The following is a 70,955-nucleotide window of genomic DNA, read 5'->3' as shown; positions in this document are numbered from 1 at the left end:
TTATGGGGTATTGTGATGTCATTGTGGGGTATTGTGATGTCATTATGGGGTATTGTGTGTAGATTGATGAGGGGGGGGGGGGGGGGACTATTTAATCCATTTTAGAATAAGGTAACAAAATGTGGGAGAAGTGAAGGGGTCTGAATACTTTCCCGAATGCCTGACTGCATGTCACAAATAGCAAGAGAGGCAACTAAGTGCCCTGGCTTCTAAAGTCAGCTCACACTCAACCAGTGGTGTCGTAGTATCTCATCTCAGCCTTAACCTGCACTGACACCCTGCCCGTCTGTCCTGTCCAGCCAGCACTGTGCTAAAGTCAGGTCACACTCAACCAGTAGTGTAGTAGTATCTCATCTCAGCCTTAACCTGCACTGACACCCTGCCTGTCTGTCCTGTCCAGCCAGCACTGTGCTAAAGTCAGGTCACACTCAACCAGTAGTGTAGTAGTATCTCATCTCAGCCTTAACCTGCACTGACACCCTGCCTGTCTGTCCTGTCCAGCCAGCACTGTGCTAAATGAGGGTCACACTCAACCAGTAGTGTAGTAGTATCTCATCTCAGCCTTAACCTGCACTGACACCCTGCCTGTCTGTCCTGTCCAGCCAGCACTGTGCTGAAGTCAGGTCACACTCAACCAGTAGTGTAGTAGTATCTCATCTCAGCCTTAACCTGCACTGACACCCTGCCTGTCTGTCCTGTCCAGCCAGCACTGTGCTAAATGAGGGGCACACTTGACAAACACAGACGGGTATTTTACATTCCTACGGCCACTAGTATTTGTTGACTTAGTTTTAGTTACTGTATATTACAGTAACCGTGGTAGGCTGTCATTGTAAAATAAGAATGTGTTCTTTAACTGACTTGCCTAGTTAAATAAAAGTTAGATGAAAATAAATATTCCCTATATAGTGCACTACTTTTGACCAGTAGCTTATTACCTATGGGTACTGGTAAACAGTGATGCACTATGTAGGGGAAAGGATGTCCTTTGGGATGCAGAAACAGGAAGCCCATGCCTGCTTGCTGAAGGGCACCTAAAAGCAGGCAGGTGGCTGACCATTCAGGGGCTGCTGCGTGAAAGTTGCCTCTGATCCATAAGAGGTGCGTGTGCCATAATCGTGCACTCTTCTCACACGTCTGTACTAGCAGCACGGCAGTTGGCTGTGTTAAGTGTCTGGGTGGGAGGGGGGGATCTAGGGTGGGGGGGGGGGGGTCTCCTAAACTAGCCAGGCGATGTGAGCTCCGTCAAAGGGCTCAGCGAAGCTCCAATCTGACACTGATCTCCTCTCCTCCAGCCAAGCGCTGAGCGGCTGACCTAGGGTGCATCCCAAACGGCTTCCCGTTCCCCATATAGTGCACTCCCTTTGACCAGGGCCCTTAGGGACTCTCCCCTCTCTGATAGGGCACTATGTAGGGAATAGGGTGTAATTTGGGACACAGTCCTAACCCTGCTGGCTGAGGCCGGGCTCCACAGTGTCCTCCCACCCTCCTCCCTGGGCCGTCCGTTCTGCTGAGGACAGCACCACGTGGCTTTGAGAAGCAGCTGTTTACCATCAGAGATCTAGGTCAGGACAGGAGAGATAGGAGCAGTCAGTATGGTGCAGTGCATGCTGGGTACGTCAGGACAGGAGAGATAGGAGCAGTCAGTATGGTGCAGTGCTAGCTGGGCAGGTCAGGACAGGAGAGATAGGAGCAGTCAGTATGGTGCAGTGCATGCTGGGTACGTCAGGACAGGAGAGATAGGAGCAGTCAGTATGGCGCAGTGCATGCTGGGTACGTCAGTACAGGAGAGATAGGAGCAGTCAGTATGGTGCAGTGCTAGCTGGGCAGGTCAGGACAGGAGAGATAGGAGCAGTCAGTATGGTGCAGTGCATGCTGGGTACGTCAGGACAGGAGAGATAGGAGCAGTCAGTATGGTGCAGTGCATGCTGGGTACGTCAGGACAGGAGAGATAGGAGCGTTCAGTATGGTGCTAGCTGGGCAGGTCAGGACAGGAGAGAGAGGAGCAGTCAGTATGGTGCAGTGCATGCTGGGCAGGCCAGGACAGGAGAGATAGGAGCAGTCAGTATGGTGCTAGCTGGGCAGGTCAGGACAGGAGAGAGAGGAGCAGTCAGTATGGTGCTGTGCTAGCTGGGCAGGTCAGGAGAGGAGAGATAGGAACAACACAGGAGAACAAGAGATGACTTTGGGATTCTTTAGAACAACACAGGAGAACAAGAGATGACTTTGGGGTTCTTTAGATAGATACAAAAAAATTGGGTGCGGGGCTGTATCACCTCTTTCCCCATTTTACGCCGAAACTGTATGTCTGTGAAGTATGACTGAAATATGACCAGTGATTTGTATGGTTTGTAAGTCAAGTGTTGTCCATGTGTGTCCTGTGGTTTATAAGTCAAGTGTTGTCCATGTGTGTCCTGTGGTTTATAAGTCAAGTGTTGTCCATGTGTGTCCTGTGGTTTATAAGTCAAGTGTTGTCCATGTGTGTCCTGTGGTTTATAAGTCAAGTGTTGTCCATGTGTGTCCTGTGGTTTGTAAGTGGCACGTTCTGACCTTAGTTCTTTTATTCAGGTCTTTGTTTTAGTATGGTCAGGGCGTGAGTTGGGTGGGTTGTCTATGTTCGTTTTTCTATGTTGGTTTTTGAGTTTGGCCTGGTATGGTTCTCAATCAGAGGCAGGTGTCGTTAGTTGTCTCTGATTGAGAATCATACTTAGGTAGCCTTTTTCCACCTGTGTTTCGTGGGTGTTTATTTTCTGTTCTGTGTTTTGTATTTCACCGTTCAGGACTGTTTCGTTTCGTTCTTGTTGTTTTTGTTTTGTGTTCATATAATAAATACAATATGGACACTTACCACGCTGTGCATTGGTCCTCCGATCCTTCTTACTACTCCTCCTCAGAAGGGGAGGACGAGAAACGTTACAATAAATCAAGTATTGTCCATGTGTGTCTTGGGATGTACACTATATACTGTATGTGCCAGGTTTGCCTGTGTTTTAGCCAGACACATTTCCCTGTGTTTTAGCCAGACACATTTGCCTGGGTTTTAGCCAGACACATTTCCCTGGGTTTTAGCCAGACACATTTCCCTGTGTTTTAGCCAGACACATTTCCCTGTGTTTTAGCCAGACACATTTCTCTGTGTTTTAGCCAGACACATTGCTCTGTGTTTTAGCCAGACACATTTCTCTGTGTTTTAGCCAGACACATTTCCCTGGGTTTTAGCCAGACACATTTCCCTGTGTTTTAGCCAGACACATTTCTCTGTGTTTTAGCCAGACACATTTCCCTGTGTTTTAGCCAGACACATTTCCCTGTGTTTTAGCCAGACACATTTCCCTGTGTTTTAGCCAGACACATTTCCCTGGGTTTTAGCCAGACACATTTCCCTGTGTTTTAGCCAGACACATTTGCCTGGGGGACAATAAAGTATGAATTCATTCATATCCTTTAGAGACAATGACAGATGTTTCATAATAGGGTGACTAGTGGTTAGAGCGTTGAACTAGTAACCAGCAGGTAGTCTAGTGGTTAGAGAGTTGGACTAGTAACCAGCAGGTAGTCTAGTGGTTAGAGAGTTGGACTAGTAACCAGCAGGTAGCCTAGTGGTTAGAGTGTTGGACTAGTAACCAGCAGGTAGCCTAGTGGTTAGAGAGTTGGACTAGTAACCAGCAGGTAGCCTAGTGGTTAGAGAGTTGGACTAGTAACCAGCAGGTAGTCTAGTGGTTAGAGAGTTGGACTAGTAACCAGCAGGTAGCCTAGTGGTTAGAGAGTTGGACTAGTAGCCAGCAGGTAGTCAAATGGTTAGAGTGTTGGACTAGTAACCAGCAGGTAGCCTAGTGGTTAGAGTATTGGACTAGTAACCAGCAGGTAGCCTAGTGGTTAGAGTGTTGGACTAGTAACCAGCAGGTAGCCTAGTGGTTAGAGAGTTGGACTAGTAACCAGCAGGTAGTCTAGTGGTTAGAGAGTTGGACTAGTAACCAGCAGGTAGCCTAGTGGTTAGAGAGTTGGACTAGTAACCAGCAGGTAGCCTAGTGGTTAGAGAGTTGGACTAGTAACCAGCAGGTAGTCTAGTGGTTAGAGAGTTGGACTAGTAACCAGCAGGTAGCCTAGTGGTTAGAGTGTTGGACTAGTAACCAGCAGGTAGCCTAGTGGTTAGAGTGTTGCACTAGTAACCAGCAGGTAGCCTAGTGGTTAGAGTGTTGGACTAGTAACCAGCAGGTAGCCTAGTGGTTAGAGTGTTGGACTAGTAACCAGCAGGTAGCCTAGTGGTTAGAGTGTTGGACTAGCAAAGTTGGACTAATTACCGGAAGGTTGCAAGATTGAATCCTCGAGCTGATGAGGTAAAAATCTGTCGTTCTGCCCCTGAACAGGCAGTTAACCCACTTTTCCTAGGCCGTCATTGAAAATAAGAATGTGTTCTTAACTGACTTGCCTAGTAAAAAATTGAATTAAAAAAATGAACACTTCTTACTGTCACGCCCTGACCTTAGTTATCTTTGTTTTCTTTATTATTTTGGTTAGGTCAGGGTGTGACGTGGGGGATTTAAGTGTTTACGTGGTCTAGGGGTTTTTGTATGTTTATGATGCGGTGTCCTTTCTAGGTAGTTTTGTATGTCTATGGTTGCCTAGATTGGTTCTCAATTAGAGGCAGCTAGCTGTCTGTCGTTGTCTCTGATTGGGAACCATATTTAGGCAGCCATGTTCTTTGGGTATTTTGTGGGTGGTTGTCTTCTGTCATTGCACCACATAGGACTGTTTCGGTTTTCCACATTTGTTGTTTTGTATTTTGTAGTGTTCTCGTTTATCGTCTATATTAAAGATGTTGAACACTAACCACGCTGCCATTTTGGTCCTCCTCTCCTTCAGCGGAAGAAAACCGTTACACTTTAATTGAAAATAATAATAGTAATGATCAATAAAAATGAGTACTAGTGTTTGGCCATTTGATTGCGTTTACACCCCGTTCACCTCCCTATAACCTCTCGGGGCTGCGACTCACTCAAAGCCCTTCTTCACCCACCATCCACCCAGGATTAGATTACAATCTAGATTAGGCTCGTTCCTTCTGGAAATATGGAGTACACAAGCAGATTAGTGTTAATGCCGGGAAATCAGGAGGAAATTACCTTTATTTTTGTGTTATTGTTCATAACTGTACATGGTAATCTGAGAGATTTTAACAAAGTTGCTCGTGACATATGTCAATTATTATAGATCTGATCTAACTGGTAATTGTGTTTTGGGATATGTTGCAGTTCTCTGAGGGAAAGGAAATTAATGAGCATTATCAATGGGTATTGTTATTGTTTCACCCCCCCCCCCACCCTCCCTGACCCCCACCTCCCTACTCACCTCCCTCCCTGACCCCCACCTCACTACTCACCTCCCTCACCCACCCCCCACCCTCCCTGACCCCCACCTCCCTACTCACCTCCCTCACCCCCACCCCACCCTCCCTGTCCCCCACCTCCCTACTCACCTCCCTCACCCACCCCCCACCCTCCCTGACCCCCACCTCCCTACTCACCTCCCTCACCCCCACCCCCAGGCCTCTCATCTCCTGATTGCTGACACGGCCACTTGCGGATTAAGGAATCAGTCATGCCTCGACCACACGACACACGGCTGAAGACAAAAGCTGAAGGGGGGCACGTTTAGGAGATCCGAGGGGTTGGAGTTGGTTAGTTAGGGAACCAGAAGAGAGGGATGTGGGATACGGGGAGGGATGGGGCAGGGAGTAGTGTAGGGTAGGGAGTCGTTTAGGGCAGGGAGTCGTTTAGGATAGGGAGTCATTTAGTGTATGGAGTAGGGTAGGGAGTCGTTTAGGGCAGGGAGTCGTTTAGAGTAGGGATGGGGATGAGGTGTGGAGGGGGTGGGGGGATAGCAGGTGTCAAGCCACAGGCCAACAGGGATTACCTCCTCTGTACCCCCCTCTCAAATGTCCTCTGCCCCTTCAAAGAGCCCCTTCCGTACCCCCTCCCAAACTTCCTCTCCCCCCAAACATCCCCCCCCCTCCGTACCCCATCCCAAACTTCCTCTCCCCCTCATAGACCCCCCCCCCCCCACCACCACCACCACCATCTGCTGAGAGGACCATCATTATCAGAATGAGAAAATCAATTGCTTAAGTAAATATCACAGGCATGTAAGCTCATTTCACCAAGTAAATTAAACATTGGGACGACTTAGCTTAAAGTCCATTTACTGCTGACTGAGATGGAGAAGGTTTATTATGGGGGGGGGGGGGGGGGGGGTGCTGCTAGTGTTGTTACAGGGTCTGGGATGGGGGGGGGGGTTCTAGCTAGTGTTGTTACAGGGTCTGGGATGGGGGGGGGTTCTAGCTAGTGTTGTTACAGGGTCTGGGATGGGGGGGGGGGGGGGCTGCTAGTGTTGTTACAGGATCTGGGATGTGGGGGGTGGGGGGGGGGGGTTCTAGCTAGTGTTGATACAGGGTCTGGGATGTGGGGGGGTTCTAGCTAGTGTTGATACAGGGTCTGGGATGTGGGGGGTTCTAGCTAGTCTGGGTCTGGGGCAGGGGGGAGGAGGGTTCTAGCTAGTGTTGATACAGGGTCGGGGATGTAGGGGGGGGGGGGTTATAGCTAGTGTTGATACATGGTATGGGATGTGGGGGGTTCTAGCTAGTGTTGTTACAGGGTCTGGGGCAGGGGGGAGGAGGGTTCTAGCTAGTGTTGATACAGGGTCTGGGATGGGGGGGGGGCTGCTAGTGTTGTTACAGGGTCTGGGATGTAGGGGGGTTCTAGCTAGTGTTGTTACAGGGTCTGGGATGTGGGGGGGCGGGGGTTATAGCTAGTGTTGATACAGGGTCTGGGATGTGGGGGGTTCTAGCTAGTGTTGTTACAGGGTCTGGGATGTGGGGGGTTCTAGCTAGTGTTGTTACAGGGTCTGGAATGTGGGGGGTTCTAGCTGGTGTTTTTACAGGATCTGGGACGTGGGGGGGGGGGTTCTAGCTAGTGTTGTTACAGGGTCTGGGATGGGGGGGTTCTAGCTAGTGTTGTTACAGGGTCTGGGATGGGGGGGGGGGGGGGGCTCTAGCTAGTGTTGTTACAGGGTCTGGGATGTGGGGGGTTCTAGCTAGTGTTGTTACAGGGTCTGGGGCAGGGGGGAGGAGGGTTCTAGCTAGTGTTGTTACAGGGTCTGGGATGGGGGGGGCTGCTAGTGTTGTTACAGGGTCTGGGATGTAGGGGGGTTCTAGCTAGGGTTGTTACAGGGTCTGGGATGGGGGGGGGCTGCTAGTGTTGTTACAGGGTCTGGAATGTAGGGGGGTTCTAGCTAGTGTTGTTACAGGGCCTGGGATGTGGGGGGGCTGCTAGTGTTGTTACAGGGTCTGGGATGGGGGGGGGGGTTATAGCTAGTGTTGATACAGGGTATGGGATGTGGGGGGTTCTAGCTAGTGGTGTTACAGGGTCTGGGATGGGGGGGGGTTCTAGCTAGTGTTGATACAGGGTCTGGGATGGGGGGGGGGTTATAGCTAGTGTTGATACAGGGTCTGGGATGTGGGGGGTTCTAGCTAGTGTTGATACAGGGTCTGGGATGGGGGGGTTCTAGCTAGTGTTGTTACAGGGTCTGGGATGGGGGGGGGGGTTCTAGCTAGTGTTGTTACAGGGTCTGGGATGGGTGGGGGGGGCTGCTAGTGTTGTTACAGGATCTGGGATGTGGGGGGGGGGTTCTAGCTAGTGTTGATACAGGGTCTGGGATGTGGGGGGGGTTATAGCTAGTGTTGATACAGGGTCTGGGATGTAGGGGGGGGGGGGTTATAGCTAGTGTTGATACATGGTATGGGATGTGGGGGGTTCTAGCTAGTGTTGTTACAGGGTCTGGGATGGGGGGGGGCTGCTAGTGTTGATACAGGGTCTGGGATGTGGGGGGGTTCTAGCTAGTGTTGTTACAGGGTCTGGGGTGTAGGGGGGGGGGGGTTATAGCTAGTGTTGTTACAGGGTCTGGGATGGGGGGGCTGCTAGTGTTGTTACAGGGTCTGGGATGTGGGGGGGGGGGGGTTCTAGCTAGTGTTGTTACAGGGTATGGGATGTGGGGGGTTATGGCTAGTGTTGTTACAGGGTCTGGGATGTGGGGGGTTCTAGCTAGTGTTGTTACAGGGTCTGGGATGTAGGGGGGTTCTAGCAGGTGTTGTTACAGGGTCTGGGATGTGGGGGGGCGGGGGTTATAGCTAGTGTTGATACAGGGTCTGGGATGTGGGGGGTTCTAGCTAGTGTTGTTACAGGGTCTGGGATGTGGGGGGTTCTAGCTAGTGTTGTTACAGGGTATGGGATGTGGGGGGTTCTAGCTAGTGTTGTTACAGGGTCTGGAATGTGGGGGGTTCTAGCTGGTGTTTTTACAGGATCTGGGATGTGGGGGGGGTTCTAGCTAGTGTTGTTACAGGGTCTGGGATGGGGGGAGGGTTCTAGCTAGTGTTGTTACAGGGTCTGGGATGGGGGGGTTCTAGCTAGTGTTGTTACAGAGTCTGGGATGGGGGGGGGGGGGGGTTCTAGCTAGTGTTGTTACAGGGTCTGGGATGGGGGGGGGTTCTAGCTAGTGTTGTTACAGGGTCTGGGATGGGGGGGGGTTCTAGCTAGTGTTGTTACCGGGTCTGGGATGGGGGGGGGGTTCTAGCTAGTGTTGTTACAGGGTCTGGGATGGGGGGGTTCTAGCTAGTGTTGATACAGGGTCTGGGATGGGGGGGTTCTAGCTAGTGTTGTTACAGGGTCTGGGATGGGGGGGTTCTAGCTAGTGTTGTTACAGGGTCTGGGATGGGGGGGTTCTAGCTAGTGTTGTTACAGGGTCTGGGATGGGGGGGTTCTAGCTAGTGTTGTTACAGGATCTGGGATGGGGGGGTTCTAGCTAGTGTTGATACAGGGTCTGGGATGTAGGGGGGTTCTAGCTAGTGTTGATACAGGGTCTGGGATGGGGGGGGGGTCTAGCTAGTGTTGATACAGGGTCTGGGATGGGGGGGGTTCTAGCTAGTGTTGTTACAGGGTCTGGGATGTAGAGGGGTTCTAGCTAGTGTTGATACAGGGTCTGGGATGTAGGGGGGTTCTAGCTAGTGTTGATACAGGGTCTGGGATGGGGGGGGGGTCTAGCTAGTGTTGATACAGGGTCTGGGATGGGGGGGTTCTAGCTAGTGTTGTTACAGGGTCTGGGATGTGGGGGGTGCTGCTAGTGTTGTTACAGGGTCTGGAATGTGGGGGGTTCTAGCTAGTGTTGTTACAGGGTCTGGGATGGGGGGGTTCTAGCTAGTGTTGTTACAGGGTCTGGGATGTGGGGGGGGGGGGGGGTTCTAGCTAGTGTTGTTACAGGGTCTGGGATGTGGGGGGGGGGGGGTTCTAGCTAGTGTTGTTGCAGGGTCTGGGATGTGGGGGGGGGGGGTTCTAGCTAGTGTTGTTACAGGGTCTCGGATTGGGGCATTCTAGCTAGTGTTGTTACAGGGTCTGGGATGTGGGGGGGGTTCTAGCTCGTGTTGTTACAGGGTCTGGGATTTGCGGGTTCTAGCTAGTGTTGTTACAGGGTCTCGGATGGGGGGGGGTTCTAGCTAGTGTTGTTACAGGGTCTGGGATGTGGGGGGGGGGGGGGGGGTTCTAGCTAGTGTTGTTACAGGGTCTGGGATGTGGGGGGGGGGGTTCTAGCTAGTGTTGATACAGGGTTTGGGATGGGGGGGGGTTATAGCTAGTGTTGATACAGGGTCTGGGATGTGGGGGGTTCTAGCTAGTGTTGATACAGGGTCTGGGATGGGGGGGTTCTAGCTAGTGCTGTTACAGGGTCTGGGATGGGGGGGGGTTCTAGCTAGTGTTGTTACAGGGTCTGGGATGGGGGGGGGGCGCTGCTAGTGTTGTTACAGGATCTGGGATGTGGGGGGGGGGGGGTTCTAGCTAGTGTTGATACAGGGTCTGGGATGTGGGGGGGGGTTATAGCTAGTGTTGATACAGGGTCTGGGATGTAGGGGGGGGGGTTATAGCTAGTGTTGATACATGGTATGGGATGTGGGGGGTTCTAGCTAGTGTTGTTACAGGGTCTGGGATGGGGGGGGGCTGCTAGTGTTGATACAGGGTCTGGGATGTGGGGGGGTTCTAGCTAGTGTTGTTACAGGGTCTGGGGTGTAGGGGGGGGGTTATAGCTAGTGTTGTTACAGGGTCTGGGATGGGGGGGCTGCTAGTGTTGTTACAGGGTCTGGGATGTGGGGGGGGGGGGTTCTAGCTAGTGTTGTTACAGGGTATGGGATGTGGGGGGTTATGGCTAGTGTTGTTACAGGGTCTGGGATGTGGGGGGTTCTAGCTAGTGTTGTTACAGGGTCTGGGATGTAGGGGGGTTCAAGCAGGTGTTGTTACAGGGTCTGGGATGTGGGGGGGCGGGGGTTATAGCTAGTGTTGATACAGGGTCTGGGATGTGGGGGGTTCTAGCTAGTGTTGTTACAGGGTCTGGGATGTGGGGGGTTCTAGCTAGTGTTGTTACAGGGTCTGGAATGTGGGGGGTTCTAGCTGGTGTTTTTACAGGATCTGGGATGTGGGGGGGGGTTCTAGCTAGTGTTGTTACAGGGTCTGGGATGGGGGGGGGTTCTACCTAGTGTTGTTACAGGGTCTGGGATGGGGGGGTTCTAGCTAGTGTTGTTACAGAGTCTGGGATGGGGGGGGGGGGTTCTAGCTAGTGTTGTTACAGGGCCTGGGATGGGGGGGGGTTCTAGCTAGTGTTGTTACAGGGTCTGGGATGGGGGGGGTTCTAGCTAGTGTTGTTACAGGGTCTGGGATGGGGGGGTTCTAGCTAGTGTTGATACAGGTTCTGGGATGGGGGGGTTCTAGCTAGTGTTGTTACAGGGTCTGGGATGGGGGGGTTCTAGCTAGTGTTGTTACAGGGTCTGGGATGGGGGGGTTCTAGCTAGTGTTGTTACAGGATCTGGGATGGGGGGGTTCTAGCTAGTGTTGTTACAGGGTCTGGGATGTAGAGGGGTTCTAGCTAGTGTTGATACAGGGTCTGGGATGTAGGGGGGTTCTAGCTAGTGTTGATACAGGGTCTGGGATGGGGGGGGGTCTAGCTAGTGTTGATACAGGGTCTGGGATGGGGGGGGTTCTAGCTAGTGTTGTTACAGGGTCTGGGATGTAGAGGGGTTCTAGCTAGTGTTGATACAGGGTCTGGGATGTAGGGGGGTTCTAGCTAGTGTTGATACAGGGTCTGGGATGGGGGGGGGGGTCTAGCTAGTGTTGATACAGGGTCTGGGATGGGGGGGGTTCTAGCTAGTGTTGTTACAGGGTCTGGGATGTGGGGGGTGCTGCTAGTGTTGTTACAGGGTCTGGAATGTGGGGGGTTCTAGCTAGTGTTGTTACAGGGTCTGGGATGGGGGGGTTCTAGCTAGTGTTGTTACAGGGTCTGGGATGTGGGTGGGGGGGGGTTCTAGCTAGTGTTGTTACAGGGTCTCGGATGGGGGGGGTTCTAGCTAGTGTTGTTACAGGGTCTGGGATGTGGGGGGGGGGGGGGGGGGGGTCTAGCTAGTGTTGTTACAGGGTCTGGGATGTGGGGGGGGGGGGGGGGTTCTAGCTAGTGTTGTTACAGGGTCTCGGATTGGGGCATTCTAGCTGGTGTTGTTACAGGGTCTGGGATGTGGGGGGGGTTCTAGCTCGTGTTGTTACAGGGTCTGGGATTTGCGGGTTCTAGCTAGTGTTGTTACAGGGTCTCGGATGGGGGGGGTTCTAGCTAGTGTTGTTACAGGGTCTGGGATGTGGGGGGGGGGGGGGGGGGTTCTAGCTAGTGTTGTTACAGGGTCTGGGATGTGGCGGGGGGGGGGGGGGGGTTCTAGCTAGTGTTGTTACAGGGTCTCGGATTGGGGCATTCTAGCTAGTGTTGTTACAGGGTCTGGGATGTGGGGGGGGTTCTAGCTCGTGTTGTTACAGGGTCTCGGATTGGGGCATTCTAGCTAGTGTTGTTACAGGGTCTGGGATGTGGGGGGGGTTCTAGCTCGTGTTGTTACAGGGTCTGGGATTTGCTGGTTCTAGCTAGTGTTGTTACAGGGTCTGGGATGGGGGGGTTCTAGCTAGTGTTGTTACAGGGTCTGGGCCAGATGCTTGTAACTGGCATCTGGCCCAGCCTGCCCAATGCACCCTTACCACAGCTTATAGCCAGTAACAAGGCAGTCATACCACCCTTACCACAGTTTATAGCCAGTAACAAGCCAGTCATACCACCCTTACCACAGCTTATAGCCAGTAACAAGCCAGTCATACCACCCTTACCACAGCTTATAGCCAGTAACAAGGCAGTCATACCACCCTTACCACAGTTTATAGCCAGTAACAAGCCAGTCATACCACCCTTACCACAGCTTATTGCCAGTAACAAGGTAGTCATACCATCCTTACCACTGCTTATAGCCAGTAACAAGGCAGTCATACCACTCTTACCACAGCTTATAGCCAGTAACAAGTCAGTCATACCACCCTTACCACAGCTTATAGCCAGTAACAAGGCACCCTTACCACAGCTTATAGCCAGTAACAAGGCACCCTTACCACAGCTTATAACCAGTAACAAGGCAGTCATTCCACCCTTACCACAGATTATAGCCAGTAACAAGGCACCCTTACCACAGCTTATAGCCAGTAACAAGGCCGTCATACCACCCTTACCACAGCTTATAGCCAGTAACAAGGCACCCGTACCACAGTTTATAGCCAGTAACAAGGCAGCCGGCTCAATGTATCCATATGACTGATAAACCAGTATCTTATAGCCAGTAACAAGGCAGCCGGCCCAATGTGTCCGTATGACTGATAAACCAGTATCTTATAGCCAGTAACAAGGCAGCCGGCCCAATGTGTCCGTATGACTGATACACCAGTATCTTATAGCCAGTAACAAGGCAGCCGGCCCAATGTGTCCGTATGACCGATACACCAGTATCTTATAGCCAGTAACAAGGCAGCCGGCCCAATGTGTCCGTATGACTGATAAACCAGTATCTTATAGCCAGTAAACATCATCCCGCCCAAAATGCAGACCAGTAATTTACAGCAGATGTCTTTCTGGAACAGAATGTCTGTTTTTACTAATTCATCGTATTTAATTTCGGCTAGGCCTAATTAAAATAATATCCTTGCTTTCGGGTGAATATTAGCTTCATAATATTAAATTCTCAAACCCTCTTAGCTGTTAATCGTTAATCCAAGGCAAATTAATTAATTTTGCCCCTCAAAAAATATCCTTAATGTGAAATCACATCTATACTTTGTGGTGTAACTGTCAAAATAACCCACTTACACTCACTGGTGTTGTCCCTTTTCTCTGTAAACGGATTTGGGGAGAACAATATTGGCATCCATTAGACATAACAGATTGACTGATGTTCCCCAGACCCTCCCAGACACACAGACTCGGCGTGGTGGTTAGTTATGGCCTGGTCTCAGATCTGTTTGTGTTTTCTAGAACACAAAATGTGACAATGACCATAGGAGTTGGCAAGATATTCAAAACAGATCTATGCCTATTGTGACTCTGAAGAGAGAGAGAGAGAGGCGTCAGTCCAGGATTAGCGACCAGCGGCTCCATGTCAGTGAGTGAAAGGCTACGAGCATGCTGGACGGACAGACAGACATGGCTGTGGGTCTTATCGGTGATAAACACACACACACACACACTCGGGTCATGGCACACTTCTACAGGGGATGATAAGACAACGGGACGGATTTCTGTCACCTGTGGGGACATGATGCCGACCTCTGGCCGGGTCACACAATCCCAAAACTCTGTGACACGTGAAACGCCTCATGCACCTGCAGACACACACTCTGCCAGACCAACGACTTATACTTTAATCGCCTTCAGATGACGATCATGTCATGTCAGTGATTTAGGGGATAAGCAGACTCTGGTACATTGCGTATGTTGATATTTGTTGGGTGAGTCCGAGATAAAGAGTTGAAATTGAGATGTATTATAACTAATAAACTCTTGATTTTATGTTTACACAAGTCATTGGCGACATTTATTATTATTGATTTATTTCACCTTTACTTAACCAGGTAGGCTAGTTGAGAACACCTTTATTTAACCAGGTAGGCTAGTTGAGAACACCTTTATTTAACCAGGTAGGCTAGTTGAGAACACCTTTATTTAACCAGGTAGGCCAGTTGAGAACACCTTTATTTAACCAGGTAGGCCAGTTGAGAACACCTTTATTTAACCAGGTAGGCTAGTTGAGAACACCTTTATTTAACCAGGTAGGCTAGTTGAGAACACCTTTATTTAACCAGGTAGGCCAGTTGAGAACACCTTTATTTAACCAGGTAGGCTAGTTGAGAACACCTTTATTTAACCAGGTAGGCTAGTTGAGAACACCTTTATTTAACCAGGTAGGCTAGTTGAGAACACCTTTATTTAACCAGGTAGGCTAGTTGAGAACACCTTTATTTAATCAGGTAGGCTAGTTGAGAACACCTTTATTTAACCAGGTAGGCCAGTTGAGAACACCTTTATTTAACCAGGTAGGCCAGTTGAGAACACCTTTATTTAACCAGGTAGGCTAGTTGAGAACAAGTTCTCATGTACAACTGCAACCTGGCCAAGACATTGCAATTAGAGATGAAACAATAGAGGATTAACACTCATGCTGCCTTGATAAAGGCATTTCAATACAAGAGTAATGTCCACCACATCACTGACAGGAGTATACAGGACATCATGTTTTACAGTGTTTTGTCTATTCTCTAGTTATTGTTCCACTCTATGAGGTTACGAACCAGGACTCTGCTGATTCCAACCAATTCACCACAAAACCAATTCACCACTAAATCAATTCACCACAAAACCAATTCACCACAAAACCCAATTCACCACAAAACCAATTCACCACAAAACCAATTCACCACAAAACCAATTCACCACAAAACCCAATTCACCACAAAACCAATTCACCACAAAACCAATTCACCACAAAACCAATTCACCACAAAACCAATTCACAACAAAACCAATTCACCACAAAACCCAATTCACCACAAAACCAATTCACCACAAAACCAATTCACCACAAAACCAATTCACCACAAAACCAATTCACCACAAAACCAATTCACCACAAAACCCAATTCACCACAAAACCAATTCACCACAAAACCAATTCACCACACCAATTCTCTAGTTATTGTTCCACTCTATGAGGTTACGAACCAGGACTCTGCTGATTCCAACCAATTCACCACAAAACCAATTCACCACTAAATCAATTCACCACAAAACCAATTCACCACAAAACCAATTCACCACAAAACCAATTCACCACAAAACCAATTCAGCTTAAACCAATTCACCATAGCAGTGTGGCTTGTGACCATGCATCGAGCCCTTACACTCCAGCCCTGGCTTACTCTAGCCTTCCCAGGCCAGCGGACAGTTAGCCATGTAGGCCAGGCCTGGCTATGTAATGAGGAACCTACCTGGGCTGTCACCTGAGCTGTACCTCTCCCCGCGAGGCCGTCTGGGCCGGGCTCCTGTAACCTTGCTCCTTATCTTATCTCCTATTGTAACCTGGCTGTAATAACCTCTCTCATTATCTTATCTCCCATTGTAACCTGGCTGTTATAGCCTCTCTCTCATGATGGATGATGTTCCTGTCTGATTACAGCGGGACAAAACACCCAGAGATCACCTTTCTACTGTATAGCCAAAAGGCCAAGTCCTCCAGCCCTCATCCACTCTGCTAGGGGACCAAGTCCTCCAGCCCTCATCCACTCTGCCAGGGGACCAAGTCCTCCAGCCCTCATCCACTCTGCCAGGGGACCAAGTCAGTCCTAGCCCTCTGCCAGAGGCAGAAGAAGTTAGTTGGCCCTGGCCCCTGCTACAGGGCTATGATTGGAAATTCACTTAAATGCACTCTTTTGTCAAGGTGCCAAAACATAATGGAAGAGTTTTTATAGGTGACTGATCATCGATTATCAAGGAAGGCACACTCATCGAAAGGTGTCTCTTTCAGATTTGAGCTAAATTTATAATTTAATCGATTGATCGAAAGATTCTTCATTACAAGGAAATCAGCACATAAACCCACTATCTATATCATGTACCCCTGATAAGATACAGACAGAGAGGAACAACTCTCCCGAGTACTAGATAGGAATAGACTAGAGTTCTGTATGGTGCGAGCTGAGGCAAAACCCACAGGAAGGAAAAACACAGAGTATAAATCATTCAAAAACAGTCTCCTCTGCCTGAGATCAGGTCACTGTCCTGCCTTGTATAAATCAGATTGGTAACCTGTGCTCTTTTTTACCTGAGACACTGAGTCCCATCTCTCTATGCCCCCGGTGAGGACAGACGGGTCATTATCCATGCCACAGGGGACAAAGACGAGCCGGCACCCGATTCCCCCTCTGCCCCCGTCGCCGGGCCGGTGTCTGGTTACAGCGGCAACGACACACGGCAACCCCGGGATGTTGCCGGGGCCCGGGTTCATCTCTGACCTCGGCGAGCGGTAGGTTGCTCACCAAATCACATTAAAGTTTCAGAAGGCCCAAAGGTCCCAGTCAGCAGTGTTAACAGCACCATTGTCCCCCAGTCCTCCCGGCTCAAAGGACCAGTGTAACGTGGCACTTGTATGTCCCCCTCACTGCCACCCCCCTGGATCTCACAGATAGAGTATCCCTCCCCGTGCACAGAGGGATGTGTGTGTTTGTATGTGTTCACCTAGGGGGGCTGGCATCCTAGCAGGGGATACACTGTGTTCCCCCCCCCCCCCCCCCCCCAAAAAAAATAGCCATGTTATATTTTTGTTTCAATCCCATTTATTTTGGGGGGGAATGAAGTGCTTGTGTTGAGACGGAGACTGAGCGGTTAGTGATGTGTTGTTGTGTTAGCAGGAAAGTTCAGTTCATGCTTTAACGGGATGTGATCAGGCTCTGTCTGGTCTGGCTCAGATCAAGGGATTGCTGTGAGGCACATTAAAGGTGTATCACATTAAACCTGCTCCTGTCTCATGTAATCACAAGAGCACAGAGACAAGGTAAAAGGTATTTCCCTGTACTGTACCGTTGCTATGAGCTCATCCTTCTACACCCAACTGTAAATCTACATACTCATTCGCTATCAGGTTTTTTGTTACCCAATCGGGTTGCTTTACCAAACTAGATTTTATTGTAATCTGCAAAATGACAAAATATATATTTTTTAAATCCTCAGCTGGCGGGCATTGTAAGAGAAATGTCCACTCTCTTTAAGAGAATACAGTATTTGTCTACTTGGGCTGTTGTTTATTACAGGCAGCCCAATTCTGATATTTTGCCCAATTATGGGCAAAATAAATAATCTGATTAGTCAAAGGACCAATTAGTTTTAAAAAATCTATCAGAATGTTGCAATCGCTTTTCTGTTTGGTTTCCTCAACAGGTTGCAACCGATATTTAGCAGCACTATCCATAAAGATCACACCATGGCCATCTGTCATATAAAGTCTCTAAATCTCTAAGACCCTGGGGTTAACTACTGTTGACTGTTACAATGGGAGATAATGTAATGATTATTGCTTTGGGCTTTCTTGTTCGACAGCATGAAAACAAACTGTATTTGCACCAGACAAAAGAACACCTGCTACAGATAATTGTGCCATCACAGCAAAGGCTATTTTTTTGTAAACGGCAGATGATTTATACAGTGGAAATATTCAGTTTACAATTGTAGTTGAGGGATTGCAGCCAGCATTGGAAAAAAGAATACTACAAACAATGAATACGAAATCAAGCAGCTATCAGTCACACGTCTCCCCGAAAAACAAACGTGGAGTACAGAGACCCAGGTCACTCCATTCTGCTTTCAACTACCATTCCTCAACATATAATGTGTTGGCTCAAAGACTATTTTGTCTAGTAATTATTTAGTCCTTCATTGTGGTATGTGTAGGCTTTCAATGAGATAGAATCATTTAAAAAAAAACTGCGACCACAAAACCTGAAACACACAATATGCCTCAATTCACAGAGGTCTCTGAGGATGTGTAATAGTTCTTGAAAACAGTCTGGTTATTCATCATCCGGAAAAAACCCCAGATATACTCAAAGATGATTTATGTGAATTAAAGACGCTTAGTGATTCCACATTTTGCTAAACAGTAGTTGAAAATAATTTGAAGACTACATATACAATTATTGCAATATACTTGCAAAATTAATACTTGCTAAATTAGATTAGCCTACTTATGTTCCCGGGATGTTCTATAACATTACCCGCAACACTGTGCCCTCAGCCACAGGCTATGGAGCCGATTGCTGTCAGTCACACTACATTAAATCCAATGCAGGTCAAAAGTTTTAGATTTAACTCTGTGCTGCCATCTAGTGGTAACGTATCTACATACACACACACTCTGCAAGATTCACCAGTGTAATTATAAACAGGCCCTATATAATGTTGTCTCATGCGCTTACATGTGATATAATGTGATTGGCTACAGCACTACAATATGATACAAAACTAAATGTATTAAAACGACAATGTATCCATTGATTGTAATGGGTATGCCAATACTGTATTTTTAGGGGGTAATGTGGCCATAGGATTCTTGTGTCCATAGTACACAATGTCCTACACAGGAATATAAATAACCAATGTTTGTTGAATTATTTATCATGAAGGATTAGGCTCATTTAAAAGAAGGTCAAATTCACTAGAGAAAAAAACAACACAACGGTGAATGTCAGCCTTATATATATATATATATATATATATATATATATATATATATATGTAATCATTTGTTAAAACATTCCATTGCTGTCTTCAACAAATAAATATCAGTGATCTTTGATGAGTTTTGAAGTGTTTGTACATCTCTTGCCTGGACAATCCTTTCCTTATTTTATTTTTGACGTAACGCGTCGGTCCGTATGACGCCGCATCTCTTTGTTGGTCCAGCGGCAGCTGCGCTCATGTTGTTGTAGCTACTCTCTCTCTCTCTGGAAATATTTTTCTCTTTCGAAATATTTCGTCTCTTGTTTTCGTCGCGGCCTGTACACATCCTAGTATCTAGCGTTTGGTGTCATACCTTGTCACAATATCAAGTTAAACCGAGTAATGGACTCAGACGAAGGGTACAATTATGAATTCGACGAGGAGGAAGAGGAATGCAGCGAAGACAGCGCCGAGGAGGATCCCGAAGACGACACCCTGGAAGTGGAGTTGGATGATCCTGTTGTGGCCGGTGGAGAACGAGATGAATGTGGGGAGACCGGAGGCAGTGGCCTAGGGCCCGGTCAAGACGAAGAGGATTATCGGTTCGAGGTTTTGACTGCTGAACAGATCCTTCAGCATATGGTCGAGTGTATCAGGGAGGTCAATGATGTCATCCAGGTGAGGTGAAGGAAAGGCCGAGGATGTTGGGTCTCGGTAGGCCGCAAATTGTAAAAACGTAAACAGCTAATTATTTACCGATTTAGTTTACTGTCCATCACAAACAATCGTAGGTGACTGTAAGCCTCAACGTATGTTAGCCTGTTTGTTAGCTAACCTTACCTAACTAGTTACAAACTACCGTTAGTAACGTTACCTTAGTTTAGGTACTGTAGCTAAATTACTCCGACTTCCATTTCAACAAACTGTTACTGTAGCTAACCAGCTAACTAAATTAATGGTATCTGTCTGGTAGGGAAGCTGACAAAATGTTTTCTCTTTAGTTGAGTCAATTAAGGTTAGCTAACGAACCAATAACACCATGTTATATCTCTTGAATGACTAGTGCGCCTGGTTCAACGAGAGATAAGTGAGTTGTCAACTCTGCCAAGATGCTGACCCAACTAGCTACAGTAAGATGAAGTAAAAAAAATAATAATAATAATAACTATTAGACCCAGCCAGAAAAGCTAGCTAGTTTGGCTAGTCATCTTTGTCATTTCCCCTGTTGCCTACAACGTAGCTATTACAACACTGTCATCAACAGTATTTGTCTACTATCATGGCATCAAAATGGCGAAGTAGCTAACGTTACTGAGCTATTTAATTTTTTGTTGAAATCCTATCAGCCCCCCCTGTGTGTCCATAGTTTCACCTGGATTATCAACTAGCTCTCTTTGCTATCTTTACTTTCCACTGTCTGATTTTTTTTGAGGCCTGTGCGCCTGAAACAACATGGCCGAACCTTGATTCCCACTTCTGTCAGCCACTGAGTTTGTCTGCAATGAATTGCAGATTTATTTTTAAATATATAAATCCTATTATTAGACACATTTTGAACAATAATAGCCCTATTTTGTCTGTGTAACTGACATGACCGTACTGCTAGTTACCGGTTAGTGTGTTATAATCCAATGCTAAATAGCTAGCTAGTTAAGTGGCTGTCTTTTAATAAAAGGTATGAAGCTTTCCCGGAGGACGTATAAATGTGTATTTTGCCTCCTCATTTTTTGTTACTCTTCTCTAGAACCCTGCAACGATAACAAGAATACTTCTTAGTCACTTCAATTGGGACAAAGAGAAACTGATGGAAAGGTTAGTCGTGACATTGGCTCTTGTATGATTTGTTGTAAAAAAACAGTGTAATCTTCTTGGCTCTATTAGTGCCATCATTGTGTTAGGTTAGGTGGTCTGTTGAATGGCAATATGGTCTGGTATTAAATATGAATAGACAGCATTACACAAGGAAATTGAATTGATCAAATTAATTGTCTGTTTACCAATTTTACTGCAGGCCCTTTTTAATGCTCCATTTGCGCTATGTCCAATAGTTAAAAGTCCCGAGATCTGGCACATGTATCGCCTTTGTCTTGGTGCTCTAGTTTGGCTATGACCTATTGCCTTTCTATGTAACCGTTTGTTCTAGCATGACCTAAAGACCCTATTCTAGTGAATAATACACCAGCCAATTAAAGTAGCGTGTTTCCCAGCCAGTGATGACATGTCTTCTCTCACTAGATATTTTGATGGGAACCTTGACAAATTGTTCTCGGAATGCCATGTCATCAACCCCAGTAAGAAGTCGAGGACGCGGCTGATGAACACGAGGTCCTCTGCTCAGGATCTTCCCTGTCAGATCTGCTACCTGAACTACCCAAACTCGGTCAGTACCCTACTCTGAAGGGAGAGATGCACAACTCCCTATCCGCTAGGCAGTAGTGTACATCTGAAAGGATCAGGACATGCCAAGTCAGATCTCCTACCTGAACTACCCAAACTCAGTTAGTCAGTATTATGAAGGGAGACACCCCCTAGCCTCTAACCCTTACCCCCTAGCCTCTTACCCTTACCCCCTAGCCTCTTACCCTTACCCCCTAGCCTCTTACCCTTACCCCCTAGCCTCATACCCTTACCCCCTAGCCTCTTACCCCCTAGCCGCTAACCCTTACCCCCTAGCCGCTAACCCTTACCCCCTAGCCTCTTACCCTTACTCCCTAGCCTCTTACCCGCTAACCCATACCCCCTAGTCTCTAACCCATACCCCCTAGTCTCTAACCCATACCCCCTAGCCTCTAACCCATACCCCCTAGCCTCTAACCCATACCCCCTAGCCTCTAACCCTTACCCCCAAGCCTCTTACCCTTACCCCCTAGCCTCTAACCCATACCCCTGAGCCTCTAACCCATACCCCCTAGCCTCTTACCCTTACCCCCTAGCCTCTATGACTGAATCTTCATCTTCCTCTCCCACAGTACTTCACTGGCCTGGAGTGTGGACACAAGTTCTGCATGCAGTGTTGGGGTGACTACTTGACTACCAAAATCATTGAGGAGGGGATGGGACAGGTAAGCACCACAAACACCTTTTTTGTTTAACCAGAGAAAATACCCTTACGGTAAGAAACCCTTGGTGGGCGGGGCCTGGCAAGAGGTCAGCAGGAAGTAGTCAAGAAGAAAGCAATGCAATAGCACAGACAAAACGTTAATACAATGACCTTTATACATGCGCTTATTCATTCATACATACATACATACTGACATACATACAGCATACATTCATACACACAGCATGTATCGTTACCATGGACTGTAAACTCTTATTCTGACTCAGGAAAAGCGATCATTGGGCTTTTGTTGAGATGTGAAAAAATCTCACCATGTTTCCTTTCTCTTTCCTTAAAAAAAAAAAATAGACAATTTCCTGCCCGGCTCACAGCTGTGATATATTGGTGGACGACAACACAGTCATGTAAGTGTTACGTCTCTCTACATTCCACAGCAGGTAGACTAGCGGTTACAGCGTTGGGACAGTCACTGAAAGGTTGCTGGTTTCCAAATACCCGCGCCGTCAAGATGAACAATCTGTCTGTGCCCTTGAGCAAGACACTTAACCCCGATTTGCTCCAGGGGCTCCTTACTACTATGGAGGACCCTGTAAAAAAACAACACATTTCACTGCATCTATCCGCTCTGTGACAGTAAAGCCTTTCATATTTATTATTATTATTAAGTTTCAGCATTACATACACGCTGCTAGTTCTACACGCTGCTAGTTCTACACGCTGCTAGTTCTACACGCTGCTAGTTCTACACGCTGCTAGTTCTACACGCTGCTTGTTCTACACGCTGCTAGTTCTACACGCTGCTTGTTCTACACGCTGCTAGTTCTACACGCTGCTAGTTCTACACGCTGCTAGTTCTACACGCTGCTAGTTCTACACGCTGCTTGTTCTACACGCTGCTAGTTCTACACGCTGCTAGTTCTACACGCTGCTAGTTCTACACGCTGCTAGTTCTACACGCTGCTTGTTCTACACGCTGCTAGTTCTACACGCTGCTAGTTCTACACGCTGCTTGTTCTACACGCTGCTAGTTCTACACGCTGCTAGTTCTACACGCTGCTAGTTCTGCACGCTGCTAGTTCTACACGCTGCTAGTTCTACACGCTGCTAGTTCTACACGCTGCTAGTTCTACACGCTGCTTGTTCTACACGCTGCTAGTTCTACACGCTGCTTGTTCTACACGCTGCTAGTTCTACACGCTGCTAGTTCTACACGCTGCTAGTTCTACACGCTGCTAGTTCTACACGCTGCTAGTTCTGCACGCTGCTAGTTCTACACGCTGCTAGTTCTACACGCTGCTAGTTCTACACGCTGCTAGTTCTACACGCTGCTAGTTCTACACGCTGCTAGTTCTTCACGCTGCTAGTTCTGTACGCTGCTTGTTCTACACGGTGCTTGTTCTGCACGCTGCTAGTTCTACACGCTGCTAGTTCTGCACGCTGCTAGTTCTGCACGCTGCTAGTTCTGCGCGCTGCTAGTTCTGCGCGCTGCTAGTTCTACGCGCTGCTAGTTCTGCACGCTGCTAGTTCTGCACGCTGCTAGTTCTGCACGCTGCTAGTTCTGCACGCTGCTAGTTCTACACGCTGCTAGTTCTACACGCTGCTAGTTCTGCACGCTGCTAGTTCTACACGCTGCTAGTTCTGCACGCTGCTAGTTCTGCACGCTGCTTGTTCTGCACGCTGCTTGTTCTGCACGCTGCTAGTTCCTACACGCTGCTAGTTCCTACACGCTGCTAGTTCCTACACGCTGCTAGTTCCTACACGCTGCTAGTTCCTACACGCTGCTAGTTCCTACACGCTGTTAGTTCTACACGCTGCTAGTTCCTACACGCTGCTAGTTCCTACACGCTGCTAGTTCTAAACGCTGCTAGTTCTACACGCTGCTAGTTCTAAACGCTGCTAGTTCTACACGCTGCTAGTTCTACACGCTGCTAGTTCCTACACGCTGCTAGTTCTACACGCTGCTAGTTCTACGCGCTGCTAGTTCTACGCGCTGCTAGTTCTACGCGCTGCTAGTTCCTACACGCTGCTTGTTCTACACGCTGCTAGTTCTACACGCTGCTAGTTCTACACGCTGCTAGTTCTACACGCTGCTAGTTCTACACGCTGCTTGTTCTACACGCTGCTAGTTCCTACACGCTGCTAGTTCCTACACGCTGCTAGTTCTACACGCTGCTTGTTCTACACGTGAGAGTTGAAGATGTAGAGTAGCAGATGAGTTTTTATAAATCACATTTTTTTTGTTTTGTTGTATTTGTTCAAATCCACTACATTTGAATTATCATTTGAAAACCACATTATTTTCCTATAGGAGACTGATCACAGAGTCCAAGGTGAAGTTGAAGTACCAACACTTGATTACCAATAGTTTTGTAGAGGTAAGCTGTGTAATGTTCTTCATTGATTTTATATATATATATATACACACACACACACACACACACACACACATAGCATCTTGTGCTTTATATGTAGATGTCTGTACTCTAAAATACAATGTAGCCGTTTTCCATGTAAGCCTAGCTGTGAGAATATTGAATCTGTTCTTCAGATGTTAGATAATCTTGCTTGTTTGGGAGAAGAGGAGGATCGGCATGTAATTCCTTCTGCTTTTGTGTCCCACTTCTTATGTTCCTGTCCTCTCGTCCTCAGTGCAATCGGCTGTTAAAATGGTGCCCGGCGCCAGACTGTCATCACGTAGTCAAAGTCCAGTACCCAGATGCTAAGCCTGTGAGATGCACATGTGGCCGGCAGTTCTGGTAAGAGACAAGCCATACTATGACTTAAAATTCCCTGCTTATTGGTTTTGTTTTTTGTTGTATATCACACCTTCTCTGGTATGTAAAGGACCATCTTACCACTAATACTCACACAGAAGACGTCTTGATTTTATTCACACACTGTTCTCAAAAACGCATGATGATATCTCCTGCCGTTGTCACACAAATGGAATCCTATAAAAAAAAAAGTTATTGATTTTAATGGTTACATGTGGATCTTTATTTCAACCCAATTCATTTGCAGCTTCAATTGTGGCGAGAACTGGCATGATCCCGTCAAGTGTAAGGTATGTCACAACGGAGTCTAAATTCAACCCTCCCTGTCAGTGGTAATGTAATAGTGGTCAGACGCAGTCCACAAAAACAACTCTAACCCTTACCCCATATACATTTCATCTACTGTAGATCTGACAGGATAGGTGGTGGTAGCTTCACCTTGTCCCTTGATAGGATAGGTGGTGGTAGCTTCACTTTGTCCCCTGACAGGATAGGTGGTGGTAGCTTCACTTTGTCCCCTGACAGGATAGGTGGTGGTAGCTTCACCCTGTCCCCTGACAGGATAGGTGGTGGTAGCTTCACCATGTCCCCTACCAGGATAGGTGGTGGTAGCTTCACCTTGTCCCCTGACAGGATAGGTGGTGGTAGCTTCACCTTGTCCCCTGACAGGATAGGTGGTGGTAGCTTCACCTTGTCCTCTGATATGATAGGTGGTGGTAGCTTCACCTTGTCCCCTACCAGGATAGGTGGTGGTAGCTTCACCTTGTCCCCTGACAGGATAGGTGGTGGTAGCTTCACCTTGTCCCCTGACAGGATAGGTGGTGGTAGCTTTACCTTGTCCCCTGACCGGATAGGTGGTGGTAGCTTCACCTTGTCCCCTGACAGGATAGGTGGTGGTAGCTTCACCTTGTCCCCTGACCGGATAGGTGGTGGTAGCTTCACCTTGTCCCCTGACAGGATAGGTGGTGGTAGCCTCACCTTGTCCTCTACCAGGATAGGTGGTGGTAGCTTCACCTTGTCCCCTGATAGGATAGGTGGTGGTAGCTTCACCTTGTCCTCTACCAGGATAGGTGGTGGTAGCTTCACCTTGTCCCCTGATAGGATAGGTGGTGGTAGCTTCACCTTGTCCCCTGACAGGATAGGTGGTGGTAGCTTCACCTTGTCCCCTACCAGGATAGGTGGTGGTAGCTTCACCTTGTCCCCTACCAGGATAGGTGGTGGTAGCTTCACCTTGTCCCCTGACAGGATAGGTGGTGGTAGCTTCACCTTGTCCCCTACCAGGATAGGTGGTGGTAGCTTCACCTTGTCCCCTACCAGGATAGGTGGTGGTAGCTTCACCTTGTCCCCTGACAGGATAGGTGGTGGTAGCTTCACCTTGTCCCCTGATAGGATAGGTGGTGGTAGCTTCACCTTGTCCCCTGACAGGATAGGTGGTGGTAGCTTCACCTTGTCCCCTGACAGGATAGGTGGTGGTAGCTTCACCTTGTCCCCTGACAGGATAGGTGGTGGTAGCTTCACCTTGTCCCCTGACAGGATAGGTGGTGGTAGCTTCACCTTGTCCCCTGACAGGATAGGTGGTGGTAGCTTCACCTTGTCCCCTGACAGGATAGGTGGTGGTAGCTTCACCATGTCCCCTACCAGGATAGGTGGTGGTAGCTTCACCTTGTCCCCTGACAGGATAGGTGGTGGTAGCTTCACCTTGTCCCCTGACAGGATAGGTAGAATGGTCACCATATTGCTTATCCTTTCAGGTCTCCACTAGTGACAATGGGTTGGTTCTAGATTGGGCCCTAGTCTACACATTCATGGTCAGTGGTAAAGTGTGCTTGGGACAGAGGTCCCCTGACAATAACATAGTTATACTGTAATATAGTTATCTTGGTGACTTTGAACTTGTTGTATTGAATCTCTTTGTTGTAATCTTTCAGTGGTTGAGGAAATGGATCAAGAAGTGTGACGATGACAGCGAGACGTCTAACTGGATCGCAGCCAATACACGGGTATTTAAAAAGACTTGGCTCTAAATACAATCCTGGTCTGTTTTTTTTATGGATCACTTGTGTGTCCTTCCCACAAAACCAGGTAGATTTGTATTTTGAGGATCTCTTTAAGCATTTTTAGGACTGGTTTCCCCCAGACACAGATTACGCCCTATTCCTGGACTAAAAAAGCATTCTCTGTGGATATTCTAGGCTTAATCTGTGTCAGGGAAACTGGCTCTTACATGTTGCTCTATAGTGCTGCCGCTTTGCGAACGATGACCTGTTACTGAGCCCCCATCTCTGCTTGGCCATCTGTCCCTCAGGAGTGCCCCAAATGCCACGTGACCATTGAGAAGGACGGCGGCTGCAACCACATGGTGTGTCGGAACCAGAGCTGCAAGGCAGAGTTCTGCTGGGTCTGCCTGGGGCCCTGGGAACCACACGGCTCTGCCTGGTGGGTGGATGGGTGGGGGATCTACCTCCTACTGACTAGTGCTATTTTACTGGAAGTCTATGGGTATCAGCGTTGGACTAGTAACCGGAAGGTCAAGTGCAAGTTCAAATCCCCGAGCTGACATGGTATAAATCTTTCGTTCTGCCCCTAAACAGGCAGTTCAGGGGCAGAGGCTGTTCCTAGGCCGTCATTGAAAATAAGAATTTGTTCTTAACTGACTTGCCTAGTTAAATAAAGGTTAAAAAAAAAATAATAATCTGCTAGTAAGATACCCATAGACTTGCAGTCATTGTGCTAATGCTAGTTAGCATTGGCTCGTGAAACTACCTCTAACTTCCTTCATACTGGCCACAGAAACATTAAAAGGGTATTGGCGAGTTCATCTGGAAGTTGATGAATGCCAACATTCAGAAGTGTCCCTTTTAGATTCCATTATTGTCCTTCTGCTTTATCCCAACACCCCAGAAAGACTCATGCAGGTTGGAGCGGGGGGGCTGCCTTACTTGGGCAGCCATGGAGCAGGTGTTGTGGTGGGGGGGGGGGGGGGGGGGGGTTAGGCCTCGACGGCAGGTGAAGGTATCTAGGACTTGTTGCTAGCACTTCTCCTGTTAAAAGCTCACTTCCGGACAGATTTTCTGTCAGACCCGGGATTCAAACTGGCATCCCTCCAGTTGCTGTAATAATGAAGGAAGCTACAACCATATGGGACTAAAATGTTTTTTAGTTTTTTTTCTCCTCTCACTAATTCCTAGCTCTGTGTTTATTGTAGGTACAACTGCAACCGCTACAATGAGGATGATGCCAAGGCAGCGAGGGACGCCCAAGAGGTAACAGTGAGTCATGGTGTCTTTAGTGTTCCTCACTGTAGACTAGAATCACAACACAGTCCTGGTCTTTGTTGACCATCATGTATAATGACATATTTCCTCATTCTCACAACAGTTCAGTGATGGTGTAGTGGTGGCTATGCTAGTGGTGGTGTAGTAGTGGTGGTGGCTATGCTAGTGACTGTTTAGTGGTGGTGGCTATGCTAGTGGTGGTGGCTATGCTAGTGACTGTTTAGTGGTGGTGGCTATGCTAGTGGTGGTGGCTATGCTAGTGACGGTGTACTAGTGGTGGCTATGCTAGTGACGGTGTACTAGTGGTGGCTATGCTAGTGGTGGCTATGCTAGTGGTGGCTATGCTAGTGGTGGCTATGCTAGTGACTGTTTAGTGGTGGTGGCTATGCTAGTGGTGGTGGCTATGCTAGTGACGGTGTACTAGTGGTGGCTATGCTAGTGACGGTGTACTAGTGGTGGCTATGCTAGTGGTGGCTATGCTAGTGGTGGTGTACTAGTGGTGGCTATGCTAGTGGTGGCTATGCTAGTGGTGGCTATGCTAGTGGCGGTGTAGTAGTGGTGGCTATGCTAGTGACTGTTTAGTGGTGGTGGCTATGCTAGTGGTGGTGGCTATGCTAGTGGTGGTGGCTATGCTAGTGGTGGCTATGCTAGTGGTGGTGTACTAGTCAAATCAAATCAAATTTTATTTGTCACTTACACATGGTTAGCAGATGTTAATGCGAGTGTAGCGAAATGCTTGTGCTTCTAGTTCCGACAATGCAGTAATAACAAGTAATCTAACTAACAATTCCAAAACTACTGTCTTGTACACAGTGTAAGGGGATAAAGAATATGTACATAAGGATATATGAATGAGTGATGGTACAGAGCAGCATAGGCAAGATACAGTAGATGGTATCGAGTACAGTATGTACAAATGAGATGAGTATGTAAACAAAGTGGCATAGTTTAAAGTGGCTAGTGATACATGTATTACATAAGGATACAGTCGATGATATAGAGTACAGTATATACGTATGCATATGAGATGAATAATGTAGGGTAAGTAACATTATATAAGGTAGCATTGTTTAAAGTGGCTAGTGATATATTTACATCATTTCCCATCAATTCCCATTATTGAAGTGGCTGGAGTTGAGTCAGTGTCAGTGTGTTGGCAGCAGCCACTCAGTGTTAGTGGTGGCTGTTTAACAGTCTGATGGCCTTGAGATAGAAGCTGTTTTTCAGTCTCTCGGTCCCAGCTTTGATGCACCTGTACTGACCTCGCCTTCTGGATGATAGCGGGGTGAACAGGCAGTGGCTCGGGTGGTTGATGTCCTTGATGATCTTTATGGCCTTCCTGTGACATCGGGTGGTGTAGGTGTCCTGGAGGGCAGGTAGTTTGCCCCCGGTGATGCGTTGTGCAGACCTCACTACCCTCTGGAGAGCCTTACGGTTGAGGGCGGAGCAGTTGCCGTACCAGGCGGTGATACAACCCGACAGGATGCTCTCGATTGTGCATCTGTAGAACTTTGTGAGTGCTTTTGGTGACAAGCCAAATTTCTTCAGCCTCCTGAGGTTGAAGAGGCGCTGCTGCGCCTTCTTCACGATGCTGTCTGTGTGAGTGGACCAATTCAGTTTGTCTGTGATGTGTATGCCGAGGAACTTAAAACTTGCTACCCTCTCCACTACTGTTCCATCGATGTGGATAGGGGGGTGTTCCCTCTGCTGTTTCCTGAAGTCCACAATCATCTCCTTAGTTTTGTTGACGTTGAGTGTGAGGTTATTTTCCTGACACCACACTCCGAGGGCCCTCACCTCCTCCCTGTAGGCCGTCTCGTCGTTGTTGGTAATCAAGCCTACCAATGTTGTGTCGTCCGCAAACTTGATGATTGAGTTGGAGGCGTGCGTGGCCACGCAATCGTGGGTGAACAGGGAGTACAGGAGAGGGCTCAGAACGCACCCTTGTGGGGCCCCAGTGTTGAGGATCAGCGGGGAGGAGTTGTTGTTGCCTACCCTCACCACCTGGGGGCGGCCCGTCAGGAAGTCCAGTACCCAGTTGCACAGGGCGTGGTCGAGACCCAGGGTCTCGAGCTTGATGACGAGCTTGGAGGGTACTATGGTGTTGAATGCCGAGCTGTAGTCGATGAACAGCATTCTCACATAGGTATTCCTCTTGTCCAGATGGGTTAGGGCAGTGTGCAGTGTGGTTGAGATTGCATAAGCAAATTGGAGTGGGTCTAGGGTGTCAGGTAGGGTGGAGGTGATATGGTCCTTGACTAGTCTCTCAAAGCACTTCATGATGACGGATGTGAGTGCTACGGGGCGGTAGTCATTTAGCTCAGTTACCTTAGCTTTCTTGGGAACAGGAACAATGGTGGCCCTCTTGAAGCATGTGGGAACAGCAGACTGGTATAGGGATTGATTGAATATGTCCGTAAACACACCGGCCAGCTGGTCTGCGCATGCTCTGAGGGCGCGGCTGGGGATGCCGTATGGGCCTGCAGCCTTGCGAGGGTTAACACGTTTAAATGTCTTACTCACCTCGGCTGCAGTGAAGGAGAGACCGCATGTTTTCGTTGCAGGCCGTGTCAGTGGCACTGTATTGTCCTCAAAGCGGGCAAAAAAGTTATTTAGTCTGCCTGGGAGCAAGACATCCTGGTCCGTGACTGGGCTGGATTTCTTCCTGTAGTCCGTGATTGACTGTAGACCCTGCCACATGCCTCTTGTGTCTGAGCCGTTGAATTGAGATTCTACTTTGTCTCTGTACTGGCGCTTAGCTTGTTTGATAGCCTTGCGGAGGGAATAGCTGCACTGTTTGTATTCGGTCATGTTACCAGACACCTTGCCCTGATTAAAAGCAGTGGATCGCGCTTTCAGTTTCACACGAATGCTGCCATCAATCCACGGTTTCTGGTTAGGGAATGTTTTAATCGTTGCTATGGGAACGACATCTTCAACGCATGTTCTAATGAACTCGCACACCGAATCAGCGTATTCGTCAATGTTGTTATCTGACGCAATACGAAACATCTCCCAGTCCACGTGATGGAAGCAGTCTTGGAGTGTGGAGTCGGCTTGGTCGGACCAGCGTTGGACAGACCTCAGCGTGGGAGCCTCTTGTTTTAGTTTCTGTCTGTAGGCAGGGATCAACAAAATGGAGTCGTGGTCAGCTTTTCCGAAAGGGGGGCGGGGCATGGCCTTATATGCGTCGCGGAAGTTAGAGTAACAATGATCCAAGGTCTTTCCACCCCTGGTTGCGCAATCGATATGCTGATAAAATTTAGGGAGTCTTGTTTTCAGATTAGCCTTGTTAAAATCCCCAGCTACAATGAATGCAGCCTCCGGATAAATCGTTTCCAGTTTGCAGAGAGTTAAATAAAGTTCGTTCAGAGCCATCGATGTGTCTGCTTGGGGGGGGATATATACGGCTGTGATTATAATCGAAGAGAATTCTCTTGGTAGATAATGCGTTCTACATTTGATTGTGAGGAATTCTAAATCAGGTGAACAGAAGGATTTGAGTTCCTGTATGTTTCTTTCATCACACCATGTCACGTTGGCCATGAGGCATACGCCCCCGCCCCTCTTCTTACCAGAAAGATGTTTGTTTCTGTCAGCGCGATGCGTGGAGAAACCCGTTGGCTGCACCGCTTCGGATAGAGTCTCTCCAGTGAGCCATGTTTCAGTGAAGCAAAGGACGTTACAGTCTCTGATGTCCCTCTGGAATGCTACCCTTGCTCGGATTTCATCAACCTTGTTGTCAAGAGACTGGACATTGGCAAGAAGAATGCTAGGGAGTGGTGCACGGTGTGCCCGTCTCCGGAGTCTGACCAGAAGACCGCCTCGTTTCCCTCTCTTTCGGAGTCGTTTTTTTGGGTCGCTGCATAGGATCCACTCCGTTGTCCTGTTTGTAAGGCAGAACACAGGATCCGCTTCGCGAAAAACATATTCTTGGTCGTACTGATGGTGAGTTGACGCTGATCTTATATTCAGTAGTTCTTCTCGACTGTATGTAATGAAACCTAAGATGACCTGGGGTACTAATGTAAGAAATAACACGTAAAAAAACAAAAAACTGCATAGTTTCCTAGGAACGCGAAGCGAGGCGGCCATCTCTGTCGGCGCCGGTGGTGGTGTAGTGGTGGCTATGCTAGTGATGGTGTATTGGTGGCTGTGGTGGTGTAGTGGTGGCGGTGTAGTGGTGGCTATGGTAGTGGTGGCTATGCTAGTGATGGTGTAGTGGTGGCTATGCTAGTGGTGGCTATGCTAGTGGTGGCTATGCTAGTGGCGGTGTAGTGGTGGCTATGCTAGTGGCGGTGTAGTGGTGGCCATGCTGGTGGCTATGCTAGTGGCTGTGTAGTGGTGGCTATGCTAGTGGTGGCTATGCTAGTGGTGGCTATGCTAGTGGTGGCTATGCTAGTGGCGGTGTAGTGGTGGCTATGCTAGTGGCGGTGTAGTGGTGGCCATGCTGGTGACGGTGTAGTGGTGGCTATGCTAGTGGCTGTGTAGTGGTGGCTATGCTAGTGGCTATGCTAGTGGTGGCCATGCTGGTGGCGGTGTAGTTGTGGCCATGCTGGTGGCGGTGTAGTGGTGGCTATGCTAGTGGCTGTGTAGTGGTGGCTATGCTAGTGGTGGCTATGCTAGTGGTGGTGTAGTGGTGGCTATGCTAGTGGCGGTGTAGTGGTGGCTATGCTAGTGGCGGTGTAGTGGTGGCTATGCTAGTGGCCCTTAGCTGTGGTATATTGGCACTATACCTCAACCCCCGAGGTGCCTTATTGCTATTATAAACTGGTTACCAACGTAATTAGAGCAGTGAAAATAAATGTTTTGTCATACCCGTGGTATACCACGGCTGTCAGCCAATCAGCATTCAGGGCTCGAACCACCCAGTTTATAATGGTGGTTATGCCTGTTATGGGGTACTGGTGGTTATGCCTGTTATGGGGGTACTGGTGGTTATGCCTGTTATGGCATACTGGTGGTTATGCCTGTTATGGCATACTGGTGGTTATGCCTGTTATGGCATACTGGTGGTTATGCCTGTTATGGGGGTACTGGTGGTTATGCCTGTTATGGCATACTGGTGGTTATGCCTGTTATGGCATACTGGTGGTTATGCCTGTTATGGCATACTGGTGGTTATGCCTGTTATGGCATACTGGTGGTTATGCCTGTTATGGCATACTGGTGGTTATGCCTGTTATGGTGTACTGGTGGTTATGCCTGTTATGGGGTACTGGTGGTTATGCCTGTTATGGGGAACTGGTGGTTATGCCTGTTATGGGGTACTGGTGGTGGTTGTGCTAGTGGTTGGTGGTTGTGGTTGGTGGTTGTGCTAGTGGTGGGTGGGGTTGTGCTAGTGGTGGGTGGGTGGGCTAGTAGTGGGTGGGGTTGTGCTAGTGGTGGGTGGGGTTGTGCTACTGGTGGGTGGGTGGGTGGGTGGGCTAGTGGTGGGTGGGGTTGTGCTAGTGGTGGGTGGGGTTGTGCTAGTGGTGGGTGGGTGGGCTAGTGGTGGGTGGGCAAGTGGTGGGGGGTGTGCTAGTGGTTATACTAGTGGTGGGTGGTTATACTAGTGGTGGGTGGGTGGGCTAGTGGTGGGGGGGTTGTACTAGTGGTGGAGGGGTGGGCTAGTGGTGGGGGGGTTGTACTAGTGGTGATACTAGTGGGGGGGGTTGTGCTAGTGGTTATACTACTGGGGGGGGTGTGCTAGTGGTTATACTAGTGGGTGGATGGGCTAGTGGTTATACTAGTGGTAGGTGGATGGGCTAGTGGTTATACTAGTGGTGGGTGGATGGGCTAGTGGTTATACTAGTGGTGGGTGGGTGGGCTAGTGGTTATACTAGTGGTGGGTGGAATTGCTAGTGGTTATACTAGTGGGGGGGTTGTGCTAGTGGTTATACTAGTGGTTATACTAGTGGTGGGTGGATGGGCTAGTGGTTATACTAGTGGTGGTTATACTAGTGGTTATACTAGTGGTTCTACTAGTGGTGGTTATACTAGTGGTTATACTAGTGGGGGGGTTGTGCTAGTGGTTATACTAGTGGTGGGTGGATGTGCTAGTGGTTATACTAGTGGTGGGTGGATGGGCTAGTGGTTATACTAGTGGTGGGTGGATGGGCTAGTGGTTATACTAGTGGTGGGTGGATGGGCTAGTGGTTATACTAGTGGTGGGTGGATGGGCTAGTGGTTATACTATTGGTGGGTGGTTATACTAGTGGTTATACTAGTGATGGGTGGGTGGGCTAGTGGTTATACTAGTGGTGGGTGGGCTAGTGGTTATACTAGTGGTTATACTAGTGGTGGGTGGATGGGCTAGTGGTTATACTAGTGGTGGGTGGATGGGCTAGTGGTTATACTAGTGGTGGGTGGTTGGGCTAGTGGTTATACTAGTGGTGGGTGGGCTAGTGGTTATACTAGTGGTTATACTAGTGGTGGGTGGTTATACTAGTGGTTATACTAGTGGTGGGTGGATGGGCTAGTGGTTATACTAGTGGTGGGTGGATGGGCTAGTGGTTATACTAGTGGTGGGTGGTTGGGCTAGTGGTTATACTAGTGGTGGGTGGATGGGCTAGTGGTTATACTAGTGGTGGGTGGTTATGCTAGTGGTTATACTAGTGGTGGGTGGATGGGCTAGTGGTTATACTAGTGGTGGGTGGTTATACTAGTGGTTATACTAGTGGTGGGTGGTTATACTAGTGGTTACACTAGTGGTGAGTGGTTATACTAGTGGTGGGTGGTTATACTAGTGGTGGATGGGCTAGTGGTTATACTAGTGGTTATACTAGTGGTGGGTGGTTATACTAGTGGTGGGTGGTTATACTAGTGGTGGGTGGTTATACTAGTGGTTATACTAGTGGTGGGTGGTTATACTAGTGGTGGGTGGTTATACTAGTGGTGGGTGGTTATACTAGTGGTGGGTGGTTATACTAGTGGTTATACTAGTGGTGGATGGGCTAGTGGTTATACTAGTGGTTATACTAGTGGTTGTGCTAGTGGTTGTACTAGTGGTGGGTGGATGGGCTAGTGGTTATACTAGTGGTGGGTGGATGGGCTAGTGGTTATACTGGTGGTGGGCGGATGGGCTAGTGGTTATACTAGTTGTGGATGGGCTAGTGGTTGTGCTAGTGGTTATACTAGTGGTGGGTGGATGGGCTAGTGGTTATACTAGTGGTGGGTGGATGGGCTAGTGGTTATACTAGTGGTTATACTAGTGGTTATACTAGTGGTGGTTGTACTAGTGGTTATACTAGTGGTGGGTGGATGGGCTAGTGGTTATACTAGTGGTGGTGGGTGGGCTAGTGGTTATACTAGTGGTGGGTGGATGGGCTAGTGGTTATACTAGTGGTGGGTGGAATGGCTAGTGGTTATACTAGTGGGGGGGTTGTGCTAGTGGTTATACTAGGGGTTATACTAGTGGTGGGTGGATGGGCTAGTGGTTATACTAGTGGTTCTACTAGTGGTGGTTATACTAGTGGGGGGGTTGTGCTAGTGGTTATACTAGTGGTGGGTGGATGTGCTAGTGGTTATACTAGTGGTGGGTGGATGGGCTAGTGGTTATACTAGTGGTGGGTGGATGGGCTAGTGGTTATACTAGTGGTGGGTGGATGGGCTAGTGGTTATACTAGTGGTGGGTGGATGGGCTAGTGGTTATACTAGTGGTGGGTGGTTATACTAGTGATGGGTGGGTGGGCTAGTGGTTATACTAGTGGTGGGTGGGCTAGTGGTTATACTAGTGGTTATACTAGTGGTGGGTGGATGGGCTAGTGGTGGGTGGTTATACTAGTGGTTATACTAGTGGTGGGTGGATGGGCTAGTGGTTATACTAGTGGTGGGTGGATGGGCTAGTGGTTATACTAGTGGTGGGTGGTTGGGCTAGTGGTTATACTAGTGGTGGGTGGGCTAGTGGTTATACTAGTGGTTATACTAGTGGTGGGTGGATGGGCTAGTGGTTATACTAGTGGTGGGTGGATGGGCTAGTGTTTATACTAGTGGTGGGTGGTTGGGCTAGTGGTTATACTAGTGGTGGGTGGATGGGCTAGTGGTTATACTAGTGGTGGGTGGTTATGCTAGTGGTTATACTAGTGGTGGGTGGATGGGCTAGTGGTTATACTAGTGGTGGGTGGTTATACTAGTGGTTATACTAGTGGTGGGTGGTTATACTAGTGGTTACACTAGTGGTGGGTGGTTATACTAGTGGTGGGTGGTTATACTAGTGGTGGATGGGCTAGTGTTTATACTAGTGGTTATACTAGTGGTGGGTGGTTATACTAGTGGTGGGTGGTTATACTAGTGGTGGGTGGTTATACTAGTGGTTATACTAGTGGTGGGTGGTTATACTAGTGGTGGGTGGTTATACTAGTGGTGGGTGGTTATACTAGTGGTGGGGTTATACTAGTGGTGGGTGGGCTAGTGGTTATACTAGTGGTTATACTAGTGGTTGTGCTAGTGGTTGTACTAGTGGTGGGTGGATGGGCTAGTGGTTATACTAGTGGTGGGTGGATGGGCTAGTGGTTATACTGGTGGTGGGTGGATGGGCTAGTGGTTATACTAGTTGTGGATGGGCTAGTGGTTATACTAGTGGTTGTGCTAGTGGTTATACTAGTGGTGGGTGGATGGGCTAGTGGTTATACTAGTGGTGGGTGGATGGGCTAGTGGTTATACTAGTGGTTATACTAGTGGTTATACTAGTGGTGGTTGTACTAGTGGTTATACTAGTGGTGGGTTGATGGGCTAGTGGTTATACTAGTGGTGGGTGGATGGGCTAGTGGTTATACTAGTGGTGGGTGGATGGGCTAGTGGTTATACTAGTGGTGGGTGGATGGGCTAGTGGTTATACTAGTGGTGGGTGGATGGGCTAGTGGTTATACTAGTGGTGGGTGGATGGGCTAGTGGTTATACTGGTGGTGGGTGGATGGGCTAGTGGTTATACTAGTTGTGGATGGGCTAGTGGTTATACTAGTGGTTGTGCTAGTGGTTATACTAGTGGTGGGTGGATGGGCTAGTGGTTATACTAGTGGTTATACTAGTGGTGGTTGTACTAGTGGTTATACTAGTGGTGGGTTGATGGGCTAGTGGTTATACTAGTGGTGGGTGGATGGGCTAGTGGTTATACTAGTGGTGGGTGGATGGGCTAGTGGTTATACTAGTGGTGGGTGGATGGGCTAGTGGTTATACTAGTGGTGGGTGGATGGGCTAGTGGTTATACTAGTGGTGGGTGGATGGGCTAGTGGTTATACTAGTGGGGGGGTTGTGCTAGTGGTTATACTAGTGGTGGGTGGATGGGCTAGTGGTTATACTAGTGGTGGGTGGATGGGCTAGTGGTTATACTAGTGGTGGGTGGATGGGCTAGTGGTTATACTAGTGGTGGGTGGATGGGCTAGTGGTTATACTAGTGGTGGGTGGATGGGCTAGTGGTTATACTAGTGGTGGGTGGATGGGCTAGTGGTTATACTAGTGGTGGGTGGATGGGCTAGTGGTTATACTAGTGGTGGGTGGATGGGCTAGTGGTTATACTAGTGGTGGGTGGATGGGCTAGTGGTTATACTAGTGGTGGGGGGGTTGTGCTAGTGGTTATACTAGTGGTGGGTGGATGGGCTAGTGGTTATACTAGTGGTGGGTGGATGGGCTAGTGGTTATACTAGTGGTGGGTGGATGGGCTAGTGGTTATACTAGTGGTGGGTGGATGGGCTAGTGGTTATACTAGTGGGGGGGTTGTGCTAGTGGTTATACTAGTGGTGGGTGGATGGGCTAGTGGTTATACTAGTGGTGGGTGGATGGGCTAGTGGTTATACTAGTGGTGGGTGGTTATACTAGTGGTGGGTGGATGGGCTAGTGGTTATACTAGTGGTGGGTGGATGGGCTAGTGGTTATACTAGTGGTGGGTGGATGGGCTAGTGGTTATACTAGTGGTGGGTGGTTGGGCTAGTGGTTATACTAGTGGTGGGTGGATGGGCTAGTGGTTATACTAGTGGTGGGTGGATGGGCTAGTGGTTATACTAGTGGTGGGTGGATGGGCTAGTGGTTATACTAGTGGTGGGTGGATGGGCTAGTGGTTATACTAGTGGTGGGTGGATGGGCTAGTGGTTATACTAGTGGTGGGTGGATGGGCTAGTGGTTATACTAGTGGTGGGTGGGCTAGTGGTTATACTAGTGGTGGGTGGATGGGCTAGTGGTTATACTAGTGGTGGGTGGGCTAGTGGTTATACTAGTGGTTATACTAGTGGTGGGTGGATGGGCTAGTGGTTATACTAGTGGTGGGTGGATGGGCTAGTGGTTATACTAGTGGTGGGTGGATGGGCTAGTGGTTATACTAGTGGTGGGTGGATGGGCTAGTGGTTATACTAGTGGTGGGTGGATGGGCTAGTGGTTATACTAGTGGTGGATGGGCTAGTGGTTATACTAGTGGTGGGTGGATGGGCTAGTGGTTATACTATTGGTGGGTGGATGGGCTAGTGGTTATACTATTGGTGGGTGGATGGGCTAGTGGTTATACTAGTGGTGGGTGGATGGGCTAGTGGTTATACTAGTGGTGGGTGGATGGGCTAGTGGTTATACTAGTGGTGGGTGGATGGGCTAGTGGTTATACTAGTGGTGGGGGGATGGGCTAGTGGTTATACTAGTGGTGGGTGGATGGGCTAGTGGTTATACTAGTGGTGGGTGGATGGGCTAGTGGTTATACTAGTGGTGGGTGGATGGGCTAGTGGTTATACTAGTGGTGGGTGGATGGGCTAGTGGTTATACTAGTGGTGGGTGGATGGGCTAGTGGTTATACTAGTGGTGGGTGGATGGGCTAGTGGTTATACTAGTGGTGGGTGGATGGGCTAGTGGTTATACTAGTGGTGGGTGGATGGGCTAGTGGTTATACTAGTGGTGGGTGGATGGGCTAGTGGTTATACTAGTGGGGGGGTTGTGCTAGTGGTTATACTAGTGGTGGGTGGATGGGCTAGTGGTTATACTAGTGGTGGGTGGATGGGCTAGTGGTTATACTAGTGGTGGGTGGATGGGCTAGTGGTTATACTAGTGGTGGGTGGATGGGCTAGTGGTTATACTAGTGGTGGGTGGATGGGCTAGTGGTTATACTAGTGGTGGGTGGATGGGCTAGTGGTTATACTAGTGGTGGGTGGATGGGCTAGTGGTTATACTAGTGGTGGGTGGATGGGCTAGTGGTTATACTAGTGGTGGGTGGATGGGCTAGTGGTTATACTAGTGGTGGGTGGATGGGCTAGTGGTTATACTAGTGGTGGGGGGGTTGTGCTAGTGGTTATACTAGTGGTGGGTGGATGGGCTAGTGGTTATACTAGTGGTGGGTGGATGGGCTAGTGGTTATACTAGTGGTGGGTGGATGGGCTAGTGGTTATACTAGTGGTGGGTGGATGGGCTAGTGGTTATACTAGTGGTGGGTGGATGGGCTAGTGGTTATACTAGTGGTGGGTGGATGGGCTAGTGGTTATACTAGTGGTGGGTGGATGGGCTAGTGGTTATACTAGTGGTGGGTGGATGGGCTAGTGGTTATACTAGTGGTGGGTGGATGGGCTAGTGGTTATACTAGTGGTGGGTGGATGGGCTAGTGGTTATACTAGTGGTTATACTAGTGGTTATACTAGTGGTGGTTGTACTAGTGGTTATACTAGTGGTGGGTGGATGGGCTAGTGGTTATACTAGTGGTGGTGGGTGGGCTAGTGGTTATACTAGTGGTTCTACTAGTGGTGGGTGGTTATACTAGTGGTTATACTAGTGGTGGGTGGATGGGCTAGTGGTTATACTAGTGGTGGGTGGATGGGCTAGTGGTTATACTAGTGGTGGGTGGATGGGCTAGTGGTTATACTAGTGGTGGGTGGAATGGCTAGTGGTTATACTAGTGGGGGGGTTGTGCTAGTGGTTATACTAGTGGTTATACTAGTGGTGGGTGGATGGGCTAGTGGTTATACTAGTGGTTCTACTAGTGGTGGTTATACTAGTGGGGGGGTTGTGCTAGTGGTTATACTAGTGGTGGGTGGATGTGCTAGTGGTTATACTAGTGGTGGGTGGATGGGCTAGTGGTTATACTAGTGGTGGGTGGATGGGCTAGTGGTTATACTAGTGGTGGGTGGATGGGCTAGTGGTTATACTAGTGGTGGGTGGATGGGCTAGTGGTTATACTAGTGGTGGGTGGTTATACTAGTGATGGGTGGGTGGGCTAGTGGTTATACTAGTGGTGGGTGGGCTAGTGGTTATACTAGTGGTTATACTAGTGGTGGGTGGATGGGCTAGTGGTGGGTGGTTATACTAGTGGTTATACTAGTGGTGGGTGGATGGGCTAGTGGTTATACTAGTGGTGGGTGGATGGGCTAGTGGTTATACTAGTGGTGGGTGGTTGGGCTAGTGGTTATACTAGTGGTGGGTGGGCTAGTGGTTATACTAGTGGTTATACTAGTGGTGGGTGGTTATACTAGTGGTTATACTAGTGGTGGGTGGATGGGCTAGTGGTTATACTAGTGGTGGGTGGATGGGCTAGTGTTTATACTAGTGGTGGGTGGTTGGGCTAGTGGTTATACTAGTGGTGGGTGGATGGGCTAGTGGTTATACTAGTGGTGGGTGGTTATGCTAGTGGTTATACTAGTGGTGGGTGGATGGGCTAGTGGTTATACTAGTGGTGGGTGGTTATACTAGTGGTTATACTAGTGGTGGGTGGTTATACTAGTGGTTACACTAGTGGTGGGTGGTTATACTAGTGGTGGGTGGTTATACTAGTGGTGGATGGGCTAGTGTTTATACTAGTGGTTATACTAGTGGTGGGTGGTTATACTAGTGGTGGGTGGTTATACTAGTGGTGGGTGGTTATACTAGTGGTTATACTAGTGGTGGGTGGTTATACTAGTGGTGGGTGGTTATACTAGTGGTGGGGTTATACTAGTGGTGGGTGGGCTAGTGGTTATACTAGTGGTTATACTAGTGGTTGTGCTAGTGGTTGTACTAGTGGTGGGTGGATGGGCTAGTGGTTATACTAGTGGTGGGTGGATGGGCTAGTGGTTATACTGGTGGTGGGTGGATGGGCTAGTGGTTATACTAGTTGTGGATGGGCTAGTGGTTATACTAGTGGTTGTGCTAGTGGTTATACTAGTGGTGGGTGGATGGGCTAGTGGTTATACTAGTGGTGGGTGGATGGGCTAGTGGTTATACTAGTGGTGGGTGGATGGGCTAGTGGTTATACTAGTGGTGGGTGGATGGGCTAGTGGTTATACTAGTGGTGGGTGGATGGGCTAGTGGTTATACTAGTGGTGGGTGGATGGGCTAGTGGTTATACTAGTGGTGGGTGGATGGGCTAGTGGTTATACTGGTGGTGGGTGGATGGGCTAGTGGTTATACTAGTTGTGGATGGGCTAGTGGTTATACTAGTGGTTGTGCTAGTGGTTATACTAGTGGTGGGTGGATGGGCTAGTGGTTATACTAGTGGTTATACTAGTGGTGGTTGTACTAGTGGTTATACTAGTGGTGGGTTGATGGGCTAGTGGTTATACTAGTGGTGGTTGGATGGGCTAGTGGTTATACTAGTGGTGGGTGGATGGGCTAGTGGTTATACTAGTGGTGGGTGGATGGGCTAGTGGTTATACTAGTGGTGGGTGGATGGGCTAGTGGTTATACTAGTGGTGGGTGGATGGGCTAGTGGTTATACTAGTGGGGGGGTTGTGCTAGTGGTTATACTAGTGGTGGGTGGATGGGCTAGTGGTTATACTAGTGGTGGGTGGATGGGCTAGTGGTTATACTAGTGGTGGGTGGATGGGCTAGTGGTTATACTAGTGGTGGGTGGATGGGCTAGTGGTTATACTAGTGGTGGGTGGATGGGCTAGTGGTTATACTAGTGGTGGGTGGATGGGCTAGTGGTTATACTAGTGGTGGGTGGATGGGCTAGTGGTTATACTAGTGGTGGGTGGATGGGCTAGTGGTTATACTAGTGGTGGGGGGGTTGTGCTAGTGGTTATACTAGTGGTGGGTGGATGGGCTAGTGGTTATACTAGTGGTGGGTGGATGGGCTAGTGGTTATACTAGTGGTGGGTGGATGGGCTAGTGGTTATACTAGTGGTGGGTGGATGGGCTAGTGGTTATACTAGTGGTGGGTGGATGGGCTAGTGGTTATACTAGTGGGGGGGTTGTGCTAGTGGTTATACTAGTGGTGGGTGGATGGGCTAGTGGTTATACTAGTGGTGGGTGGATGGGCTAGTGGTTATACTAGTGGTGGGTGGTTATACTAGTGGTGGGTGGATGGGCTAGTGGTTATACTAGTGGTGGGTGGATGGGCTAGTGGTTATACTAGTGGTGGGTGGATGGGCTAGTGGTTATACTAGTGGTGGGTGGTTGGGCTAGTGGTTATACTAGTGGTGGGTGGATGGGCTAGTGGTTATACTAGTGGTGGGTGGATGGGCTAGTGGTTATACTAGTGGTGGGTGGATGGGCTAGTGGTTATACTAGTGGTGGGTGGATGGGCTAGTGGTTATACTAGTGGTGGGTGGATGGGCTAGTGGTTATACTAGTGGTGGGTGGATGGGCTAGTGGTTATACTAGTGGTGGGTGGATGGGCTAGTGGTTATACTAGTGGTGGGTGGGCTAGTGGTTATACTAGTGGTGGGTGGATGGGCTAGTGGTTATACTAGTGGTGGGTGGGCTAGTGGTTATACTAGTGGTTATACTAGTGGTGGGTGGATGGGCTAGTGGTTATACTAGTGGTGGGTGGATGGGCTAGTGGTTATACTAGTGGTGGGTGGATGGGCTAGTGGTTATACTAGTGGTGGGTGGATGGGCTAGTGGTTATACTAGTGGTGGGTGGATGGGCTAGTGGTTATACTAGTGGTGGATGGGCTAGTGGTTATACTAGTGGTGGGTGGATGGGCTAGTGGTTATACTATTGGTGGGTGGATGGGCTAGTGGTTATACTATTGGTGGGTGGATGGGCTAGTGGTTATACTAGTGGTGGGTGGATGGGCTAGTGGTTATACTAGTGGTGGGTGGATGGGCTAGTGGTTATACTAGTGGTGGGTGGATGGGCTAGTGGTTATACTAGTGGTGGGGGGGTGGGCTAGTGGTTATACTAGTGGTGGGTGGATGGGCTAGTGGTTATACTAGTGGTGGGTGGATGGGCTAGTGGTTATACTAGTGGTGGGTGGATGGGCTAGTGGTTATACTAGTGGTGGGTGGATGGGCTAGTGGTTATACTAGTGGTGGGTGGATGGGCTAGTGGTTATACTAGTGGTGGGTGGATGGGCTAGTGGTTATACTAGTGGTGGGTGGATGGGCTAGTGGTTATACTAGTGGTGGGTGGATGGGCTAGTGGTTATACTAGTGGTGGGTGGATGGGCTAGTGGTTATACTAGTGGGGGGGTTGTGCTAGTGGTTATACTAGTGGTGGGTGGATGGGCTAGTGGTTATACTAGTGGTGGGTGGATGGGCTAGTGGTTATACTAGTGGTGGGTGGATGGGCTAGTGGTTATACTAGTGGTGGGTGGATGGGCTAGTGGTTATACTAGTGGTGGGTGGATGGGCTAGTGGTTATACTAGTGGTGGGTGGATGGGCTAGTGGTTATACTAGTGGTGGGTGGATGGGCTAGTGGTTATACTAGTGGTGGGTGGATGGGCTAGTGGTTATACTAGTGGTGGGGGGGTTGTGCTAGTGGTTATACTAGTGGTGGGTGGATGGGCTAGTGGTTATACTAGTGGTGGGTGGATGGGCTAGTGGTTATACTAGTGGTGGGTGGATGGGCTAGTGGTTATACTAGTGGTGGGTGGATGGGCTAGTGGTTATACTAGTGGTGGGTGGATGGGCTAGTGGTTATACTAGTGGTGGGTGGATGGGCTAGTGGTTATACTAGTGGTGGGTGGATGGGCTAGTGGTTATACTAGTGGTGGGTGGGCTAGTGGTTATACTAGTGGTGGGTGGATGGGCTAGTGGTTATACTAGTGGTGGGTGGGCTAGTGGTTATACTAGTGGTTATACTAGTGGTGGGTGGATGGGCTAGTGGTTATACTAGTGGTGGGTGGATGGGCTAGTGGTTATACTAGTGGTGGGTGGATGGGCTAGTGGTTATACTAGTGGTGGGTGGATGGGCTAGTGGTTATACTAGTGGTGGGTGGATGGGCTAGTGGTTATACTAGTGGTGGATGGGCTAGTGGTTATACTAGTGGTGGGTGGATGGGCTAGTGGTTATACTATTGGTGGGTGGATGGGCTAGTGGTTATACTATTGGTGGGTGGATGGGCTAGTGGTTATACTAGTGGTGGGTGGATGGGCTAGTGGTTATACTAGTGGTGGGTGGATGGGCTAGTGGTTATACTAGTGGTGGGTGGATGGGCTAGTGGTTATACTAGTGGTGGGGGGATGGGCTAGTGGTTATACTAGTGGTGGGTGGATGGGCTAGTGGTTATACTAGTGGTGGGGGGGTTGTGCTAGTGGTTATACTAGTGGTGGGTGGATGGGCTAGTGGTTATACTAGTGGTGGGTGGATGGGCTAGTGGTTATACTAGTGGTGGGTGGATGGGCTAGTGGTTATACTAGTGGTGGGTGGATGGGCTAGTGGTTATACTAGTGGGGGGGTTGTGCTAGTGGTTATACTAGTGGTGGGTGGATGGGCTAGTGGTTATACTAGTGGTGGGTGGATGGGCTAGTGGTTATACTAGTGGTGGGTGGTTATACTAGTGGTGGGTGGATGGGCTAGTGGTTATACTAGTGGTGGGTGGATGGGCTAGTGGTTATACTAGTGGTGGGTGGATGGGCTAGTGGTTATACTAGTGGTGGGTGGTTGGGCTAGTGGTTATACTAGTGGTGGGTGGATGGGCTAGTGGTTATACTAGTGGTGGGTGGATGGGCTAGTGGTTATACTAGTGGTGGGTGGATGGGCTAGTGGTTATACTAGTGGTGGGTGGATGGGCTAGTGGTTATACTAGTGGTGGGTGGATGGGCTAGTGGTTATACTAGTGGTGGGTGGATGGGCTAGTGGTTATACTAGTGGTGGGTGGGCTAGTGGTTATACTAGTGGTGGGTGGATGGGCTAGTGGTTATACTAGTGGTGGGTGGGCTAGTGGTTATACTAGTGGTTATACTAGTGGTGGGTGGATGGGCTAGTGGTTATACTAGTGGTGGGTGGATGGGCTAGTGGTTATACTAGTGGTGGGTGGATGGGCTAGTGGTTATACTAGTGGTGGGTGGATGGGCTAGTGGTTATACTAGTGGTGGGTGGATGGGCTAGTGGTTATACTAGTGGTGGATGGGCTAGTGGTTATACTAGTGGTGGGTGGATGGGCTAGTGGTTATACTATTGGTGGGTGGATGGGCTAGTGGTTATACTATTGGTGGGTGGATGGGCTAGTGGTTATACTAGTGGTGGGTGGATGGGCTAGTGGTTATACTAGTGGTGGGTGGATGGGCTAGTGGTTATACTAGTGGTGGGTGGATGGGCTAGTGGTTATACTAGTGGTGGGGGGATGGGCTAGTGGTTATACTAGTGGTGGGTGGATGGGCTAGTGGTTATACTAGTGGTGGGTGGATGGGCTAGTGGTTATACTAGTGGTGGGTGGATGGGCTAGTGGTTATACTAGTGGTGGGTGGATGGGCTAGTGGTTATACTAGTGGTGGGTGGATGGGCTAGTGGTTATACTAGTGGTGGGTGGATGGGCTAGTGGTTATACTAGTGGTGGGTGGATGGGCTAGTGGTTATACTAGTGGTGGGTGGATGGGCTAGTGGTTATACTAGTGGTGGGTGGATGGGCTAGTGGTTATACTAGTGGGGGGGTTGTGCTAGTGGTTATACTAGTGGTGGGTGGATGGGCTAGTGGTTATACTAGTGGTGGGTGGATGGGCTAGTGGTTATACTAGTGGTGGGTGGATGGGCTAGTGGTTATACTAGTGGTGGGTGGATGGGCTAGTGGTTATACTAGTGGTGGGTGGATGGGCTAGTGGTTATACTAGTGGTGGGTGGATGGGCTAGTGGTTATACTAGTGGTGGGTGGATGGGCTAGTGGTTATACTAGTGGTGGGTGGATGGGCTAGTGGTTATACTAGTGGTGGGTGGATGGGCTAGTGGTTATACTAGTGGTGGGTGGATGGGCTAGTGGTTATACTAGTGGTGGGGGGGTTGTGCTAGTGGTTATACTAGTGGTGGGTGGATGGGCTAGTGGTTATACTAGTGGTGGGTGGATGGGCTAGTGGTTATACTAGTGGTGGGTGGATGGGCTAGTGGTTATACTAGTGGTGGGTGGATGGGCTAGTGGTTATACTAGTGGTGGGTGGATGGGCTAGTGGTTATACTAGTGGTGGGTGGATGGGCTAGTGGTTATACTAGTGGTGGGTGGATGGGCTAGTGGTTATACTAGTGGTGGGTGGATGGGCTAGTGGTTATACTAGTGGTGGGTGGATGGGCTAGTGGTTATACTAGTGGTGGGTGGATGGGCTAGTGGTTATACTAGTGGTTATACTAGTGGTTATACTAGTGGTGGTTGTACTAGTGGTTATACTAGTGGTGGGTGGATGGGCTAGTGGTTATACTAGTGGTGGTGGGTGGGCTAGTGGTTATACTAGTGGTTATACTAGTGGTGGGTGGTTATACTAGTGGTTATACTAGTGGTGGGTGGATGGGCTAGTGGTTATACTAGTGGTGGGTGGATGGGCTAGTGGTTATACTAGTGGTGGGTGGATGGGCTAGTGGTTATACTAGTGGTGGGTGGAATGGCTAGTGGTTATACTAGTGGGGGGGTTGTGCTAGTGGTTATACTAGTGGTTATACTAGTGGTGGGTGGATGGGCTAGTGGTTATACTAGTGGTTCTACTAGTGGTGGTTATACTAGTGGGGGGGTTGTGCTAGTGGTTATACTAGTGGTGGGTGGATGTGCTAGTGGTTATACTAGTGGTGGGTGGATGGGCTAGTGGTTATACTAGTGGTGGGTGGATGGGCTAGTGGTTATACTAGTGGTGGGTGGATGGGCTAGTGGTTATACTAGTGGTGGGTGGATGGGCTAGTGGTTATACTAGTGGTGGGTGGTTATACTAGTGATGGGTGGGTGGGCTAGTGGTTATACTAGTGGTGGGTGGGCTAGTGGTTATACTAGTGGTTATACTAGTGGTGGGTGGATGGGCTAGTGGTGGGTGGTTATACTAGTGGTTATACTAGTGGTGGGTGGATGGGCTAGTGGTTATACTAGTGGTGGGTGGATGGGCTAGTGGTTATACTAGTGGTGGGTGGTTGGGCTAGTGGTTATACTAGTGGTGGGTGGGCTAGTGGTTATACTAGTGGTTATACTAGTGGTGGGTGGTTATACTAGTGGTTATACTAGTGGTGGGTGGATGGGCTAGTGGTTATACTAGTGGTGGGTGGATGGGCTAGTGTTTATACTAGTGGTGGGTGGTTGGGCTAGTGGTTATACTAGTGGTGGGTGGATGGGCTAGTGGTTATACTAGTGGTGGGTGGTTATGCTAGTGGTTATACTAGTGGTGGGTGGATGGGCTAGTGGTTATACTAGTGGTGGGTGGTTATACTAGTGGTTATACTAGTGGTGGGTGGTTATACTAGTGGTTACACTAGTGGTGGGTGGTTATACTAGTGGTGGGTGGTTATACTAGTGGTGGATGGGCTAGTGTTTATACTAGTGGTTATACTAGTGGTGGGTGGTTATACTAGTGGTGGGTGGTTATACTAGTGGTGGGTGGTTATACTAGTGGTTATACTAGTGGTGGGTGGTTATACTAGTGGTGGGTGGTTATACTAGTGGTGGGGTTATACTAGTGGTGGGTGGGCTAGTGGTTATACTAGTGGTTATACTAGTGGTTGTGCTAGTGGTTGTACTAGTGGTGGGTGGATGGGCTAGTGGTTATACTAGTGGTGGGTGGATGGGCTAGTGGTTATACTGGTGGTGGGTGGATGGGCTAGTGGTTATACTAGTTGTGGATGGGCTAGTGGTTATACTAGTGGTTGTGCTAGTGGTTATACTAGTGGTGGGTGGATGGGCTAGTGGTTATACTAGTGGTGGGTGGATGGGCTAGTGGTTATACTAGTGGTGGGTGGATGGGCTAGTGGTTATACTAGTGGTGGGTGGATGGGCTAGTGGTTATACTAGTGGTGGGTGGATGGGCTAGTGGTTATACTAGTGGTGGGTGGATGGGCTAGTGGTTATACTAGTGGTGGGTGGATGGGCTAGTGGTTATACTGGTGGTGGGTGGATGGGCTAGTGGTTATACTAGTTGTGGATGGGCTAGTGGTTATACTAGTGGTTGTGCTAGTGGTTATACTAGTGGTGGGTGGATGGGCTAGTGGTTATACTAGTGGTTATACTAGTGGTGGTTGTACTAGTGGTTATACTAGTGGTGGGTTGATGGGCTAGTGGTTATACTAGTGGTGGTTGGATGGGCTAGTGGTTATACTAGTGGTGGGTGGATGGGCTAGTGGTTATACTAGTGGTGGGTGGATGGGCTAGTGGTTATACTAGTGGTGGGTGGATGGGCTAGTGGTTATACTAGTGGTGGGTGGATGGGCTAGTGGTTATACTAGTGGGGGGGTTGTGCTAGTGGTTATACTAGTGGTGGGTGGATGGGCTAGTGGTTATACTAGTGGTGGGTGGATGGGCTAGTGGTTATACTAGTGGTGGGTGGATGGGCTAGTGGTTATACTAGTGGTGGGTGGATGGGCTAGTGGTTATACTAGTGGTGGGTGGATGGGCTAGTGGTTATACTAGTGGTGGGTGGATGGGCTAGTGGTTATACTAGTGGTGGGTGGATGGGCTAGTGGTTATACTAGTGGTGGGTGGATGGGCTAGTGGTTATACTAGTGGTGGGGGGGTTGTGCTAGTGGTTATACTAGTGGTGGGTGGATGGGCTAGTGGTTATACTAGTGGTGGGTGGATGGGCTAGTGGTTATACTAGTGGTGGGTGGATGGGCTAGTGGTTATACTAGTGGTGGGTGGATGGGCTAGTGGTTATACTAGTGGTGGGTGGATGGGCTAGTGGTTATACTAGTGGGGGGGTTGTGCTAGTGGTTATACTAGTGGTGGGTGGATGGGCTAGTGGTTATACTAGTGGTGGGTGGATGGGCTAGTGGTTATACTAGTGGTGGGTGGTTATACTAGTGGTGGGTGGATGGGCTAGTGGTTATACTAGTGGTGGGTGGATGGGCTAGTGGTTATACTAGTGGTGGGTGGATGGGCTAGTGGTTATACTAGTGGTGGGTGGTTGGGCTAGTGGTTATACTAGTGGTGGGTGGATGGGCTAGTGGTTATACTAGTGGTGGGTGGATGGGCTAGTGGTTATACTAGTGGTGGGTGGATGGGCTAGTGGTTATACTAGTGGTGGGTGGATGGGCTAGTGGTTATACTAGTGGTGGGTGGATGGGCTAGTGGTTATACTAGTGGTGGGTGGATGGGCTAGTGGTTATACTAGTGGTGGGTGGATGGGCTAGTGGTTATACTAGTGGTGGGTGGGCTAGTGGTTATACTAGTGGTGGGTGGATGGGCTAGTGGTTATACTAGTGGTGGGTGGGCTAGTGGTTATACTAGTGGTTATACTAGTGGTGGGTGGATGGGCTAGTGGTTATACTAGTGGTGGGTGGATGGGCTAGTGGTTATACTAGTGGTGGGTGGATGGGCTAGTGGTTATACTAGTGGTGGGTGGATGGGCTAGTGGTTATACTAGTGGTGGGTGGATGGGCTAGTGGTTATACTAGTGGTGGATGGGCTAGTGGTTATACTAGTGGTGGGTGGATGGGCTAGTGGTTATACTATTGGTGGGTGGATGGGCTAGTGGTTATACTATTGGTGGGTGGATGGGCTAGTGGTTATACTAGTGGTGGGTGGATGGGCTAGTGGTTATACTAGTGGTGGGTGGATGGGCTAGTGGTTATACTAGTGGTGGGTGGATGGGCTAGTGGTTATACTAGTGGTGGGGGGGTGGGCTAGTGGTTATACTAGTGGTGGGTGGATGGGCTAGTGGTTATACTAGTGGTGGGTGGATGGGCTAGTGGTTATACTAGTGGTGGGTGGATGGGCTAGTGGTTATACTAGTGGTGGGTGGATGGGCTAGTGGTTATACTAGTGGTGGGTGGATGGGCTAGTGGTTATACTAGTGGTGGGTGGATGGGCTAGTGGTTATACTAGTGGTGGGTGGATGGGCTAGTGGTTATACTAGTGGTGGGTGGATGGGCTAGTGGTTATACTAGTGGTGGGTGGATGGGCTAGTGGTTATACTAGTGGTGGGTGGATGGGCTAGTGGTTATACTAGTGGGGGGGTTGTGCTAGTGGTTATACTAGTGGTGGGTGGATGGGCTAGTGGTTATACTAGTGGTGGGTGGATGGGCTAGTGGTTATACTAGTGGTGGGTGGATGGGCTAGTGGTTATACTAGTGGTGGGTGGATGGGCTAGTGGTTATACTAGTGGTGGGTGGATGGGCTAGTGGTTATACTAGTGGTGGGTGGATGGGCTAGTGGTTATACTAGTGGTGGGTGGATGGGCTAGTGGTTATACTAGTGGTGGGTGGATGGGCTAGTGGTTATACTAGTGGTGGGGGGGTTGTGCTAGTGGTTATACTAGTGGTGGGTGGATGGGCTAGTGGTTATACTAGTGGTGGGTGGATGGGCTAGTGGTTATACTAGTGGTGGGTGGATGGGCTAGTGGTTATACTAGTGGTGGGTGGATGGGCTAGTGGTTATACTAGTGGTGGGTGGATGGGCTAGTGGTTATACTAGTGGTGGGTGGATGGGCTAGTGGTTATACTAGTGGTGGGTGGATGGGCTAGTGGTTATACTAGTGGTGGGTGGATGGGCTAGTGGTTATACTAGTGGTGGGTGGATGGGCTAGTGGTTATACTAGTGGTGGGTGGATGGGCTAGTGGTTATACTAGTGGTGGGTGGATGGGCTAGTGGTTATACTAGTGGTGGGTGGATGGGCTAGTGGTTATACTAGTGGTGGGTGGATGGGCTAGTGGTTATACTAGTGGTGGGTGGATGGGCTAGTGGTTATACTAGTGGTTATACTAGTGGTGGGTGGATGGGCTAGTGGTTATACTAGTGGTGGGTGGATGGGCTAGTGGTTATACTAGTGGTGGGTGGATGGGCTAGTGGTTATACTAGTGGTGGGTGGGCTAGTGGTTATACTAGTGGGGGGGTTGTGCTAGTGGTTATACTAGTGGTGGGTGGATGGGCTAGTGGTTATACTAGTGGTGGGTGGATGGGCTAGTGGTTATACTAGTGGTGGGTGGATGGGCTAGTGGTTATACTAGTGGGGGGTGGATGGGCTAGTGGTTATACTAGTGGTGGGTGGATGGGCTAGTTACAGTTGAAGTCGGACGTTTATGATTTTTCAATACCGATTATTGGAGGACCAAAAAAGTCCGGTACCGTTTTTTTGTGTTTTTTTGTAATAATGACAATTACAACAATACTGAACAAACACTTAATGAACACTTAAGTCAGGCTTGTAGGCCTCCTTGCTCGCACACGCTTTTACAGTTCTGCCCACAAATTTTCTATAGGGTGGAGGTCAGGTCTTTGTGATGTTCACTCCAATACCTTGACGTCCTTAAGCCATTTTGCCACAGCTTTGGAAGTATGCTTGGGGTCATTGTCCATTTGGAAGACCCATTTGCGACCAAGCTTTAACTTCCTGACTGATGTCTTGAGATGTTGCTTCAATATATCCACATAATTTTCCTACCTCATGATGCCATCTATTGTGTGAAGTGCACCAGTCCCTCCTGCAGCAAAGCACCCCCACATCATGATGCTGCCACCCCTGTGCTTCACGGTTGGGATGGTGTTCTTCGGCTTGCAAGCCTCCCTCTTTTCCCTCCAAACATAACGATGGTCATTATGTCATCAGACCAGAGGACATTTCTCCAAAAAGTATGATCTTTGTCCCCATGTGCAGTTGCAAACCGTAGTCTGGCTTTTTTTATGGGTGGCGATTTTGGAGCAGTGGCTTCTTCCTTGCTGAGCGGCCTTTCAGGTTATGTTGATATAGGACTTGTTTTATTGTGGCTATAGATACTTTTGTACCAGTTTCTTCCAGCATCTTCACAAGGTCCTTTGCTTTTGTTCTGGGATTGATTTGCATGTTTCGCACCGAAGTACGTTCATCTCTAGGAGACAGAACGCGTCTCCTTCCTGAGCAGTATGACGGCTGAGTGGGCCCATGGTGTTTATACTTGCGTACTATTGTTTGTACAGATGAACGTGGCACCTTAAGGCGTTTGAAAATTGCTCCCAAGGATGAACCAGACTTGTAGAGGTCTATAATTTTTTTCTGAGGTCTTGGCTGATTTCTTTTTATTTTCCCATGATGTCAAGCAAAGAAGCACTGAGTTTGAAGGTCGACCTTGAAATACATCCACAGGTACACCTCCAATTGACTCAAATGATGTCAATTAGCCTATCAGAAGCTTCTAAAGCCGGGACATCATTTTCTGGAATTTTCCAAGCTGTTTAAAGGCACAATCAACTTAGTGTATGTAAACTTGGGTGGGTGGGTGTGCTGCTAGTGGTGGGTGGGTGTGCTGCTAGTGGTGGGTGGGTGGGTGGGTGTGCTGCTAGTGGTGGGTGGGTGGGTGTGCTGCTAGTGGTGGTGGGTGGGTGTGCTGCTAGTGGTGGTGGGTTGGTGTGCTACTAGTGGTGGTGGGTTGGTGTGCTACTAGTGGTGGTGGGTTGGTGTGCTACTAGTTGTGGTGGGTGGGTGTGCTGCTAGTGGTCGGTGGGTGTGCTGCTAGTGGTGGGTGGGTGGGTGGGTGTGCTGCTAGTGGTGGGTGGGTGGGTGTGCTGCTAGTGGTGGTGGGTGGGTGTGCTGCTAGTGGTGGTGGGTTGGTGTGCTACTAGTGGTGGTGGGTTGGTGTGCTACTAGTGGTGGTGGGTTGGTGTGCTACTAGTTGTGGTGGGTGGGTGTGCTGCTAGTGGTCGGTGGGTGTGCTGCTAATGGTGGTGGGTGGGTGTGCTGCTAAAGGTGGGTGGGTGTGCTGCTAGTGGTGGTGGGTGGGTGGGTGTGCTGCTAGTGGTGGGTGGGTGTGCTGCTAGTGGTGGGTGGGTGTGCTGCTAGTGGTGGGTGGGTGTTCTGCTAGTGGTGGTGGGTGGGTGTGCTGCTAGTGGTGGTGGGTGGGTGGTCAGTGCTGCTAGTGGTGGTGGGTGTGCTGCTAGTGGTGGTGGGTGGGTGGGTGTGCTGCTAGTGGTGGTGGGTGGGTGGGTGTGCTGCTAGTGGTGGTGGGTGGGTGGGTGTGCTACTAGTGGTGGGTGGGTGTGCTGCTAGTGGTGGTGGGTGGGTGTGCTGCTAGTGGTGGGTGTGGTGGGTGGGTGGGTGTGCTGCTAGTGGTGGGCGGGTGGATGGGTGTGCTGCTAGTGGTGGGTGGGTGTGCTGCTAGTGGTGGGTGGGTGGGTGTGCTGCTAGTGGTGGGTGTGCTACCTGTGGTGGGTGTGTGTGCTGCTAGTGATGGTGGGTGGGTGTGCTGCTAGTGGTGGGCGGGTGGATGGGTGTGCTGCTAGTGGTGGGTGGGTGTGCTGCTAGTGGTGGGTGGGTGTGCTGCTAGTGGTGGGCGGGTGGGTGGGTGTGCTGCTAGTGGTGGGTGTACTGCTAGTGGTGGGTGGGTGGGTGTGCTGCTAGTGGTGGGTGGGTGGATGGGTGTGCTGCTAGTGGTGGGTGGGTGTGCTGCTAGTGGTGGGCGGGTGGATGGGTGTGCTGCTAGTGGTGGGTGGGTGGGTGTGCTGCTAGTGGTGGGTGTGCTACTAGTGGTGGGTGGGTGGGTGTGCTGCTAGTGGTGGGTGTGCTACCTGTGGTGGGTGTGTGTGCTGCTAGTGGTGGTGGGTGGGTGTGCTGCTAGTGGTGGGCGGGTGGATGGGTGTGCTGCTAGTGGTGGGTGGGTGGGTGGGTGTGCTGCTAGTGGTGGGTGTGCTACTAGTGGTGGGTGGGTGTGCTGCTAGTGGTGGGCGGGTGGGTGGGTGTGCTGCTAGTGGTGGGTGTACTGCTAGTGGTGGGTGGGTGGGTGTGCTGCTAGTGGTGGGTGGGTGGATGGGTGTGCTGCTAGTGGTGGGTGGGTGTGCTGCTAGTGGTGGGTGGGTGGGTGTGCTGCTAGTGGTGGGCGGGTGGATGGGTGTGCTGCTAGTGGTGGGCGGGTGGGTGGGTGTGCTGCTAGTGGTGGGCGGGTGGATGGGTGTGCTGCTAGTGGTGGGTGGGTGTGCTGCTAGTGGTGGGCGGGTGGTTGGGTGTGGTGCTAGTGGTGGGCGGGTGGGTGGGTGTGCTGCTAGTGGTGGGTGTGCTGCTAGTGGTGGGCGGGTGGGTGGGTGTGCTGCTAGTGGTGGGCGGGTGGGTGGGTGTGCTGCTAGTGGTGGGCGGGTGGGTGGGTGTGCTGCTAGTGGTGGGCGGGTGGATGGGTGTGCTGCTAGTGGTGGGTGTACTGCTAGTGGCGGGTGGGTGGGTGGGTGTGCTGCTAGTGGTGGGTGTGGTTATGCTAGTGGCGGTGGTTATGCTAGTGGCGGTGGTTATGCTAGTGGCGGTGGTTATGCTAGTGGCGGTGGTTATGCTAGTGGCGGCGGTGGTTATGCTAGTGGCGGTGGTTATGCTAGTGGCGGCGGTGGTTATGCTAGTGGCGGCGGTGGTTATGCTAGTGGCGGCGGTGGTTATGCTAGTGGCGGCGGTGGTTATGCTAGTGGCGGCGGTGGTTATGCTAGTGGCGGCGGTGGTTATGCTATTGGCGGCGGTGGTTATGCTAGTGGCGGCGGTGGTTATGCTAGTGGCGGCGGTGGTTATGCTAGTGGCGGCGGTGGTTATGCTAGTGGCGGCGGTGGTTATGCTAGTGGCGGCGGTGGTTATGCTAGTGGCGGCGGTGGTTATGCTAGTGGCGGCGGTTATGCTAGTGGCGGCGGTTATGCTAGTGGCGGCGGTTATGCTAGTGGCGGCGGTTATGCTAGTGGCGGCGGTTATGCTAGTGGCGGCGGTTATGCTAGTGGCGGCGGTTATGCTAGTGGCGGCGGTTATGCTAGTGGCGGTGGGTATGCTAGTGGCTGTGGTTATGCTAATAGTGGTTATACTAGTGATGATGAGCATGTATAATGATAAACATATTCACCCAGGCTTGATGATTGTTCTAATTTTAAGAGCCAGGCGTTGTCCCTCCTCCTCCTCCTCCTCCAGCGGTCCAGGGCAGCCCTGCAGAGGTACCTGTTCTACTGCAACCGTTACATGAACCACATGCAGTCGCTGCGCTTCGAGCACAAGCTGTACGCCGGGGTCAAGGCCAAGATGGAGGAGATGCAGCATCACAACATGTCCTGGATCGAGGTGCAGTTCCTGAAGAAGGCTGTGGACGTGCTGTGTCAGTGTCGCTCCACACTCATGTTCACCTACGTCTTTGCCTTCTACCTCAAGAAGAACAACCAGTCCATCATCTTTGAGGTAACTTTTCACAGCTATAGTCCTAACCCTTCTACCCAAAACCTTCTACCTGAAAAAGAACAACCAGTCCATCTTTGAGGTGAGGGAGGGTAGAGAAGGGAGGGAAGGGAGGGGGGGGGTAGAGAAGGGAGGGAAGGGAGGGGGGGGTAGAGAAGGGAGGGAGGGTAGAGAAGGGAGGGAAGGGAGGGGGGGGTAGAGAAGGGAGGTGGGGTAGAGAAGGGAGGGAAGGGAGGGGGGGTAGAGAAGGGAGAGGGGGGGGTAGAGAAGGGAGAGGGGGGGGGGTAGAGAAGGGAGAGGGGGGGGGGGGTAGAGAAGGGAGGGCTACAAGTCAAGGTCTCCTCTCTAAAGTAGTGGCCCTATACTATACACTGAGTTTACGAAACCCAGCAGCGTTGCAGTTCTTGACACACTCAAACCGGTGCGCATGGCACCTACTACCATACCCTGTTCAAAGGCACTTAAATATTTAGTATTTCTCATTCACACTCAATTGCACACATACACACAATCCATGTCTCAGGTCTTAAAAATCCTTCTTTAACCTGACTCCTCCCCTTCATCTACACTGACAATCTTACGCCTGGTCAGCCTGTCACAGAAAGAGCAGATGTTCTTAATGTTTTGTTCATTCAGTGTATATGCTATGACTGAACCCAAGCGGTCCTCTTTTAGAACAATCAGGCTGACTTGGAGAACGCTACGGAGGTTCTGTCTGGATATCTGGAGCGGGACATCTCCCAGGACTCTCTGCAGGACATCAAACAGAAAGTACAGGACAAGTACAGGTGAGTTCTATACCTGGTATAGATGTCTTTATTATGACAGGAAGTACAGCTGAGTTCAATACCTGGTATAGATGTCTTTATTATGACAGGAAGTACAGCTGAGTTCTATACCTGCTATAGATGTCTTTATTATGACAGGAAGTACAGGTGAGTTCTATATGTGATATAGATGTCTTTATTATGACAGGAAGTACAGCTGAGTTCAATACCTGGTATAGATGTATTTTATTATGACAGTAAGTACAGGTGAGTTCTATACCTGGTATAGATGTCTTTATTATGACAGGAAGTACAGGTGAGTTCAATACCTGGTATAGATGTCTTTATTATGACAGGAAGTACAGCTGAGTTCAATACCTGGTATACAGTGCCTTGCGAAAGTATTCGGCCCCCTTGAACTTTGCGACCTTTTGCCACATTTCAGGCTTCAAACATAAAGATATAAAACTGTATTTTTTTGTGAAGAATCAACAACAAGTGGGACACAATCATGAAGTGGAACGACATTTATTGGATATTTCAAACTTTTTTAACAAATCAAAAACTGAAAAGTTGGGCGTGCAAAATTATTCAGCCCCCTTAAGTTAATACTTTGTAGCGCCACCTTTTGCTGCGATTACAGCTGTAAGTCGCTTGGGGTATGTCTCTATCAGTTTTGCACATCGAGAGACTGAATTTTTTTCCCATTCCTCCTTGCAAAACAGCTCGAGCTCAGTGAGGTTGGATGGAGAGCATTTGTGAACAGCAGTTTTCAGTTCTTTCCACAGATTCTCGATTGGATTCAGGTCTGGACTTTGACTTGGCCATTCTAACACCTGGATATGTTTATTTTTGAACCATTCCATTGTAGATTTTGCTTTATGTTTAGGATCATTATCTTGTTGGAAGACAAATCTCCGTCCCAGTCTCAGGTCTTTTGCAGACTCCATCAGGTTTTCTTCCAGAATGGTCCTGTATTTGGCTCCATCCATCTTCCCATCAATTTTAACCATCTTCCCTGTCCCTGCTGAAGAAAAGCAGGCCCAAACCATGATGCTGCCACCACCATGTTTGACAGTGGAGATGGTGTGTTCAGGGTGATGAGCTGTGTTGCTTTTACGCCAAACATAACGTTTTGCATTGTAGCCAAAAAGTTCAATTTTGGTTTCATCTGACCAGAGCACCTTCTTCCACGTGTTTGGTGTGTCTCCCGGGTGGCTTGTGGCAAACTTTAAACGACACTTTTTATGGATATCTTAAAGAAATGGCTTTCTTCTTGCCACTCTTCCATAAAGGCCAGATTTGTGCAATATACGACTGATTGTTGTCCTATGGACAGAGTCTCCCACCTCAGCTGTAGATCTCTGCAGTTCATCCAGAGTGATCATGGGCCTCTTGGCTGCATCTCTGATCAGTCTTCTCCTTGTATGAGCTGAAAGTTTAGAGGGACTGCCAGGTCTTGGTAGATTTGCAGTGGTCTGATACTCCTTCCATTTCAATATTATCGCTTGCACAGTGCTCCTTGGGATGTTTAAAGCTTGGGAAATATTTTTGTATCCAAATCCGGTTTTAAACTTCTTCACAACAGTATCTCGGACCTGCCTGGTGTGTTCCTTGTTCTTCATGATGCTCTCTGCGCTTTTGACGGACCTCTGAGACTATCACAGTGCAGGTGCATTTATACGGAGACTTGATTACACACAGGTGGATTGTATTTATCATCATTAGTCATTAGGTCAACATTGGATCATTCAGAGATCCTCACTGAACTTCTAGAGAGAGTTTGCTGCACTGAAAGTAAAGGGGCTGAATAATTTTGCACGCCCAATTTTTCAGTTTTTGATTTGTTAAAAAAGTTTGAAATATCCAATAAATGTCTTTCCACTTCATGATTGTGTCCCACTTGTTGTTGATTCTTCACAAAAAAATACAGTTTTATATCTTTATGTTTGAAGCCTGAAATGTGGCAAAAGGTCGCAAAGTTCAAGGGGGCCGAATACTTTCGCAAAGCACTGTAGATGTCTTTATTATGACAGGAAGTACAGCTGAGTTCTATACCTGGTATAGATGTCTTTATTATGACAGGAAGTACAGCTGAGTTCTATACCTGGTATAGATGTCTTTATGATGACAGGAAGTACAGCTGAGTTCTATAGAAGTAATTTTTAAAATGAGCCTTCCTCTCCTCCTCACTGTTTCCTGTTTCCTGTCCTCCAGATACTGTGAGAGTCGGCGTCGGGTGCTGCTGCAACATGTGCATGAGGGCTATGAGAAGGACCTCTGGGAATACATAGAAGATTAAGGATAGACTCTTTACTAAAAAGAAAAACAGACTAGAGCGCTGATGCAATGCCACGGGGCAGGTTGTTGCTGATCTTCCCAATATTGCATTTTTTTTCTCCTCCTCTTGGGTTTTGTTTAATGGAAAAGTTTAAAATAAATTATATCAAAATAATAAAAATTTAAAAAAGTAGAATATTGCAAACATTAATCGTACAACAGTATTGTTTGTAGCAGATTGGATTGTGAGGACAAAAAAAAAAAAGAACGAACCCCCCCCCCCCCCCCCCTGCTTCTCTCAATTGGTCATTGGTCACTATAGTAACATCACCCCCCCCCCCCCTTCCCCCACTGTTCAGTTCTCCAGTGATGTATTTTATTTGTTTCCTTTTTAAAGTACCCTTGTGTGGGACATGGGTTTGTGTTCAACACAGTCCAACTGTTCAAGCCATGTTCATTAAATGTGGTCAGATCACATGTAGGGTTTTTTGAATGTTGATTTTGCTGATTGTAAGGTGCTGAACCATGTGGGTTGGCAGGAAGGGAAAAAGACCATGGGGGGGGGGTGCAGGAAAAAGGAAACGTGTTTGTAAATAACGCATATGCATGGAACAGCAAGTCTGGCCGTTTTCTTTCATTTGTCTTTTCTTTTGTTGTTTTGAAAAATATTTATTCTTTTTTTTTCTTCAAATATTCAATATAGTTGCTGTGTAGAAGACAAGTTCGCTCCTGCTTTAAAAGAAAATGTTTTCTTTGTGAGGGTTTTTTGGAAGCTGTTGAACGAGCGATGAAACTCTGACCGGGTTGTGGTAGCTTTTTGAAAGCAATTCTGACAAAAACTAAATCCACCTAAAAGGATGAGCATGAGGTGAGAGAATGAGACTAAAGAACAAACCATCTTCTTCTTCTTTTTAACAGGAAGCCTGTAGTTCAGGTAATACATTGATTTATTCATAGTTGGAATTGAACCTTGCAACCTTCAGAGGTTATCAGCTAATTGCACCTGAGGGGGTTTTGAGAAAGGAACAGAGAATGACTCCGCTGTGTCCTAAGTGGCTCCATATTCTCTATATAGTACACTATGGGCCCTGGTCAATAGTAATGCATTATATAGGGAATAGAGTGCCGTTTGGGATGAAGGTAATGTCCTGTTTGTTCTAACCCCCCTCCTTCCCTCTTGTTCTTCCATCACCACCCCTCCTCCTGTTTCTCCTTAGAAGTTGTAATTTCCAGATAACACACTACCAACTGTTTCATGAGAGCCAAATTGAGTGACATTCACTCATAAAAAAAATAAACAAATGTATTTCTTTTTTCAGACTTGAGCTTTTCCTCATGGTTTTTTTGTTTGCGCCTTGGTAACCTGGCAGGCGGTAGGGCACCTTGGTAACCTGGCAGGCGGTAGGGCACCTTGGTAACCTGGCAGGCGGTAGGGCACCTTGGTAACCTGGGAGGCGGTAGGGCACCGTGGTAACCTGGGAGGCGGTAGGGCACCGTGGTAACCTGGCAGGCGGTAGGACACCGTGGTAACCTGGCAGGCGGTAGGGCACCGTGGTAACCTGGCAGGCGGTAGGGCACCGTGGTAACCTGGCAGGCGGTAGGGCACCGTGGTAACCTGGCAGGCGGTAGGGCACCTTGGTAACCTGGCAGGCGGTAGGGCACCTTGGTAACCTGGGAGGCGGTATGTAATTCCCTGAAAGGGCTGTTTTAAACTTGAGTCAGTCAGCATGACTACATGACCTAGTCCCCTAAAGAAGTAGGAGCTGTGACAGACCTGGCTGACAAGACGTACCCCATAACCCCTCCCCTTTCTTTATCTGTTGTGTAAAGGAGCATTGTTTTCGATAGCACCATCCAGTTGAGCTATACGAACTGCTTCGTGGGCTTTAAGGAACGAGTCTTGTCCGTCAACTGCATTTCAAAAAAAATAAAAGGACTGAGCATAAAGCAGCGCTGATGTTTTTGAGATGTCTGTTGTTGTAAAGCTTTGGCATCTAGGCTAGACTATGAGAGTGGCGTTTACACTGGTTGCTAGTCTGAAATGCCACCCTATTCCCTATATAGTGCACTACTTTTGACCACAGACCAATGGGGAGTGGAGCACTATAGGAGATAGGCTGTCATTTGGAAAGCAGCCTGGGTCGTACCAACATGGTAACATGATGCCATTTTACCTTCATAACACTTTCCAGTTTTATACGAGCTTACGAGGTCCAAAACGAGACAAACCCGAGCCCAGAGAAGTGGCTGGACTAGTCGCAGTGCTGTCCTCAGTCCAGTGTTTGTTGGAATACATTTCTCAATGCACTGTAGCCCTCGAGAAAGACGAGAGTCTGACGTTGATGTGGCTGACAAGACGGAAACGAAGATTTCTCTTCACCAAAGTGTGAAATCATCTGAAAATACTATTTTTTATCTCTTTGTTTCTGATACTTTCTGTGAAATGGGAAGTTCAGAGACACAGTTGCTTTCATGTATTATAACCATTCTTACAAACAAAATGTCCTATTTAAATAAATGTCATTCAAAAAGGAAATGTTTTGTTATATGATTTTGTTTCTTTAGACCAAATATAATTAATGCTTGAAACACTTGGCTCCTGTTCACATTCCACCGGCATCAAATATCATAGACCCATAAACACACAGTGCATTCAGGCCCCTTGACTTTTCCCACATTTTGTTACGTTACAGCCTTGTAAAATGTATTCAATTGTTTTTCTCCCCTCAATCTATACACAATACCCCATAATGACATCACAATACCCCCTAATGACATCACAATACCCCATAATGACATCACAATACCCCCTAATGACATCACAATACCCCCTAATGACATCACAATACCCCCTAATGACAAAGCATAAACTAGTTTTTAGACATTTTCAGAAATGTATTAAAAATAAAAAACAAATCACATTTACAATAAGTATTAAGACCCTTTACTCAGTACTTTGTTGAAGCACCTTTGGCAGTGATTACAGCCTTGAGTCTTCATGGGTATGATGCTACAAGCTTGTCACACCTGTATTTGGAGAGTTTCTCCCATTCTTCTCTGCTGATCCTTTCTAGCTCTGTCAGGTTGGATGGGGAGTGTCGCTGCACAGCTATTTTCAGGTCTCCAGAGATGTTTGATCCGGTTCAAGTCCGGACTCTGGCTGGGTCACTCAAGGACATTCGGAGACTTGTCCCGAAGCCACTCCTGCGTTGTCTTGGCTGTGTGCTTAGGATTGCTGTCCTGTTGGAAGGTGAACCTTCGACCCAGTCTGAGGTCCCGAGCGATCTGGAGAAGGAATTCATCAAGGATCTCTCTGTACTTTGCTCTGTTCATCTTTCCCTCGATCCTGACTAGTCTCCCAGTCCCTGCTGCTGAAAAGCATCCCCACAGCATGATGCTGCCACCACCATTCTTCATCGTAGGGATGGTGCCAGGTTTCCTCCAGACGTGATGCTTGGCATTCAGGCCAAATAGTTCAATCTTGGTTTTATCAGACCAGAGAATCTTGTTTCTCAAGGTCTGAATCCTTTCGGTGCCTTTTGGCAAACTCCAAACGGGCTGTAATGTGCCTTTTACTGAGGAGTGGCTTCCCTCTGGCCACCGAGATGGTTGTCCTTCTGGAAGGTTCTCCCATCTCCACAGAGGAGCTCTCAGAGTAACCATCAGATTCTTGGTCACCTCCCTGATTGCTCAGCTTTAGGAAGTGTCTTGGTAGTTGCAAACTTCTTCCATTTAAGAATGATGGAGGCCACTGTGTGCTTGGGGACATTCAAAGCTGAAGAAATTTTTTTGCTACCCTTCCCCAGATCTGTGCCTCAACACAATCCTGTCTCTGAGCTCTACGGGCAATTGCTTTGACCTCATGGCTTGGTTTTTGCTCCGACATGCACTGCCAACTGTGGGACCTTTTATATAGACAGGTGTGTGCCTTTCCAAATCATGTCCAATCAATTGAATTTACCACAGGTAGACTCCAAGTTGTAAAAACATCTCAGCGTTTATCAATCGAAACAGGATGCACCTGAGCTCAATTTAAGAATTTTATAGCAAATAGTCTGAATACTTAAGTAAATTTAAGGTATCTTTTATTTTTAATAAATTAGCACATTTATAAATCCTGTTTTTGCTTTGTCATTTTGGGGTATTGTGTGTAGATTGTTATTTTTGATCCAAACTCATTTTAGAATAAGGCTGTAATGTAACAAAATGTGGAAAAAGTCAAGGGGTCTGAATACTTTCCGAATGCACCATTCATAGACTCATAGACCTACAGCATCACAAGTAGGTCAAACTTGATAGTTTGGTGTGCTGGCGCTCTAACCAAGATAATTTTTTGGGGTCTGGACTGTTGATACATGCATCATCTGTCTTGACCTGTATTACTTGCAGTGGTGTGAAGTATTTAAGTACTACTTTAATGTATTTTTACTTAAGTAGTTTTTTGGGGTATCTGTACTTTACTATTTTTATATTTATGACTACTTTTACTTCACTACATTCCTGAAGGAAAATAATGTACTTTTTACTGTATACATTTTCCCTGACACCCAAAAGTACTTGTTACATTTTTAATGTAAAATGGTCAAAAATCACACACTTATCAAAAGAACATCCCTGGTCATCCCTACTGTTTCTGATCTGGAGGACTCACTAAACAGAGAACATCCCTGGTCATCCCTCCTGTCTCTGATCTGGTGGACTCACTAAACAGAGAACATCCCCGGTTATCCCTACTGCCTCTGATCTGGTGGACTCACTAAACAGAGAACATCCCTGGTCATCCCTCCTGCCTCTGATCTGGAGGACTCACTAAACAGAGAACATCCCTGGTCATCCCTACTGCCTCTGATCTGGTGGACTCACTAAACACAAATGCTTCATTTGTAAATTATGTCTGAGTGTTGGAGTGTTGGAGTGTTGGAGTGTTGGAGTGTGCCCCTGGCTATCTGACAATGATGTCTGAGTGTTGGAGTGTGCCCCTGGCTATCTGTAAATGATGTCTGAGTGTTGGAGTTTGCCCCTGGCTATCTGTAAATGATGTCTGAGTGTTGGAGTGTGCCCCTGGCTATCTGTAAATGATGTTGGAGTGTTGGAGTGATGGAGTGTTGGAGTGATGGAGTGTTGGAGTGTGCCCCTGGCTATCTGACAATGATGTCTGAGTGTTGGAGTGTGCCCCTGGCTATCTGTAAATGATGTCTGAGTGTTGGAGTTTGCCCCTGGCTATCTGTAAATGATGTCTGAGTGTTGGAGTGTGCCCCTGGCTATCTGTAAATGATGTTGGAGTGTTGGAGTGATGGAGTGATGGAGTGTTGGAGTGTTGGAGTGTGCCCCTGGCTATCTGTAAATGATGTTGGAGTGTTGGAGTGTGCCCCTGGCTATCTGACAATAAATAAAAAATGGTCCCTTCTGGTTTTCTTAATATTCCGAATTTGAAATGATTTATACTTTTAGTTTTGATACTTATGTACATTTTATAAGTTCCATTGACTTTTTATACTTAAGTACATTTAAAACCAAATACTTTTACTCAAGTATTATTTTACTGGGTGACTTTCACTTTTAACTTAATAGAAAATGACAAGTAATCTTTACTTTCACTTAAGTATGACAACTGAGTACTTTTTCCACCACTGATTACTTGACTGATTGTATAACAGTCACTTGTATTGTATGGACTGTATATAGTACATAACATGAGGGTGGATATCACTCAATCCTTTTCACACATCAGATGTGAATATTTCAGAAGGCATGAATTGGCTGGTGTCACATGGAGCGGAACATGACGCGAGCAGCCCTTGGATGTTGGTTTCACCCATAGCATACATGAAGCCCCGAATTTAAAATAAAAATACCTTTGTAAGATCTGTACTTCTGTGCAGTCCAAGACAAATACAGACACCATCCATATTATATGTATTTCCATTTAAATAGTATCAATGTTTTCAAACTTTTTTTAAAAATTGTACTGACTGTGCACGAGCACGTTCCTTCCTTTGTTTTGATTTGTGGGTGTAACGCGCACGTAGCGACACCCGAGCTACGTTCAATGCAGAAAAACGTACTGTAACGTTCAATTCGACGGAAACGGTGCTGTTCTGAACGACCAGTTCAAAAACGGGGAAGGCGTAGTTGGATGGGGTTTGGGCTGGAGGACCGCTGTGCCGCAGTCATTTATAGTAAATTGCTTCGATACACACGGAGCAAACGTACCTCAAAGTAAGTTCAAGATCGTTTTAGGGAACCGTGTCGTTCAGTACAAACCGTTAAGCAACGTAAACGTTCAATCGAACTGAACGCACCCCTGAGTATCCTGGATGACTGTTTCCGCATCTAGCCAGCTGTCCTAATGAATGAGGCGGATGATCTCCAGCATTGCTTCTCAGTGATATAACAGCAAGGATATTAATTTCACTAACAGTACCTTTTAGATATCACAATGCAGACCCTCACACCCCACGTGTATTGGGCACAGCGTCATGCAGACATCTACCTGCGTGTGGAGCTGAGTGACGCTAAGGTATGTTACGGATGATCTCCGGGACCGACCTGTCATCGAGCTAAATGGTTAGGACAACAAGCCAGCTAGATGGTTAGGACAACAAGCCAGCTAGATGGTTAGGACAACAAGCCAGCTAGATGGTTAGGACAACAAGCCAGCTAGATGGTTAGGACAACAAGCCAGCTAGATGGTTAGGACAACAAGCCAGCTAGATGGTTAGGACAACAAGCCAGCTAGATGGTTAGGACAACAAGCCAGCTAGATGGCTAGGACAACAAGCCAGCTAGATGGTTAGGATAACAAGCCAGCTAGATGGTTAGGATAACAAGCCAGCTAGATGGTTAGGATAACAAGCCAGCTAGATGGTTAGGATAACAAGCCAGCTAGATGGTTAGGATAACAAGCCAGCTAGATGGTTAGGATAACAAGCCAGCTAAATGGTTAGGACAACAAGCCAGCTAGATGGCTAGGACAACAAGCCAGCTAGATGGTTAGGACAACAAGCCAGCTAGATGGTTAGGATAACAAGCCAGCTAAATGGTTAGGACAACAAGCCAGCTAAATGGTTAGGACAACAAGCCAGCTAGATGGTTAGGATAACAAGCCAGCTAGATGGTTAGGACAACAAGCCAGCTAGATGGTTAGGACAACAAGCCAGCTAGATGGTTAGGACAACAAGCCAGCTAAATGGTTAGGACAACAAGCCATCTAGATGGTTAGGATAACAAGCCAGCTAGATGGTTAGGACAACAAGCCAGCTAGATGGCTAGGACAACAAGCCAGCTAGATGGTTAGGACAACAAGCCAGCTAGATGGTTAGGACAACAAGCCAGCTAGATGGTTAGGACAACAAGCCAGCTAGATGGTTAGGACAACAAGCCAGCTAGATGGTTAGGACAACAAGCCAGCTAGATGGTTAGGACAACAAGCCAGCTAGATGGTTAGGACAACAAGCCAGCTGGATGGTTAGGACAACAAGCCAGCTGGATGGTTAGGACAACAAGCCAGCTAGATGGTTAGGACAACAAGCCAGCTAGATGGTTAGGACAACAAGCCAGCTAGATAGCCTCTTTCAGCCAGTAATAAGTTGATTTGTTTAAGCTCACTGCTGGACGTTGTCAATTGAATGCACGTCGCTGACATGAACAAATGACATACATGACATTAGCTACAATGCTGCTTAGAGAATGGACTGATAGCAGCCCCATGCTTATATGTTAGCTAGTAAGCTCATACATCTAGCTAGATAATTTACCACTTGTTCTATTAGCTATACAGAGTGATAATAAAAGTGTAGCATGTCACAAGACAGAGTAACTTATATATAATATATATATCATTTATATAACTTATATATTATATATAGTTTCCTGAGGTCTTGATCCAGTGTTTCCACATAACAAAATCAGGTCATCATGAGAAGTATGGTTCTCGATGAGGCGAGACAGTAGCCAACACTCAGCTACTGAAGCTAACTAGCTACTGTAATTCATATTGAGTTGTAGTAGCTAGTGGTGGTGGTACATCCTACCAAATGTCATGCTTCATAAAAGATTCAGGAATTGTCATGGTGATCGCTGGATCCATTTTAGCCAGTCAGCAAACACACACTCAAGGTGCATCGTGTACTCCAGCTACGTACTACTGTATGTAATGTCATCAGAACACGTTTAGTGATGCTGTATGTGTGAAGGAAACACATCAGCCATTCAGTCACTTAGTTTGATCTCAACCAATGTTAGTGTGTGTTTCTATATTTAGCCTGGTAGCTGACAGTCTTCCGCTTTTTGAGTTGTTTTTTGTTGATGCATGACATTTTTCTTTTTTGCATTTTTTTTTAGGATCTTGAAATCTGCGTGCAAAACAACACCCTGCAATTCAAAGGTTGGTGGTTTGTATTACGCTGGAACAGAAAGAAGGAAAATACGTCTAGTCTGTACAGAGTACATGGTATTAAACCGACGTTCCTTTGTTGGACAGCTCAGGGTCACGGCGCTAAAGGAGACCATGACTATGAGTTCAGTCTGGACTTCCTGGAACCAGTAAAACCTGAGGTATTCTATTATTTCCTATTCCAGAAATGTAGTTTTTTTTCATTAGTGATAAATACCTCACACTCTTCTCAGTCTCAAAGACAAACATTATCTTCTGGTACTAGAGATTGTTACTGTTCCCTGCTTGTGGTTTATTAGTAAGTGTGTCTTCCGCAGGAGGCTGCTCATGATAATGTCTGGAACGGAGCAAATGGAATGGAATGGAAACCATGTATTTGATACCATGCCACTGATTCCGCTCCAGTCATTACCACGAGCCCGTCCTCCCCAAATGAAGGTGCCACCAACCTCCTGTGGTATCTACAATTATTATCATAGTCACTGTGCGTCTGTCTACCAGGTTAGTCACAGGTCGACCCAGCGCCTGGTAAATGTGACAGTGAGGAAGCAAGAGCAGCGTTGGTGGGACAGACTCACTCTGCAGGAGAGGAAACCTCTCTTCCTGGCGCCAGACTTCGACCGTTGGCTCGACGAATCAGACGCGGAGATGGAGCTTCAGGCTAAGGTAGTAATGACCAGGGTCAGTTTTGGTACAACTTTTAGATGTAATACATAAGGAAGTATAAGGCTTTATTTATTTTGTCTTTTATAAGGGTGTTATGACATTTATTACACCTGACGGTCTGTCTGTTTTGTTTTCAGGAAGAGGAGAAGATAAACAAGGTCAGCATCGAGTCAAGAATCCGTAAAGACCGTAAGTACCGAGCGGTGCAGCTGTGAGCAGACCTTTTTATCTCTAATCTGAAGATTTACATTTCTTGGTAAAGATGCTGTTGGTTTAGACCAGGGATCATCAACTACGTTCAGCCTCAGGCTGATATATTCATTTTTCATTGACCAGTTGGTCGGCAGACCGGAACGAACATGAGCACAAATCATTTGTAGACTGCAATTTGACGGCAAGAATCCAAAAACGGATCATTTGAAACTTTGCTTAAAGTTGTGTCCGATCACGTCTCTCTCTATTATACTTGAGAACAGATTTGACTAAATTAACATCCTGGTGTTTTTACACCCTTACACCCTCCAACAATGAAAATGCAAAAAGAAAGAAAAATTCAACTTTTTTTTTTTTTTTCTCTGAAAAGTTGTGGGGCCAAATAAATCCACTGCGGGCCGCCAACTGGCCGCCAACCCTGGTTTTGACTGTGCATCATCTTTTAGTTTATACCACACACAAGTACAAACTACCTTTTTTATGTACTTGATATTTGATAATGTAAACATCTGAAATGTAATGTCAAATCATTTTGGTTTTGGTTATAGACATAAAAAACCAACTGACTGGAGTTTACTTTGTGTTTTTTTAATTGTGTTTTTATTGAAAGCTGTACCATGTTCTCTCAGCCTACCTGAGCCTGAAGAAGGGCTATCGGTTCATATACAACCTGATGTTATGTGTTTTAAAGATATTGTATGGTAATATGTGGTTTGTTCTCTCAGCCTACCTGGGCCTGAAGAAGGGCTATCTGTTCATGTACAACCTGATGTTATGTGTTTTAAAGATATTGTATGGTAATATGTGGTTTGTTCTCTCAGCCTACCTGGGCCTGAAGAAGGGCTATCTGTTCATGTACAACCTAGTCCAGTTCCTGGGCTTCTCCTGGATCTTTGTCAACATGACCGTCCGTCTCTTCATCCTGGGACAAGGTCAGTGGTCCAGAGCCTGCTGAGGGTCCAGCCTTGTTAGTAGCTGTTGTTTGTTGGTTGGTTGTCTTGACAGTTGACGACAGCGTTGGCCATAGATAGACACACAGTAGGTGAAGTCAGTGTTTCAGGGATAGAAAATAATACATTCAGAATCATTCCTTTTCCACAGCTACAGTTGGAACTAGCTACCTCAGAACTGGTTCTTCATCATAATGTGAGAGAGTTAGTATTAGATGGCTCATATATAACACTAATATTTACATACATTATCATTCTTCCTCCTCAATTTTTTTTTTAGCTGAAAGCTGTCTAGTCGTGTTTCTGAAAGCTGTCTAGTTTATATTCAGTTGTGTTTCTGTGAAGTGATCTGAGTGAGTCAGATTAAACCACACCAGCGAGCCAATGTGTTACTTCCCTAGAATAACTAAACAGGCTCTTTATTCATAGATGTGTCCATTTGAATACGAGAAAGGGAACATTGACTCTTAGCCTGTAGATTCATTTGTCTTGCAAATAGCTTTGAATAGCCTGGTGGTCCAGTCTGTTTGGCGTTTTAGCCAAATTCTGTTTGTATGTCTTCACAACATTTTAAGAGTTGACTACAGCAGTAGTTGCCACCCTGTTGTGTTTGGTCTATCTGCAGAGATACTTGAGGACACTAATGAGAACGTAGACCTACTGGTGAAATACACGTTAAGTGGTACTTGGGGTGTACTTCAGGCACAGCTAAATGTGATTGGTGTACAGCCACTAAAATAGGTTGAGAACCACTGGATTTGAGCACGTACAGTATGGAACCAGGCTACTCTGGATGTGCAGTGTTTGGCCTAACATGTTAGCACCACTGTATAGTACCACTGTGTAGTACCACTGTATAGCACCACTGTATAGCACCACTGTGTAGCACCACTGTATAGCACCACTGTATAGCACCACTGTATAGCACCACTGTGTAGCACCACTGTGTAGCACCACTGTGTAGCACCACTGTATAGCACCACTGTATAGCACCACTGTATAGCACCACTGTGTAGCACCACTGTATAGCACCACTGTATAGCACCACTGTATAGCACCACTGTATAGCACCACTGTGTAGCACCACTGTATAGCACCACTGTGTAGCACCACTGTGTAGCACCACTGTATAGTACCACTGTATAGCACCACTGTGTAGCACCACTGTATAGCACCACTGTGTAGCACCACTGTATAGCACCACTGTGTAGCACCACTGTGTTGCACCACTGTATAGCACCACTGTATAGCACCACTGTGTAGCACCACTGTATAGCACCACTGTGTAGCACCACTGTGTAGCACCACTGTATAGCACCACTGTATAGCACCACTGTGTAGCACCACTGTATAGCACCACTGTATAGCACCACTGTATAGCACCACTGTATAGCACCACTGTGTAGCACCACTGTATAGCACCACTGTGTAGCACCACTGTATAGCACCACTGTGTAGCACCACTGTGTAGCACCACTGTATAGCACCACTGTGTAGCACCACTGTGTAGCACCACTGTGTAGCACCACTGTGTAGCACCACTGTATAGCACCACTGTATAGCACCACTGTGTAGCACCACTGTGTAGCACCACTGTATAGCACCACTGTATAGTACCACTGTATAGCACCACTGTATAGCACCACTGTATAGCACCACTGTATAGTACCACTGTATAGCACCACTGTGTAGCACCACTGTGTAGCACCACTGTATAGCACCACTGTATAGCACCACTGTATAGCACCACTGTGTAGCACCACTGTGTAGCACCACTGTGTAGCACCACTGTGTAGCACCACTGTATAGCACCACTGTGTAGCACCACTGTATAGCACCACTGTATAGCACCACTGTATAGCACCACTGTGGTGCTACACAGTGGTGCTATACAGTGGTGCTACACAGTGCTGTATAGCACCACTGTATAGTACCACTGTGTAGCACCACTGTACAGTGGTGCTATACAGTGGTGCACTGTGTAGCACCACCGTGTAGCACCACTGTGTAGTATCACTGTGTAGCACCACTGTGTAGTATCACTGTGTAGCACCACTGTATAGTACCACTGTGTAGCACCACTGTGTAGCACCACTGTATAGCACCACTGTGTAGCACCACTGTATAGCACCACTGTATAGCACCACTGTATAGCACCACTGTGTAGCACCACTGTATAGCACCACTGTATAGCACCACTGTGTAGCACCACTGTGTAGCACCACTGTGTAGCACCACTGTATAGCACCACTGTGTAGCACCACTGTGTAGCACCACTGTGTAGCACCACTGTATAGCACCACTGTTTAGTACCACTGTATAGCACCACTGTATAGCACCACTGTATAGCACCACTGTGTAGCACCACTGTGTAGCACCACTGTATAGCACCACTGTATAGCACCACTGTATAGCACCACTGTATAGCACCACTGTGTAGCACCACTGTATAGCACCACTGTGTAGCACCACTGTATAGCACCACTGTGTAGCACCACTGTGTAGTACCACTGTATAGCACCACTGTATAGCACCACTGTGTAGCACCACTGTGTAGCACCACTGTGTAGCACC

General features: G+C 48.1%; 2 protein-coding genes across 3 annotated transcripts in view; both read left to right on the top strand.

The window, feature by feature from the left end:
• Positions 1-19,022: 19,022 nt before the first annotated feature.
• Positions 19,023-58,415, top strand: LOC139384321 (E3 ubiquitin-protein ligase arih1-like). The gene is made up of 14 exons (XM_071129002.1): positions 19,023-19,326; positions 20,393-20,460; positions 20,884-21,028; positions 21,618-21,710; positions 22,058-22,113; positions 24,018-24,084; positions 24,359-24,465; positions 24,731-24,773; positions 26,412-26,483; positions 26,789-26,919; positions 27,689-27,752; positions 54,823-55,113; positions 55,786-55,898; positions 58,095-58,415. The coding sequence occupies exons 1-14, from the start codon at positions 19,051-19,053 to the stop codon at positions 58,177-58,179; spliced, it is 1,611 nt and encodes a 536-aa protein (XP_070985103.1). The 5' UTR covers positions 19,023-19,050; the 3' UTR covers positions 58,180-58,415.
• A 5,863-nt stretch (positions 58,416-64,278) lies between these two features.
• The window catches only part of LOC139384317 (very-long-chain (3R)-3-hydroxyacyl-CoA dehydratase-like), a 15,046-nt gene continuing 8,369 nt past the window's right edge, over positions 64,279-70,955 (top strand). The window contains exons 1-6 of one of the 2 annotated variants that reach the window (XR_011628836.1): positions 64,279-64,677; positions 66,501-66,543; positions 66,640-66,713; positions 67,054-67,218; positions 67,356-67,407; positions 68,253-68,363. Coding sequence is in view for 1 of the 2 variants with exons in the window: in XM_071128998.1 (XP_070985099.1) it covers positions 64,597-64,677; positions 66,501-66,543; positions 66,640-66,713; positions 67,054-67,218; positions 67,356-67,407; positions 68,253-68,363 (526 nt within the window). In the remaining variant the exon portion in view is untranslated. The remainder of the gene's footprint in view (positions 64,678-66,500; positions 66,544-66,639; positions 66,714-67,053; positions 67,219-67,355; positions 67,408-68,252; positions 68,364-70,955) is intronic. The other variant, XM_071128998.1, reaches the window with a different exon arrangement.

Source organism: Oncorhynchus clarkii, chromosome 26 (assembly GCF_045791955.1).
Source record: "Oncorhynchus clarkii lewisi isolate Uvic-CL-2024 chromosome 26, UVic_Ocla_1.0, whole genome shotgun sequence".
NCBI classification, from domain to species: Eukaryota; Metazoa; Chordata; class Actinopteri; order Salmoniformes; family Salmonidae; genus Oncorhynchus; species Oncorhynchus clarkii.
This window is presented reverse-complemented; position numbering and strand designations above follow the sequence as displayed.

Bases quoted from the DNA above. Each gene is read 5' to 3' on its own strand.
- LOC139384321 (XM_071129002.1), top strand. From the start codon at position 19,051: ATGGACTCAGACGAAGGGTACAATTATGAATTCGACGAGGAGGAAGAG. The intron at 26,920-27,688 runs GTGGGTGGATGG...TGTTTATTGTAG, and splicing joins GAACCACACGGCTCTGCCTG to GTACAACTGCAACCGCTACA. The intron at 55,899-58,094 runs GTGAGTTCTATA...CCTGTCCTCCAG, and splicing joins AAAGTACAGGACAAGTACAG to ATACTGTGAGAGTCGGCGTC.